Below are 72,089 nucleotides of genomic sequence, written 5' to 3' on the forward strand. Positions count from 1 at the left end.
CACATAAGAACTACATAATAAGGAAATGGATATTTTATTAGAAATGGGTATGCAAACCACATAGATTTTAGAAATGGTTGATAAATTATGTTATTATCACTAGGGATGTAGATTATGGAATACTTACTGAATTGAAAGATTTTGTAAAAAACGAAATTGTCAAAAGTTTATAATAAAAGGGTGAATTGTCATAATTATATTGGATGAGTAATTCATGTAAATTATAGAAAGAAAATTGAGGTATTATTGCACTGACAGTATGAGTATAAACCATAGAATGTATAATGATGAAAAAGGTTAATTGATATGATGAATGATTAATATAGTAGAGACTGCTCTAAAATAAAAGATCTAGAGGCTTAACTATGCATATGATAGAAAGGTTTCATTTATTCCAGTTAGATGAAGGACTAGGTGTCTTTGAGGCCTAGTTGGGTATTTGACAGAAAGGTGTCAATTATGCCAGTTAGATGAAAGGTTAAGTACCATTGAGTAAAAGAATAATGGCCTAGCTGTGCATTTGATAAAAAGTTGTCAATTATGCTAGTTAGACGAACGTTAAACACTAATGAATAAGAGAATAAAGGAATTTTAATGAAATGTATGATAGTTGTATCAAAGGCATGAAAGGATGCCATAAATGAAAGGTATAATAGTGTATAAAAGACATGTAAGGATGACATAATTGAAATGCATATAGGTGCATTATAATCATGAGTGGTTGCTATCAATGAAAATAAAGAATAATGACTAAAGAGATAAATGGAAAAGAAAAATATAAAGGAATATAGGTATGATAGGCATACGAAAAAGAATTAAGAAAATGTTGAATTGAATATGGTTTGAATGAGGAGGAGTATGGGATACTTAAAGAATATACGATTTATTACAAAATAAATAAATGTGACATATTTAAGTATATTTAAAGGTTATGTTACGATATTATGTTTCACTAAGTAATTACTTAACGTGTGTTTATTTCACGCGTAGGTAAAGGCAGTGATTAGCGTAAAAGGAGTGTAGCAGCATCAGCAGCTTTCATCATTAAAGGTTGACTCATCAGTAATATTATGACAAGCTTATTCTATTTGAAAACTTAGTTGCCATATAATTAAACTATTGTAAACATTTTATAATGAAATTAAGGAATAATTTTAGAATGTTACTTTTAGAAATATCATATTTTGAGGTTAATCAAATCGAAACAAATTTTTAAGGGTTTTCAAATGATAAACATTATTGAAAAGTGATGTGACATCCATATCTCGTGTATGGAAGGGTATACAGAAGATGGGTATTACATTTATTGGTATCAGAGCTATAGGTTTAGTCGATTCTCAGCCAAAATAGGGTTTAATTGAATTGAAGAAAAGGATTACATCCCATTAAGATTGTCAAAGTTACTGATATGATGTCAATTAGAGTGTGATAGACGCCACTCCTTACTAACTTGAGTGTTTTTATTATATATGTTCTAAATGATATAGGAAATTAAGGATAAATTAGGAAAGTGATAATATTGAAAATAAGGTCGAGATCATAATCGACTTAAGAGAATTCGACATGGCTTCAGTATCATGTCTTAGAAGGGTAGGAAAATGCTAGGGATTTTCCTCTATTATGTAAAAGGAATGTCCCAGCATTTAATGAAGGTTGTGCAATTTAAAAATACTTAAGTGAAGCAAAGTGTTTAAGGTATGGTTAATTTGAGTAAGAGAAAATGAGTAAGCGATAAATATATTATTGCTAAAAGCTTATAGAAAGATGAGTTATTAGTGAATCAAATGATTATGAGTTTGTTTGAAAATAAATGTTAAGTTTTATGGATTTGATAGATAGTACTGTTAGAATGTAATTTGTGAAAATGGATTATTTACTCAATCCATGCTACAATGAATTAATGTGTAAATGGAGATTTACTCTCGAGGAATGAAAGGTGTCAAGTTTGTAGTGACAAAAAAATTTGGTAAATTTGTTTATTAGTGAAATTTTTAGTATTAACTGCTAATAATTTATTGCTACGAAATTGACAAGTCTTTTTATTAAATGATGTGGACAATTAGACTTTTATAATTGAGAGGGAAATTGTTTCAACTGCTCGAGAACATTCTCAATGGATCCGGAAAAGTATATGGATTACCTGAAAAAGGAAATAAGTAATTTTAAAATAAAAGTATATGTTCCCTATGAGTATGGTGGAATTCAAAGTTGATGGTTAGTAAATTATTGAACAAGTCTCTCTAATTTCGTATTCAATGACATAAATGAGTTAAGAAAATTAGAGGCTCAATGAAAAGAGTTAATTTATAAGGTTTTTAGAGATGCATCTCCTAACGGCTTATAAAGCATATGCCTCAATAAAGTTAAAGACTCACAATATGAATTATATATGCATGCATTAGAGTCGCCCGTAGTCGAAGGTCTTGTATAGTGAGCGGTACTATAGTTGTGGTAATTACAAAAGTCTTATGCTAATTCAAAGATAAAAGTGATTGAATAACAAGAAAGTGGTAAAGTGTTATGAAAGTATCACTTTGGAAGTAAGTATAGCGATTGGGACTGGATTTGCGAATTATTGAACCTTAATAGATTTTATCAGTTAACTGAAAAAGAGCTAATACAGATCTGGATTAGAGAAATCCAAAAATCGTGTAACCAAAATGATTCCTCTAGTTGTAGTACTGTGCTAAACGCGTGAAGTTTTTTAAATTCGAGGATGAATTTTCTAAAGGGGGAGAATTGTAATACCTCAAATATTGAATTAGGGTCTTTATTGAAAGGATTTAAAAATATGGGGATGTATTCGAGTAAATACTAAAAGATGAGAATGATATGTAATAGTGTTTATACTAAAGTATATCACTTGATAAAGTAAGAGGATATTTTGGTCTTTTAAGAAGATAAAGGAAATTAAAAATATATCATAGTTAGGGATTTTAAATAAGGGAAAAATAGGAAAGTGAAGCATTTCTTTTCTTCTTCTTCTCCTTCACGTGAGTGGTGCTATTCTCCATGGTATAAGGTAAACTTCCATAGCTAGTTCTTTCTTTAAATTATGGGTTTCTTTGGTAACATTAAGTGATATGTAAGCTTAATGAAGGATTAAATAAGGTTAAAACTATGAAATGGAGGAAATATGGGAAATTTTAGAAAATGGGTTTTGAAGTGATATGCAAAATATAAGTGTTTATTGTGAGAATTGACCACTTCGGGATGAAAATCGAGTTGAAAACTGGAAATTATGGGCAGGGGTATCATACTGCTAAGAACAGTATTGATACTATAAGCTAAATTGGGATGAAATACATGAGTAGTATCAATACTGTTTAAATCAGTATCGATACCGACAAGGTGATATCGATACCATGGTAAGGGTATCGATACCAGTTTACATCAAATCTAAAATGGGTATCAATACCGGAAAGGGTGTCGGTACCATAATATATAGTAGTATCGATAGCATTGTAAGGGTATCGATACCAAGAAACATCGAATCAAAAAAGTTTACATCAAATCTAAAATGGGTATCAATACCGGAAAGGGTGTCGGTACCATAATATATAGTAGTATCGATAGCATTGTAAGGGTATCGATACCAAGAAACATCGAATCAAAAAATTGGTATCCATACCAGAAGGGGGTATCGGTACCATAGTATAGTAATATCGATACCATGATAGGGGTATCGATACTATAGCAGAAAGGTTAAAAATAGGTTGATATTGTTATATAAAGTTAATGATATGTCCTTTTGAGTATTGTTTAAGTATAATGGTCGAAACCAAGTTTCTGAGTCAAGCAAAACAAAGAACAAAGGCAAAGTACCGGAGTAATCCGCCTTACGCTTTTGATGCTTAGCAGGGAAGGTCATGTGAGTACATTTAAATATGTACGTATATGTTACGATAGACCTGTTTGAATGACTTATTAACGTAAATTGGTGATTTCCAAAGGGCACTGAGTGTGCAAAATATAGGAAATCATACTAAGTGTATGAATTTTGGATAGGGCGTTTCGTATGCTAAAATGTTAAGAAATCATACTAAGTGTATGAATTTCAGATAGGGCTTTTCATACGATAAAATGTTAAGAAATTATACTAAGTGTATGAATTTCAAGTAGGGCGTTTCGTATGCTAAAATGTTAAGAAATCATACTAAGTGTATGAATTTCAGATAGGGCGTTTTGTACGCTAAAATGTTAAGAAATCTTATAAGTGTATGAATTTCAGATAGGATATTTCGTATGATAAAATGTTAAGAAATCATACTAAGTGTATGAATTTCAGATAGGGCGTTTCATACACTAAAATATTCAGAAATCATACTAAGTGTATGAATTTCAGATAGGGCAATTCGTATTCTAAAATGTTAAGAAATCATACTAAGTGTATGAATTTCAAATAGGGCGTTTCGTATTCTAAAATATTAAGAAATCATTCTAAGTGTATGAATTTCAGATAGGGTGTTTCGTACACTAAAATATTAAGAAATCATACTAAGTGTATGAATTTCAGATAGGATATTTCGTACGCTAAAATGTTAAGAAATCATACTAAGTGTATGAATTTTTGTATTGGACATCTTAGGTTGTAAAGGATAAGAAATTCATACTATGTGTATGAATTTTCGTATGGGAAATATATGGGTATACACATGAGAACTACATAATAAGGAATGGATCTTTTATTATTAATGGATATATAAACCACATATATTTTAGAAATGGTTAATGAATGATGATATTAGTACTAGGGATGTAGATTATGGAATACTTACTGAATTGAAAGATTCTGTGAGAGATGAAATTGTCAGAAGTTCATAATAAAAGGGTGAATTATCGTAATTGTATTGGATGAGTAATTCATGGAAATTATAGAAAGAAAATTGAGGTATTATTGCACTGACAGTATGAGTATAAACCATAGAATGTATAATGATGGAAAAGGTTAATTGATATGATGAATGATTAATATAGTAGAGACTGCTAAAAGATCAAGAGGCGTAACTATACATATGAAAGAAAGGTGTCATTTATGCTAGTTAGATGAAAGACTAAGTGTCTTTGAGGCCTAGCTGGGCATTTGACAGAAAGGTGTCAATTATGCCAGTTAGATGAACGGTTAAGTACCATTGAGTAAAAGAATAATGGCCTAGTCGTGCATTTGGTAGAAAGTTGTCAACTATTCTAGTTAGACGAACGTTAAACACTGATTAATAAGAGAATAAAGGAATTTTAATGAAATGTATAATAGTGTATCAAAGGCATGAAAAGATGCCATAAATGAAAGGTATAATAGTGTATAAAAGACATGTAAGGATAACATAATTGAAATGCATATAGGTGCATTATAATCATGAATGGATGCTATCAATGAAAAAAAAAAAATAATTACTAAAGAGATAAATGGAAAAGAAAAATATAAAGGAAGATAGGTATACTAGGCATACGAAAAAGAATTAAGAAAATGGTGAATGGAATATGGTTAGAATGAGGAGGAGTATGGGATACTTAAAGAATAGACGATTTAGTACAAAATAAATTAATGTGACATATTTATGTATATTTAAAGGTTACATTACGATATTATGTTTCAGTAAGTAATTTCTTATCGTGTGTTTATTTCACGCGTAGGTAAAGGCAAGGATTAGTGGTAATGAGTGTAGCAGTAGCAGTCCTTCGTCATTAAAGGTTGACTCATCAGTAATATTATGATAATCTTATTCAATTTAAGAAGTTAGTTGGCATGTAATTAAACTATGGTAAACATTTTATAATGAAATTAAGGAATAATTTTAGAATGTTACTTTTAGAAATAGCCTATTATGTGGTTAATCAAATTGAAACAAAATTTTAAGGGTTTTCAAATGATAAACATTATTCTAAAAGTGATGTGACATCCATATCTTATGTACGGAAAGGTATACAGAAGATGGGTGTTATAACATGGGCCTCTATAACCCAAGTTGAAGACAACCCGAGACCAAATTGTAAGATTCATGAAGATGACCTTGAAATTAATTTCAAACCCCCATAAATTACTAAAACCTTTGTTTAATGTATCCATTGCTAGTAGGGATGGAGCCAAAATTAAATATTGGCAGGGGCCAAAATATTAGACTATTTAAGAAAAATATAGACTCTTTATGTATTTAAAGTCAAAATTCAGCATGAACCAAGCGACCATAGTGATTAAGGGATTGTTGTTATCCTTGAGGTCCCGAGTTCAAGCATGTATATAGGGGTATAAGCGTTCATTGTCAAATAGTTGAAATTCTTTGTACATATATTACCTTGTATACACCCTAAATTAAAAAAAAACTCAAAACGCAAATCTCAAATCTCAAAAGGCAACTTCTAATTTGTATAATATTTAAACTTACAATGACTTAAATTGTAATTAGACCAAAAATTTTAGAACACAAACTTATCATTCTTTAGTTTGACCCCAACTTAATTAAATATTTATTAAATTTTATTTTTTTTAAATTTAAATATTTATTTTTACATGAACCAAAATAATATTAAACCAAAATTATATTTAATAAATAAATTTTAATAGGGGTCAGGGTGCCTTTGGGCCCTAAGGGAGCTCCATCCCTTATTTCTATAATATAAACCATGGATCACTTTTCCTAAGTATATTTTAGTTATTTAAGTTGCATTCTTTATTTTATTATGATCAGGCCCAAAGATGGTGATTGTTTGTAATGACAAAACCATAGGAAATCCCATCATTTCTAGCCTACCCTACATGGTCGGTCCTTCCTTTTTCTCTAAAGCATTTTGCCCCCTTCATTTTCTAAAAGACTCATCCGGACCGTCCATCAAGCTAGAGGTTTCACCATGCGTTCAAAAGCCTTGATTTTATGACAACCATTGGATCAAGCACTGCATCAACAAGCAACATTCATGTCGCCCATTCTAGTGCTATTAGGGCATGTTTTTATTTTTATTTTATTACATACTTAGGATCTTACAATGATTCCTCTTCACCTATATTAAGGAGGCTCTCCCTTCATTGTTTCATATAATCTTTTATTTGAATAATAATACGTCATTATGTTTTTGCAAGAGTTGATTGCCTTGTGCCTTCAAAGCATCTTTTACTTTAAGTTCTTCTAAGTTCTTGAGAGAGAGAGAGATCTTTACAATATGGTTTGCTTTCTTATTGCGATTAGGAGGGTTGGTTAAAGTTGTATTATTGAGTTTGCCTTTTCATTGTGACTAGAAGGATTCGATAGGACATATCCATCTATATTCCATCTCCATAACTCATTATCTTCCTCCTCCATCATCATGCCACCATCATTTCCAAAACCCTATGGTTTACGTTAAGCACATACCTACAGGGGATAAATTTTCATCTTTTTTTACGGAGATTCGACCATCAGAATTATGATTTGTCTTATTCGTTGCGATCCTTATCTCGTTATCTTTCTAATGAGTATTCATGCATTTAAATCCTTCCAAAACATCCCCTTTCCACCCATTAAAAGGGAAGATAAGTTTAATTCTTGTATTACATGTTTTATCTTTAGTTTATTTCATTACCCTTATTTTCTTTTTGTCCTTTTTTCATTAGAATTCAATTAACCTTATTTTTATTGTATTAACCTATTATCCTTTTCTTAATCACAGTAAATTAAATCTATAATCCAATTACCTGGATGTCTCCCACATCCTTCATCCACCCTCTCGTTCTTTGATCGATTTTATAGCTTTCTAGGTTTGATTCCTCGACGAAGAGCAATGCTCATCTTCCACTTCCACTTATCTATCAATTGGTATCAGGTTTGGAATGATTATTTAAGAGAATCGAACACTTTTGATTGTTCTTACAAGCATACAAGACCAAGTACCCCCAACGGAGCTAGTTGAGACAAGTTCATCATTTTCAGGTTTTTTTAAAATTTATTTCAGTTTAGTTTCAATTTATTATTGTTAATTTGATTTTTTTCATCAAAAAGAAAAGGAAAATCAAAAAAGAAAAAAAAGGAAAAGGTACAAACAAGAGAAAAAGAAAGAAATCTAAAAAACGTAAACAAAAGAATTTAAGATTGATGTTTTACATGTACTTGCCTCATCCTAAGATAAATCTATGGTTTAAATTTCAGACCAATCTAACTTAATTTCACCCTGCGGATCCATCATTCATGATTTTTCGACAGATTTGAGCACTGGTTCTTGTCGAAGTTTTTTAGAATTTTCCAAGAAGCTTTTATTGCTAAAATTTTCTAGATAAAAACTAAACTCATTTGAAGATATCCAAAAAAATCATAATTTTGGGAGATCTAAAACGCCTCAAATTTGTTGCTCAAGTCGATAAAACCAATCAAGATTTTATGGGTTTAGTTTTTCCAACTTTTTTTGACTCTCATTGCTTTAGGTTCTTTTGTTTTACCTTTTATTGTTCCTCTATATCATATAACCATTCTCTTCCTTGTTTTAGTAGGATTAAAAAGTTTGCATACTTTTTCTTCCTTCCATTTTCGTTCTCATGGAGTCGTAACTCTATTTGGACTCTTAGAACCCTTAAGTAAAGTTTTCTTCATTTTCCAGGGATTAAACTCCAATACGAACATTCGAAAACTTTTTGGAGATGAAAGTTTTAAAGAGTACAATATCGGTTTTCTTGCCTCTCGTTGTGTTACTTCCTTGGAGTGACTTGTGAGTTTTCTTGTTTTCTTTTTTCTTTTCACTTTAAATTTTTTGTTTTGAGTGTTGCGACTTCAGGATGGTAGAAGAAGCTTTGAATAATACCATAGAAATGTTGTTGAATGTTGCAAATCAGCAGTCCACCTTACTATAGGGAATTCAACAATAAATAGATGACCTAAATTGTCCTTATGACAACAACAGTTCAACTGGCACCAGTCGATAACCCAAGACAAGATAATGAACCAAACAAATTCAATGTTCCCAGGCGTGTACAACCTCACTTTCAAATTCTAAAACTATTCTCCAAAATGAAGTTAACAATTCCACCATTCAAAGCAGACTACGATCCAGGCAGTTAAATTGATTGGGCAGGAAAGATTGATCTCATGTTTCCTACCATGACTAACCCATTGCAGAAAATGACCCATTGTCACTATGGAATTCATAGGCTATGCACACACTTGGTGGATGCAGACTCGAAAAGCAATATGCAATACCAATAACTCATATACGCGAACCAATACGAGTTACAGATGTCACATTAGAAATTTAAAATCATTTCTTTGAGTAAACTGAGTAAAATTTTGTTTCATTCAAACATCTCAAGTTTTATAACTTGAAAAATTATTATAAAATAATTATTGAGAGAAAAATTGTAATATAATATTGTTGGTTATCAATTCAAAACCAGTTTCAAGCAGTGACAGACAGTTATGTTCTGTTTAATAAAATAAATACGAATGTGCATCATGTTTGATTTAAAACCCAAGTTAATTTTATTTAAGCATAGTTTAATATCATAATATTTATTCATACTATTAATTATATTTAAGACTAACTATATTAAGAAATTGCAAACATTTCATTCTCGTATACATGCCACCTATAACTTTTAGAATACAGTAGAATGTCATCATTGTTACTTGTAAATATTTCCTTGGTGATTGATTACAAGCTCAACTCCTTACTCCTTTTCTTCCTTCTTCCTATGTGTGAAAATCATCACACGCTAAGTATACACTTAGTGTGGCAATCATATAATTATTCAAAGAAATACTACATATAAATATAAATGAGTAATAATATTGAATGCAATGTGATCACTTTACCTGCATTCCAACCATGTTACCATAATTTAACATGATATAACTGATATAAAGTTTCTTACCAATATACTTGTCATTTATCCCATAAGCTCGTAAACTTATTTTCCTATTTATCATTTATTAACCAATAAACCATAGCCCAAATGTAAACCTTTGAAGACCCTGGGTATTCGAGTCAAATATGCGCCAAAGTGCTAAGACACAAAGGTCGTGTCCACCATAATACACATAAGGTCATGCCCACCATAATACACATAAGCGTGCCCACCATATGCACTTAGTGCCCTTACACACTATAGTGTTTCACTAAATGTCCTTACACATTACTGCTAATCGATTATGCAGCTGCTAGACTCTATGGCGTTCAGTTACACCCTGTCTTTCAATGACTTACTTGGGCATACAGTCTATTTTATTTGATCCATCCATGACAAAGTATATTATCATAATTTAAAATTGGGAAATTCATACCCAAAATATCATTCATGTTAAATATCATATACGTTCATAATAATCATCATATGTAACGATCAGTGATCAATGTATTTTATATTCAACTTTTGACATATTTAGAATATGTAAAATACTTGATATATGACATAAATATCATGCTAATATAAATAAGGTAGACTTATCGCAAGTCCTACCCAATGATGTATAAAACATCCATATAATGTTGTGTATACATTGCACTCACTTTGACATTATATACAAGTCAAAATGTAAGCCTCACTAAGCCTTTACTTGATCCTTTCTTCTAATTTAGTTAAATCCTAAAATTGGTTATAATTGCATATCCTGCCAGTTTGCACTACCTTTAAAGAAATGTTATTATGTATTAATATAAACCTTTAAAAATTATTCAGTTTATAAAAATGGAAACTAGACTCAAATACAAATCTATCCATATAGTCACCACTTCTAGTTCAATTTTTAAAATTTATGGTAAATTTTCAAATTTGAACGACAAAATTTGTTTTAAGCAGAATCAGTTGCCCTGTTTTCTGACCTATCCTCGGTTAAAAATTTATATCTTTTGGTATACACCTCGAAATCACTTTTCGTCTATTCTAAACAAAACTATATTGGTATACTAGTCCAACAGTATTAAAATCAGCTTCTAATAATTAATTTAGAATTTATGACAATTTTCTAAACTTACTATCCAGAACATAAATTCCAAGCAGTTTCACCAATTTGCATTTTCAACTTGTTCACTAATTCTATTAGTTCACCAAATGTACATAAATGCATGCATCAAAAATCACATAAAATTTTAGGATTCACTCCTTACCATAGTAACTATGTCACTTGCTCATCGTAAGCCAATGTTTGTTCGATAACATAAGTACAAATTAAATTTGCACTCATCTATTGTCCTTAGCTTGCAAACTTCCCTTAGAATTTCACATTCCATCCTTAAGCTTTTCCTTAAATTTGATATTGCTTGATCATGATTTCAGGAACATAATCTAAATAAGCATCATTACCAAACATATACAAATTCAAACCAAATGTTAGAATCTTACTAACATAGGCATACTTGGGAAAATAAATTCCTAACAATTTTTTCGATACTTATTCGATATAATTTCCATGTCACAACATAAATGTTGACCTTAAAACTTCTAATTGACCACTTAAGTTCTTTTTATCCCAACTTCACAAAACATTTTCACTTAAGCTCTCAACCTTTCCATATTTGTGATTTAAATCTCAACTTTTACAAGCTTCCCAAAATAATCCCAATTTCACATCCTAACTCCAATTTCAACACTCAAATGTTCATTTTCAGCATAGTATATCAACTATTGAACAATTACACTACAATCCACAACTTTTCCAAAATTATTTATTAGGTCCCCCAACTTTCATAAAATTATAGAATGGTCTCCAAATTTTTCTAAGGCTTGTAGAATACTTCCTACATCATTTCCATAGCCTACCTAATTTTTCCATAATTTTTCTCATCCTCTATAGTCAAGGCTGAATGCTTTGTATGTTCAAGATTAGGGTTTCATGATTTTACTTGATTTTGATTTGATTCAAGCATGAAATCAACTTCGATTCAAGCTTATAAAATATCTACAATCAAAAACTAAATTAATTTCATCAAAAAACATCTTTCTCCCAAGATTAGGGTTAGGCCGAAACTTCATATGTTCGTATGATTGTGTACAAGTGATTTTAATCATCAATCATGCATAGAAATGATTCTACAACCTTAATAACATCAAAATCCTTCATTAATTTCATAAACCCTAAAATTTGGTATCTTTGAACACAAACCAAATTAGTAAACAATAATGGTACCAAATGATAGCGTCTTTCGAATATAATAATTTTCTATTTCACGGCATGATCCGAATCCAAAGGAAATTGCTCAAAATGAAAAATAAAAATTCTCTTACCTTGTTCATGTGGAGCACGAAATCTTGGCTGAAAATGCCTAAGTTTTAATGAACTTTCTAATGAATTTCATGTTAATTTAACCTTTATTTAAGCTTACATGAATAAAATATTCATTTAATAAGAAATGTCTATTTTGTCATTAATGAAACTTGATATTTAAAATAATATCAAGAACATAACCTTATTATCTTTCCAAAGTCAAAGATGAACAAAATATTTACCCTTTTCCAATTTTATCAAGCAACTTTCCAAAAATTACAATATTACCACTTTGAAGGTTCAAATTGAACATGAAACTAAATTCTCAAATCCAATGCTCCATATTATTTCTCATCATTTTAAAATGTGGAAATAATATTTCTAAACTTAATTTATTATCCTTCAAATTTTTGTGAAATTTTATTCGATCCGATTTACCAATTTTTATCGGACTTTATCATTTTCCAGTTGTTAACACAATTTCCAGATCAAGAATTTGATTTCAATAAAACCCCACTCTCAATATTAAACTATCCATTTATGAAACAAAAATTCTTTTGTAAAAATTACTAATTAGGCCCTTGAACTTTTCCTAATTTTCTACTTTGGCTACAAAACTTAAAAAATTTGCATTTTAGTCACTAACCAAAATTTTGGGTATTACACAATCCACGATAATCAGATCCAAGACATTAAATCATGGGTCACACTAAAGAACTTCATGAGAATTTGCTTTCTACTGACACACTACATAATAGAAGTAAAACAACGATTTCATCGACTTCGACAGGGAAAGAGTTTCACGGAAGAATACTACAAGGAGATTCAATCTCTCATAAATTGAGCAGACATCACTAAAGAAGAGAAATATGTAGTATCTAGTTTTGTTGTTGGCTTAAAGACAAGCATTGTTGATCTTCTTGATTTACTAGGATATGAAAGTCTAGAAGAAACATTAAAGAAAGCAATAACAATCGAAGCAAAACTTCATAGAAGGTTTAGAGTTAGAGACAACTATCAAGGTACATTGTCTTCTTAACCCAGGTATTTCATCTAATTGTCGACAGCCATTTTCGTCCGAGTTGGTATTATTAATATTATTATTATTATTGTTATATTATTACTATATTACTATATTATTATTATTATATTAATATCATTATATTTATATATTAATATTATTATATTACAAATATTACAAAATCAGGGTCCCGTTATAAATGAAGACCCGAAATCCCAATTACAACATAACCAAGACCCAAGCAGATTCAGGCCCATCCAAGCCCAACTTCAACAACCCAACAGGCCCGAAAAGCCCAAGACCCCTCTAAGGTTTCCCATGCTTCTCCAGTAGCTGCCAGCAACCATCACCGTTGGATCTGGAGAGATCCAATGGTCCACAGTTCATCTAGATGAAACCCTAGGGTATCATAACCCTAGGTGAGTCACTTCCATAACATTAGTGACTCACGGGGGTACTTCTCTTTAACCAGTCCAAAGGGTGGTTTGACGAGGGCTATAAATAGCCTCGTTCCTGCAAACAACGAAGGCAACAACCAGTACACACATACCAAAACGAGAGAGAAAACAACCAGAAATAGAGAAATATACAAGAGAAAGAGGAGATGAGCCTTACTGAGTACTATCAGAGTACACACGCCTCCACGCTCCACCAGAGAAGGCAAAACACCAAAGGTAAATAGCCAGATCTACGTTTTTTAGAGGCTTTTTAGAAGAAAAAAAAACTAGGTTCGAAACTAGCTTCAGGGAAGAAAGAGGAATTTTGTGGGGGTATTATATGTTTCTCGACCACCTTAGGTGGTGGCCGGCGGTGACGGAATACTGTTGCATAAGGCGACCGGCCGGTGACCACCTACTCTCCGGAGGGTATCTTTATAATTAAACAATGGGTAAATCACACGCGTGGTCCCTCTGACTTTGTAATTTAGTAATTTGGTCACCGAAATCAGGTTCCTTCGAATTATAATTTGGTTTTTAAATTGTAATTATTTATATTATAGTCAGCCTATATATATACATATATATATTTAGGATAAATTAAGCATTTAGTCCTTATTATTTTTAATCATTTATATTTTAGTCTCATATTAATATATTTGGTTAATTATATTATTAGTATATATAGTTTATAATGTTTTGAAATAGAAATAGAAATTATTTATTATACAAATTAGTCATATTATTTTAATATCTTTTAATCTTTCATATTATAATATTAGTATCTAAAATTTGTATTCTTTGCATTAATAATATAATATTAGTATATTTTAAAAAAATAGATTTTAATATTATTTATTAATTATCTATTATTTGTAAATTGTTTTCTACAAATTTATCAATTACTGCAAAGACACTAATTAATAAATATTGGTACCAATTTTGGGCGTTTTGGGGGTGCTAATCATTCCCCATACGTAACCGACTCTCGAATTCATTTTTCTAGTAAAACAGACCCGAGTTATATTATTTGAATATTATTCTTAAGAATTGTTATAAAATAATATGACATTTTGGTGACCAATCTCACTATATAAAAACATTGGTGGCGACTCTGCAATTTGGTGTTTAATCTGATTCATGGAGAATAAACACTTACTTTTTTGAGACTAGTTACACCGTATGGGGTGTACTATTTGCACTCTCCGTCGCCAGGGCAGAGAAACGTCTCGACAGCTTGGCGACTCCACTGGGGAATTTTTTTTAAAAGGAGAGTCCAACCACCGATTTATTAATTATTCGTCTTTGCAGTAAACAATAAATTTGTTTTAATTTTGTTTTAGTTATTTTTATTATTTTACTAATTTTTTTTTTTATGTGTGTACAGATTTAATTTGAGTCGTTAGAATAGAATAGTATGTTGTATATAATATTTTTATTTTATGTTTTTCTTCACCCAATGTGCATTGTATTCATGACATGAGTTAAAACCCTACTCTTATCTTATTTAAGTGAATGAGAAACTACTCCCTCGTGTGGTTTTCACCTCCTTATGGGATAGTGGACCATTCTTTGAGCTCACACCTTATGCTGCTCATGTGGTTTTCACCTCCGTATGGACATAAGGAAGTGTATTCCTTCGAATTGAACTTAATTCGAAAGTTTGTAATGGATTAGGATTAAGGGTTTGGCAGTCCAAAGGGACACCAATAAAGGACAATTCGTTGACCCTTCTTACTCTAGAGCCAAAACCCAGCATATAGTAAACCTAGGACTTGAGTCTAGATGGAGCTTAACCCAAATAATTTTTGTAAGGTTAACACACAAGGAAAAGCATGTTGAGTCTTTTAATTTACGCATTATTACTTTATTTTTTGAATAAATGCATGCTAACTAAAAATCATGCAGTTAGATTATTTTTCCAAACAAAGCATGGAACTAGAAAGCATGAGGATATGATATATTTACAGATATGATTCTTTTTGTACATACATTTTATTTTGCCATAACTTGTTTATATTAATTTCTTTTACTTGCATGGCATAAATATAAGGTATTAATTCGAGAGTGGTCATCAAAATCAAAAATTTTCATTATGGACAAAGGGTTTCATGATCAAGTAAACTATAACACAACCAAGGAAGGGCATCATGATGAAAATCTAAGGATAGAAGAGAGCTATGTGCCCAAAGATCGTATGTCGTTGAAGAGCAAAAGGAGATACGAGATAAAGGAGCAAATGTCCAAGATGATGGATAGAATATCTGTTTTGACCAATGAAAAAGAAACTTCTGCACAAAGGGAAAGAGAGCTCAATGAACCTAATCCTATAATCTCAGATATACAAGGGACTTCTAATTTTAACCAATGTAAGAAATCTTCCACAATCACCATTCATACCAACAATTCGTCAGGAGACCCTAAGGAAATAATTGTAAAAGTTCCCAGAGATGAAAAGAAACCATGTATTCAAAACTCAACATAATTTAAGAGTCGTTTCTCAATTTCAGAAACTCAGAATCAATCTAGTTTGGTCACTGATTATCCTGGAAGATCGATACCAAAGGTATTCAAAGTTAAGAATATCAGTAGGGGAATCCAGAAGGGAGGAAATCCACTGAAGAATGAGGCTCAAATATGTCATTTGGAAACTGAAAATGATAAATCGAAGGCATAAATGGAAACTATGCGTGAGGATCTCCAAAGGATCAGTCAAGCTTTTCAAAAGTTTGGTTTGGGAAATACCCCAAAAAAATGGATAACATGGGTCAATAAATTGAAAAAGAATTGTAAGAAACATGAAGATCTGGGCAAGAAGTTTTTTCATGATCTACGGGTTGTAGAATAAATACGTGATACATTCGACATCAAGTTGAACATATGTCAATCCGAAAATCAAATTTTGAATAAGGTCATAATCAAAATGGAGGATTCATATCGTGTCCATCAGTGTAGAATTGAAGTTGAACTATAAGACACTATAGCCAAAAATAAGAAATTGATGATATTTTTGGATCATGTACAAGAGCTTATTGATCGCAAAGATTCCCTTACAAGGAAAAATGAACAGTATTGTTTACAAATCCAAGAATTAACATGTAAACTGAAGGAAAAAGATAATGTCATAAAGGAAGTTGCTGCCCATGCGAGCAATGTGGCTCGTAAACTGATTGATTTAGATGGCTTTATGCAAGAGTTAAAGTAGATTGACAACTCTACACCTGAGCACGAGTGGAAATCAATTTGGCTTTTTAAGGAAATAGAGAAATTAGGAGTTAAAGCTATCCTTTATATAAAAGTTTGTTTTATGTATCGAAACTTTTGTGTCAATAAAAGTTGTTTTAAGATGATCACTCTCAAAATTATACACTTTGCATACATTTACATTGTATAGTTTGCATTCTCTTTTTTTATTTTTGCATTTACATTACATTTATTTTTTTAAGTATTACTACATACATGTAAATAATTCATAAGAGGTTTTGTAAAAGTAAAACTGAGATCATTCATTCATATTATTGTGTCATCATCATCGAAACAATGGGGTAATCTTATAATGGATTACAAGATCAGCTGCAAGAACATTTTGACGGGGTACATCAAGATACGAGTAATGAAATATTAGGATCTTTAAAAGATGGATCGAATCATATGGTCCAGTAAAGGAATCTAAGACTGTCGATGAAGAAGAGATGACCATTAAAGAACAACAATGCTATCAGGTTAATGCATCAAGAATGATAACATACCCTGGGACATCCCACTCGAATCCAAGGAATAGCCTCATTAACTATGCACAAGATGAGGATGAAATCAAGGAGATAGAAGAATCAATCAGAGCTATGAAAGATGTTAATGTCTCTCACGAAGAACTAGAAGCAAGATAATTCAGTTTAGTTCCATATTTGGTTATCCCCATAAATTCAGATGTATGATTTTGAGAAATATGATGGAACCAGTTGTCCCTTAGTCCGCCTAAGAATATTTTGCAGAAAAATGGAAGAGTACCTAAATTTTGATGATTTGTTAATTCACTCCTTCCATGATAGTCTTGTTAGACCAGCAGTAGTATGGTACAATCATTTGAACCGAGAGCAAATCAAGAGCTGGTTTGATTTAGCTGATGTATTTTTGGGACAATATCACTATGTTAAAAGTTTAGCTCCCAAACGTATGTATCTTGAAGAAATAAGGATGAAAGCCAATGAAAGATTTAAAGATTATTCCGTAAGATGAAGAGAAGTGACAGCACAAGTTCAACCTCCCACAATAGAAGAAGATATCATATATGTTTCATGATTCTCTTCCAGCTCCTTACTATAAGTTAATGCTGGCAAGTTCAAATGATGGATTTAAGTATCTTGTGACAAGTGGAGAATTGATTGAAAATGCAATCAGAGAATCCAACTTAAAAGTCACATACAAACACTCATATGATCAAAAAGTGAAAGATGATGATGTGAATGAATGTCACATCCAGAGTCCCCATAACCACAAAAGAAAAGAGTAATAAAGATTCAAACCGACCAAAGAAGATCCCACGATCAAGAAATACTTTCAAGGTGTTCCAAATTTCTATCTAAGATATGTACCCTCATTTGATTAAGAGTCAATACATCATATCAAGGCCAATGAAAGTGCCACCAAAACTTTTGCTCATAGCTATGATCAAGATAATGTTTATGATTTCCACCTAGGGATACCTGGGCATTCTACTGGAAATTGTAGGTCACTATTACAGGAGATAGAGATACTTGTTAACAGAGGGACATTGACAAGAGAATTAGTGGAACAATGGATGACAAACTCAAGTGGGGCATCAAAGCATGATTAAGTCAATTGTCATCACATTTAATAAGTAATGGCGAATCTTGATCAAAGAAGAGATCATTTCATCAGTCATGGAACTTTATCTCATTTTGTAGCATCTTGTTTGGATATGTTTTTGTTATTTTCTCTGCCACTTTTGTAATAAAAATATGTTACTTTTAAGGTTATGAGTATTAGATCAATTTTGCAATCTTGTAGTTCTTTGAATATCATTAGATTAAAAGCTCTTACAATTAGAGTTATACATCTTTGACAAAAGTATCAAGATTGAAAACCAGAAAAAAAAGACCTTGACCTCCTTACCTCAGAATAAATGCATCCCCCAAATATTACCCTTTCCACAAAAATGAGAGAGCCTTCTCCAATGCAAGGAATTAGACAAAAGGCTTGGTATTGATATTTAGAAGCATGCAACGTGGGGCATCTTTTGTAACATTGCAAAGCTGACTAGATTACCTTTCTATTGATGAGGTTCAAGGATGAAATATTTTCTAATATAACTTAGTTGTTTGGAAATTGAAATTAGGTAATGATATTTTCTGACTTCTACCAAACACATAGACTATAACAGGATCTTAATAAATTCAAGAAGTTGGTATATATATCCATATTGTTATATATATTCAATAAACCTGAGCTATTCAACTAAGGGATTTGGTTCTAGGGGAAACTCAAAAGCCCCGGCTTTATGAATAGATTATGTTCAAAACATGACATTGTTTGGGCATCCTGGTAGTTCGGTGTTTACTCCACTGTGATTGTCAAGTCGAAGACTTTGTGATGTAATGAACCTTTCAGCTAGCCCAATAAAGGCTAATGTCAATAAAACTGAATACAGCTAGCCAAAATGGTAAAAGAAGTTGTTATAAGAAGTGAAATAAATACCTATTATAGTTTATTTCACACATGTGCACACAAATCTTGTTGTTAGATCGATGTTTTCACACTACTTTGGATAGAATCAAAGATTTCAGAGAATTGAAATGGAAATATTCTAGAAGGTCTAGTAACTGTTATACTAGATTGTGTCATTTTGTACGCATCCGGTTAAAGATACCAAGTCAAGAAAGTAAGGCATGTGACAATGTTCACAAAAGAGCAAGAGAGGAGTGACATCTTCACTAAGATGTAACCATAGAAAATAGGGAAGCCAACCTGAAACTAATCTCTCAATCTTGATACTTGTCAAAGAACTATAACTCTGAAATAGTAAAAGTTGTTGATTTTTTAAATATCCTTTGAATTCATGCTTATGATTTGATTCTATTGTGAACCTATAAGGGATAATATTTTAAAAAATTCTTTCATTCTTTGATAAGAAAGGAGGAAGAATATTTCCAATCATGATAGTCTCAAATGAGAAAAGACTCTGAAGTAAGTCGATGAGTAAGACCAGAATAAGGAAACATTTCACATTCTTGAAAGCAAGTGGCCTGAGAAACCAAGGTCTGGGGAAATTGACTTATAACATTCCTTTATGACAATCCGTCGAGAGGAAAATGATTGCCTATTCAAAAGAAAGATAAATATATCTGAGCCTAGAGAAAAATGAGATCAGTCAAGGAAGAGATGATTACTTTGTTTGGAAGATACATGTCTATCAAAAATTCCTCAAGTTGTTGGAATAAGAGAATTCAAAATCAAGAGATTTGGCACAATAGAGCCACGAATACCTACAAATGGGGCATTATCAAAGTTAAACCTTGTAAGGATATTGAGAGTAAGCCTTACGACTTATCATGTACAGATATCTTGAAGGCTCACATTCACATAAAAAAGGTTGGGGCATGCTAAAGGCTTATTTCATATAAAAATGATCCAACATGGTATTTTGAACGATCACATTAGTATGAAAATGCTGGTTCATCTTGAAAGCTCATATCAGAAAGAAATGATCCATTTGGGGCATTTTGAAGGAACACATTTATAAGAAACAAATTTTAGGGCATGCTGAACTTTTATCATCCTATGGAAGGATCATCAATTTGAGCAAATATTTCCACTGAAACAAAAAGGTATAAAGAATAAAAATGGTGAAACAATGACAGTAGAATTGACCACACATCACTGTTTTATCCACCATGTGATCACATTATCCCCACAGAAGCCACAGAAAAGGATGAATGTTTTGTCAGATGTTCCTTGATATGATGCTAACAAAGCATCCCATTTGTATTTTTACTGAAATATCATTATGAAATCATAAAAAAGCTCTAAACATCATGCAAAGAGTTCCCTGGTTAGAAATTTAGATAGAAACCACTTGAAAGGATGAATGTGTTGTCAAATGTTTTACGAACCAGTAATTATGGTGCTAAACCAATGTTACGATCATGTGGTTGACTTAAGATGAAATTTATCCTCAATTCCAAGAGTCAGAAATGAGAAATAACGAAGATTTCTTTCCACGAAGAGACGTTGGAACTTTAACAACAAGAAACTAGTGGAACCAACTAAGATTGAACGATGGGTTGTTGTTAAACATCTCGACATGATATGGTTTGAATAGCCTTGTTTGAGATTTGATTAAATTTGGAGACATGAAAGGAATTAGGATAAATCCTTCTTATGATGTGTTTAAAGAGTCAAATCAGAACAGACGTGGTTGATATCCTGATTAATCTCTATTGAGTTTAGCATATTTATATCTGTATTCTGCAAGGATGATAGATTCTCTACAAGGATGATAGATTCTTTCTTCAAAGATGATAGATTCTCTTTTCAAAGACGAAAGCTTTATCAGATTTCTACACAAGTTCAGGTAAAGACAGTTGGTTTTATAAAGGACAAAATGGGGCAACGAGGTCATAATTCCAAGTATGGTAAGAGTTCCATAAATGAAACAATTCTTCTAAGAAAATTGAGACAAAGAAGACACAAAGATACAAGTTGATCATATGATTATTTGAAAATGCAAGTATGATAGTATAAATTGCTACACTGGTATTCGAAAAGGCCCTGGAAAGGAATGATCAAGTGAAAGAAAATCGAACTTGGGAGTCAAAAGAAGATTGAATCAACATTTTGCATACATAAAAACATTATTTGCATAAAAGAGTATGTATTACATTGATACATTTGATTGCATTTGCATTGATACAGTTTCACATAAAATGCAGAATAGGCAAACATTTGAAGAATAAATGGACGCAATCCACAAAAGAAACATTATTTTGGGGCATGCCCAACCAACCAGTTGTTTGAAAAATGAGAAAATGATTTTCAACGTTTCTCATTTAACTTTTTTTTTTGAAAATGAAATTTGTTGAAAAGTAAGAAGTTTCTTACCCAGTAAATTATTTCCATGGATTTGTAAAGTCGTTGGGTCATCTGTAAAACCTCAGGGTAGGATTTTTTTGCATGAAAATGAGAAAGTGATTTTCTAAGTTTCTCATTTAATGTTCTAGAAAATTAAATCCTCTGGGTGATTTGTAAAGCCTCCGAGTCATATGTAAAACCTTAGGGTAAGATGTTTTCACATGAAAATAAGAAAGCATTTTCAAAGTTTCTCATTTAATATTCTAGAAAATTAAATCCTCCGGGTGATTTGTAAAACCTCAGGGTAGAATGTTTTTTATTTTTTGATTTCCTAATAGAAATAAGTCAACAGGACGAAAATTTCTTGTCTTTTTATCTTTGCTCCATTCTTGTTAATACAAAAATGAGAAAAGAGAGGCAGTTGTCGACAATCATTTTCGTCCGAGTTGGTATTATTAATATTATTACAATTATTATATTATTACTATATTACTATATTATTATTATATATTAATATCATTATATTTATATATTAATATTATTATATTACAAATATTACAACAGAACCAAGACCCAAGCAGATTCAGGGCCTATCTAAGCCCAACTTTAATAACTCGACAGGCTCGAAAAGCCCAAGACCCCTTTAGGGTTTCCCATGCTTCTCCAGTAGCCGCCAGCAACCATCACTGTTGGATTTGGAGAGATCCAACGGTCCACAGCCATCTAGACGAAACCCTAGGGCTATGATTTCGGCCACCGCCTCCAACATCTCAATCACTGCTACCAAGGTGCCACCGCCTCCGAAAGAAAACTCCAGAAGATCAACGGGAGTCGTACACCTCACCACCCCTAGGTGAGTCACTGCTATAGCCTTGGTGACTCACGGGGGTACTCCTCTTTAACCAGTCCGAAGGGTGGTTCGACGAGGGCTATAAACCTCGTTCCTGCAAACAACGAAGGCAACAACCTGTACCCACATACCAAAATGAGAGAGAGAACAACCAAAAATAGAGAGAAATATGAGAGAATGAGGAGATGAGCCTTACTGAGTACTATCAGGGTACCCACGCGCCACCAGAGAAGGCGAAACGCCAAAGGTAAATAGCCAGATCTACGTCGTTGAGAGACTTTTTAGAAAAAACTAGGTTCGGATCTAGCTTCAAGGAGGAGGAATTTTGTGGGGGTATTATATGTTTTCTGGCCACCGTAGGTGGTGGCCGGTGGCGATGGTATACAGCGGCATAAGGCGACTGGCCGGTGATCGACTACTCTCCGGTGGAGAGTTTAGAGAGAAGCGAGAGAATTATCTCGTCTAGAGAGAGAAAAGAAATAATAGAAATGGGAGAATGAAGGCCTTAGGGCCGATCTTAAATACCTCCCTCGTGCGATGTCATTTTGGGGGAGGGTATATTTGTAATTAAACAATGGTTAAATCACACTGTAGTCCCTCTAACTTTTAATTTCGTAATTTGGTTACCGAAATCAGGTTCTTTCAAATTATAATTTGGGCATTAGATTTTAATTATTTATATTATAGTCAGCCTATATATATACATATATATTTAGGATAAATTAAGCATTTAGTCCTTATTATTTTTAATCATTTATATTTTAGTCTCGTATTAATATATTTGGTTAATTATATTATTAGTATATATAGTTTATAATGTTTTGAAATAGAAATTATAATTATATTATTATACAAATTAGTCATATTATTTTAATATCTTTTAATCTTTTATATTATAATATTAGTATCTAAAAATTGTATTCTTTGCATTAATAATATAATATTAGTATATTTTAAAATAATAGGTTTTAATATTATTTATTAATTATCTATTATTTGTAAATTGTTTTATACAAATTTATCAATTACTGCAAAGACACTAATTAATAAATACTGGTACCAATTTTGGGTGTTTTGGGGGTACTAATCCTTCACCATACGTAACCTACTCCCGAATTCATTTTTCTGGTAAAGCAAACCCGAGTTGTATTATTTTAATATTATTCTTAGGAATTTTAATTAAAATAATATGACATTTGGTGACCAATCTCACCATATAAAAAGATTGGTGGCGACTCTACAATTTGGTGTTTAATCTGATTCATAGAGGATAAACACTTACTTTTTCGAGACTAGTTACATCGTCTGGGGTGTACTATTTGCACTCTCCGTCGCCAAGGCAAAAAAACGTCTCGACACTAATTTCACTCATTCTTCAACTCTATCTTCTATCGTGAATAAGAAATTTATGGATGAATAGCCTAAGGTTGATAATAAAGATATGACTGGAAGTCCTAAAATGACCCATAGAAAAGAACATGTTTGCTTTAAATGCAAAGGGTATGGTCATATCAGTCACGATTGTTCGAATTTAAAAACAATGATAATCCAAGATGAGATACTAGTTGGTCGGATTCGAGAATATATTGTCCCGATTATATTGAAAAAGAGACAGAAATTGAGTCAGATAGTGATGGGTTTAATGGAATATGCTTAGTTGTGAGGCAAAACTTAAGCATTCAAACAATTGATGACTCGGATATTCAAAGAACAAACATCTTTCACACAATATGTCAAATAAAGGATAAAGCTTACTATTTGATTATCAACAATGAAATTTGTGTTAATGTGATTACCAGTTATGTGGTGGATACACTTAACTTGCCTAGTCAATGACATCCTAAGACATACTGATTACAATGGCTTAATGAGAGTTCTAAACTAAAGGTGACAAGATAGTGTCTAAGTAAATATTGTGACGATGTTTGGTGTGATGTACTTCCAATGCAAGCATCTCACATTCTCTTGGGATGACCGTGGCAATATGATAATGATATCATATACTATGGTAAGACAAATAAGTACTCTTTGAACATCAATGGAAAACCATAAAGTTTACGGCCAATGCATCTAAAAAACATTCTCCAAAATTAGAAAAGAATTTGTGAGGAGGTTGGGAATTTCAGAAAAGAGGCAAAAGAGGTCAAAACTGATAAAAGCCAAAAGAATGACCCACTAGAGGTGAGTTAATCTATTTGTGAGGGAAAAAATAGTGTCACAAAATGTTTATGCTAGTTCAAATGACCTAAGAGAGACATTTTCCAACCATAAGAATTGTATCCTTATCTGATTCAAAGATACCATAATTTTGGTTTCTACTAACCTCAAAATTTTGCCTAGTGTTTTTGTTTCTCTTTTTTAGAAATTCATAGATATCTTAAGTGATCCATCGGATTGCTTACCACTTAAAAGAGGAATAGAACATTAAATTGATTTCAACGTAGGATCATCTATTCCAAATTGACCAGTTTACCAATGCAATCCCGAAGAAACCAAGGAGTCAGAACGATAAGTTGAAGCTTTACTACAAAAAGGCTACATTTGTAAAAGTCTTAATCCATGCATCGTTCCAGTTATTCTAGTGCCAAAGAAAGATGGCACATTCCAAATATGTGTAGATTACAGACCAATCAATAAAATAACAATCAAATATAGGCACCATATTAAACACCTTGATGATACGTTGGATGAACTACATGGTTTTTTATTTTTCACAAAGATAGATTTGAAAAGTGGTTACCACCAAATTCGAATGAAAGAAGAGATGGGTGGAAGATAGCTTTCAAAATGAAGTTCGGACTCTTCGAATGGCTCGTCATGCCCTTTAGCCTTACCAATGCACCGAGTACATTCATGCGATTAATGAACCATGTTATGAAAGAATTTACTCACCTTCTCTTGAATCTCATGTCAGGCACATTCGTTTCGTTCTTGAAGTTTTTTGAAAAGAAAATTTACTTGCTAACCTAGACAAGTGTGTGTTTTGTAGTGAAAAACTTATCTTTTTAGATTTTATCATAAGGGTACATGGTATTCATGTAGATGAAGAAAATGTGAGAGCAATCTAGGAATGGCCCACGCCATCTTCTATCACTGAAGTACGATACTTCCATGGCTTGTCAAGTTTTTATCGACGATTCGTTAGAGACTTCTCCACCATTATTGCACCTCTCATTGAGATAACCAAGAAATTGGTTGAATTCATATGGGGACCTCAAAACAACAAGCCTTCGATCTTCTAAAAGGTAACTTTAGTGAAAAGTTGAAAGGTACACAACTCAACTACTCTACCTATGACAAGGAACTCCTAGCACTTGCTCGTGCAGTCGAAGTATAGCAACATTATCTTCTTCGTAAAGAAATTACCATACATGTAGATCATGGATCACTAAATGTGTTAAATAGTCAAGGTAAGTTAAGAAAATGACATGCTCGATAGGTTGAATTCATAAATCTTTCCCTTATGTGATTCACTATAAACAAGGAAAAGATAATATAGTAATTGATGCATTATCTCAAAGGTACACACTTATTACTCAAATGCATGCTAACTATTATGGGATTTGAAAACATTAAAGAACTTTACTCTTCTAAACCAGACTTTTCTTATATTTACAACCATTGTTCAAAAGTTTATTTTAACAAGTTTTATCTTGTAGATGAATTTCTTTTTAGATTGAATATGTTTTGTATTCTGTAAGGTTCTTTGCGAGAATTCTTAGTCCATGAGGCACATGCAGGAAGACTAATGGGAAACTTCGGTGTTAAAAAAACTATCGACATGGAAATGAAAATTTATTTTGGCCACACATGAGGAAAATCATAGAAAATGTATGTTCTTCATGCATTACCTACAAGCAAGCCAAATCAAAGGTAACTCATAATGGTTTACATACTCCCTTTCTGATTTCTTCCTTTCCTTAGATAGATTTATCTATGGATTTGTATCCTAGCGTACCTAGGATGATATAGTATATTTATGGTTGTTGGCATGTTTTCAAAGATGGTACATTTTATTCTATGTCACAAAATCGATGACGTAACACATATCATCGGCCATTTCTTTAGGGAGGTTTTTCAACTTCATGGTATTTCGCGTACAATTGTGTCCGATCGTGGCACAAAGTTCATAAGCCACTTCTAGAAGATTTTGTAGGGGTAGGATTGGTACAAAACTTCTTTATTTAACAACTTTTCATCCACTAACATATGGACAAACTGAGGTAATCAATCGAATCCTAGGTTCTTTTTAGGTAAGAACGCACGTAATTGGGAAGAATGTTTACCTTTTTTTTAGCTTACTTACAACAAATCAATACACTCCACTACATGTTATTTTCCATTCGAGATAGTTTATGGCTTTAACCCACTAACTACTTTGGATCTTGTTCCTTTACCTTTAGAAAATATTAATAGCATAAATGGTGAACAAAAAGTATCTTTTGTCAAGGACCTTCACGCCAAGGCCAAACAAAGGATGGAGAAAACATACGAAGAAGTGGCACAAAGAGTCAATAAATTAAGACAATACATTAGATTTGAAGTAGGATATTGGGTTTGGGTACACATGTTGAAATAAAGATTTCCAAAGAAACATAAATCTAAACTTGACCCACGAGGCGATGGACCATTCCAAGTCCTTGACCGTATCAATGACAATACATACTGCATTGATCTCTCAGACAAGTATGATGTGAGTGCATCTTTTAATATTTTTGACGTATCTTCTTTTGATGTTTTAGATTTGTTGATGAATCCTTATAAAGAGAGGAGATGATACATGCAACACATGCCACTTGTCCAAATATGATGGACTAACACTTCCACCTAACCCAATTATAAGAAATCGGGCCAAACGTTTAAAAGAAAAGCTTAATAATGCAGTTCAGGCTTTCATCAGCAAAGGAATCCAAGACCACATAGAGATAGAAGAATTTAAGGAGGGAAACTCATTCATCCTTCCTCCTAATGCTACTTGGGCCTCCATACCCAAGTTGAAGATAACCCATGACCAAATTCCAAGATTCATGAAGATGGCCCTGAAATTCATTTTAAACCCCCTTAAATTACTAAAACCTTTGTGTAAATTATCGAGTGCTAGAATATAAAGAAATGATCACTTTTCCTAATTAGATTTTAGTTATTTAAGTTGTTTTCTTTATTTATTAGAATCATTCCCTAAGATGGTAATTGTTTGTAATGACAAAACCCTAGGAAAGCCCATCAATTCCACCCTACCCTACATGGTCGAACTGTCCTTGTTCTCTAAAGCATTTCCTCCCCCTTCATCTTCTAGAAGACTCATCCGGACCGTCTATCAAGCTATTTCATCATGCATTCAAAAGCCTTGATTTTATCACAACCATTGGATCAAGCACTGCATCAATGACCAGCATTCATGTTGCCCTTTCTAGTGCTATTAGGACATTTTTTTATTACATACTTAGGATCTTACAAGGATTCCTCCTCACCTATATAAAATAGGCTCTCTCTTCATTGTTTCACATCATCTTTTCTTTGAATAATAATACGTCAGTACGTTTTTACAAGAGCTTATTGCCTTGTTCCTTCAAAGCATCTTTTCCTTTAAGTTCTTCCAAGTTCTTGAGAGAGATGTCTTCACACTCCGGTTTGCCTTCTCATTGTGATTAGGAGGGCTAGTTAGAGTCGTATTACCGAGTTCTCCTTTTCATTGTGAATAGGATGGTTCAGTAGGAGATATCCGTCTATCTTCAATCTCCATAACTCATTATCTTCCTTATCTATCATCACACCAACATCATTCCCAAAACCCTAAGGTTTGTGTTAAGCACATACCTACCGAAGGTAAATTTTCAAATCTCTTTTTATGAAAATCCGATTGTCAGAATTCTGATATGTGTTCTTCGTTTCTATCCCTATCTCGTTATCTTTCTAATAAGTATTCATCCATCTAAACCCATCCACAACAACCCCTTGCCTCCCATTATAATGGAATATAAGTTTAATTCCTTTATTGCATGTTTTATCTTTAGTTTATTTCATTACCCTTGTTTTCTTTTTGTCCTTATTTCATTAGAATTCTATTACCCTTATTTTTATTATCTTAACCTATTCTCCTTGTCATAATCTCAGTAAATAAAAGACCTAATACAATTACCTTGTTATCTCCCACATTCTTCATTCACCCTCTCTAGTCCTTTGATTGAGTTTAGAGCTTTCTAGGTTTGATTCATCTACGAAGATCAACGTTCTTCCTCAGCTGCCTCTTCTCTATCAAACCATGTATCATTTTCACCCGAGTAATCAAATACATGATTGACATCCATTTTGTTGTGGTGTCCAAAATCATTAATCATCATATCAAGTTCATGAATGTCTTCTTCAGTAGCTTCTTCATTTAAATTCCTTTAGGCTACTTCATTCTGCAAATAAATTTTGCAGTGTCAAAAAATAATTTTTTATTGTCTCTTCTAGAATATTTATCATCCAAGCTAAGACTGCAAGATTAATGACATCTAAAACATTAATCTTTTTTAGATCATATTCCCCAGCTCATAGCCTTCTAATACCTTACCGTAAAATCTCCGACGGTACTGCATCTTGAAAGTTGTTATTACTCCTGTATCACATGGTTGAATTTTTAATGTCATGTTGGGTGACAAAAAATACAACTCAACATTATATAGCCCTTCAATATTTTTTGGATGGGCTGGACATTTATCTACCACCAACAAAATTCTTCTGCCGTTTGTTTTATGGTCCAACCAATCAAAAGGCACATTAGTCATCTATACTCTTGTTTTGGAACGGTATTGACAATTCAAGCTATTCATGTTGACATTTTTTAATCAACATGGCTTTGCGTACTTTCAAATAACCCATAAAGGATTTTTTTAAAGTCATCCTCATTGCAACAAATAATAATTGTAAGCCTTTCTTTGCTTTGTTTTCTTCTTTCAAGTTGTTTCATTGCAAGAGAATTATCTGCTTATAACATGCAAAACAAGTATGTTTCATCCATATTAAAAACATCCTTCATATGATATTAATTTATTTTTCCCTTATAGCCACCAATTTGTTCTCCATGTCCTTTATGTCAATAGAACCACTCTCTCCAAAGTGACAAAATAACTTGAAACCATGTCTTAGCTTGAACTTCTCAAGTTAACCTTGTGAAATATGTGCAACTCAAGAAGTTGTTGAGAGTATAAAAGTTTCATCATCTTTCTTACATTCTCCAAATAGGCCTAGATACACCCCTGATTTGATATGATATGTAATGTGATATAAATTTGATTTGTGTAATTATACACGTGAAACTTTTGATTTTGGTTCACTTGTACATATTAAACTTTGACTGTGATTTAATTATACACATTTTACCGAAATAAATTTATCAATTTATTTTTATAGTATAAAAATATAATAATATGTTAAAATGATGTTCACCAATGATGATTTTGGTGATTTCTGAAAATTGAATCAAACTAAAAAAATTTAATATTATTTCGTAAATAAATACACATCAAATTTAACTAAATTTCATGTATAAATTTGAGAATTATATTTTAAAAACGTAAGAGAAGTTTAACAAAAAAAAAAAAATAAGGGTTCATCCCTTTCCGTTGCAACCAAATACCTAGCGCAAGGCTTAGTTGCATGATAAAAAAGTGAGAAGTCTTGTTAAGTGGTCTACCTTAAAAAAAGGAAAACTACGAGATTACTTAAACTAATCTTAATATTAATCTGATCATGACTTGTAAAGTGGGCCAATTGGTTTATCTGGAGTCACAATCCTAACATTAAATTAAGACACATTTCACCGTAACATATAGTCCAGTTGATAATTCATAAACCAGGAATAATTGATTACTGTGTAGTTGCCGACACAATTATTTTTTGTCCATTTCGTGTCGTTTCCTTTGCCATCCTCAAAAACATTTTGGGTTAAAAAATGAGGGAATAGAAGATAATTTACAATCAATAAAATTAAAGATGATTAAGTCAATTCAAAACAGTAAATATTGAATAACAGGATGTAGTAAATATTTCTTAAACTTTAATCATTTTGTTAATATACAAATTTATCCTTCTTAATAAAAATTATAAAAATATTTAAAATTTCAAATATATATAATTGATTTTATAAAATGTATACATAAAAATATTAAATTCTTAGTTTTTTATTCTTTTTCAAAACTCGGAGGTCTCACATAAATTATCAAATCAGGATCTTACCTTTTACGGATTCTTTTAAAGAGTTTTTAAAATCGTAATTTATTTATTTTAAATTAATATTTAATCATATTATCGAAGAGATTCTAGTTTATATTTTTCTAATTCAACTTCAAATTCGCACAACTAAATGCAAAAAATTGTATAATTTACGAAATTTATTCTATTCAATCAGGAATCAAATAATCATTTTATCAAATGTACACGTTTGTCTACAATCTCTCCGAAAGAAAAAAGCAATCTCAAATACAGACACTATAAACCCACATCAAGATAAAAATGTAACTAATTCAATTTCCAATTCGATTTTTCCAGTCACACTAAACAACAAAGCACATAAAACAAATGATAAAAAATGGTGTATACACAACAAATGGAACATACGCCTGTCGGATACAAAGCATTTGTCTTCCCACATGACTGCCAAATTTTGCATTCATCTCTGCCTTGCGCCAGTTTTAAAACCAACTTTGTTCTTCTTGCCCCAAAAGGGAATATAAATAAAAACAAACCCAATCATCCAGGCAATTTTGTAAACTATCCAAAATCCTGCGCTAGGATATTTACAATAGTCGTCTCACACAGACAGTAGCCCATTTAATATTTTACAAAATAGAATCCAAATATCGGTTATGTCGCCTGCGGTTGAACTCTAACAAGCTGCCATACGTTCGATCAGCAACGCCAACGAAGAGCGATTCGGTATCTGGACTGAATGATATTCCAGCAGTCTCACCAAAGAAATCGATTTCTTGGCACTTGATGTACCCAGACTCAATGTCAAACAAATGAACAAAGTCTGCTGGCTCAGCCATGGCGAGAAATCGACCATCCGATGTGAACTTGAGAGCTCTGATTGCTCCCATTCTTCCCTTTAATATAGCAAGGGACTTGGAGAGGTTTCTTATGTCCCACAATCGGCAAGTGGTGTCTTGATTCCCAGTAGCAACAATGTTCCCATCAGGGTGCCAAGCAGAAGCAAAAGAGTAATCCAAATGCCCCTTTAAGGTGGCACTTACCTGCGTTGCACAAATGATATTACACATTATAAACAACTCAAAATGCACCTACTATTTAAATCCACAACAAGAGTGACGTACTTTGCCAGAATTAGCATCGGCAATCAGGCACTCTGCGCTATCTCCTAGGATTGTCACCAACTTGCCATCTGGGCTTACAGAGGTACTCTGTCCACACAAGACAACCAAAGAAGTGACAAGTACAATATCAAATGAAAATACAAATAAAAAGGTGTACACAAATGATCCCGACCTCTTATCAGATCCAACAATTATAAAAAGTTACAAAATAATCATTTGACTATAATATATTATTTTATTGATTCCCCCAACTATTAAAAGTTATTAAATGATCATCTGACTATTAATATATTCTAATATCAGATTTTGTAATATATCTCATTCAAAGTTTAATGTAAAGCTCAAACAAAAGTTATTAGATGATCATCTAACTGTTGATATATAATATGTCAGCAAAAAAAATTCAATGTAAAGCTCAAACAAAAGTTATTAAATGATCATCAAACTATTAATATATTCTAAGATCAGTTAACTTCTTTCCTCTACGAGGAAGAAAGAAAATTAAATAACCTTCAAATTTTTATCATATCTTAGTCTAGAGTTAAATGTCTTACTCAAAGGACCATCAATTTTTTCATTAGAAAAATGATGATTTTAAAACATATAAATGATCATTTTATAACTTTTAATAGTTAAATGAGTCAACAAAACAACACCTATAAACAAGAGACTATTTCATAAATTTTAATAACGGTGAAACTCAATAAAACAATGCGTCAGAGACCATTTGTGTACTTTAATCCAAAAAAAAAACAAATGGAATTCTATAGAAGACTTCTAAAGACTCCGTGCTTACATTCACAGACCATTCAAAGGAGAAGCGGTTAAGGCTTGAAAAGGTTTCAGCATCAAATATTCTGATTTGAGCATCATTATTTGCAGCCATAATTCTCTTTGCACCGCTGTAGAAACAGAAAATTTTCAGTTTCCTTTCAAAAATTGTCCAAAGTTTCAAAGAATATAATGTCTTACCTAGGAGAGCAATACACATCCACCGCATTAGTGATTGCATTATCATCAGTAGTTAATTTTGTGGAGAATGCTACAGCAGGTTGGTTTAGATACTGCAAAAGCAGGGAAGAAGAATACGCAAAACATGAGCCAAATACTAAATATATCGATAGACATCGGTCGAACCAACTAAGACAAACCTTGCAAATAAGCTCCCCGTGAAAGCCACCAGCCACCATTAAATTATCTTTAACTGCCATAGTGCTAATCTGCACCCTGGAGTGTTGCTGAGATAGCAATCCACGACGTTCCTACAAACATCAAAATAAAAAACTTGATTTGAGAGCCCGAGGAACAAGGATAGTAGCAGAAGTCAAAGGAATCATGGCCATATTAACTAACCACGCTGGGAACGATTGGCTTAGCTACATTCAGCACTTCTTTGCCTTTGCGTAGCAGTGATGACCAATGCATTACTGAATAATTTTGCATCAGGTACACATCGTGCTTCGATGTAGCCCACAACAGATTCCTAAGCTGCAGGATAAAATCTAAATTAAACTCCGATACCAACAATCTTACACGTACCAAGAAAAGTACACTGAAACAAAAACATTAAACTAGTGTAGACACATAAAAGTCCGTACTCCTCCCCTTAATCCATTAAAAAAATGGAAAAACAAATTCACAGATAGTGGGTAATGCCTGAGATTTTTGCTACATCAAAAAAGAGAGACCTATGAATGCAATCAAATAAGTTTATGATGTTTTGAATCTGCAAAGGTGGAAAAATGTGAATCCTACGTGAAAACAATTAACCTATCCTCTAGTGACCTTGTTCCATAGAAAAATTCAAAGCCCCAATTCACTTCCCTCAAAACACCCATTAAAGAAATGGGAAATAAAATACACATTAAAGAAAAAAATATAAGCAGTAGAAAATTACAGGAGAACTAATAAAATGACAGAAAGATGAGCACACAATTCAGAGTGGTTCTGTGATCATCATCCCACTTTAGCTACAGATGTATGACACAACACCATTAATTATGAGAACTCTACACCAAAATAATGGTAAAAGATTTAAGACTCCCCGCTGTAACTTAAAAATATGACTCAATACAATGACATGCAAGAGATATAAGATGAATTCACTTTGATCAATATACCAAATGCAATGAAGTGCAAGGCATTCAGATTACCACACAGTGAAGCTGGCCTACCAAGGACCAACTCTTTCTAACATATATAACAGAACGTAACCTGACATCCATTCAATAACCTAAATGAAGTTTTTAGAAAACACCTACAGCTCCAGACCTCTGTTGCTATATTTCTTTTAAGGGAAAAAAAACACACAAAAATACAAAAACAACAATGAGATCACAGCATCTGCATCAATGCAGAAGATTTATACCAATCCAATAAAAACATTTGCTACAGATGTAAAAAAGTCAATTGAAAAGGAAAATTACAAAGCCATTCACAAGAAGTAAGATATCTATAACTTGATTACAGAAGGATCGTGCAAAAGCAAATCTGAGAAAGGGAAACTTAAGCATGCACATGAAGAAAACATCTAAGAATATGGGACAGCAAATCAATCATAGCATTTCAATTGGAATCTCATGCAGATGATATCTGAGAATGGTAAATCAAGTAAATGGAAATTGAATTACGCTTGCAGATTATCCAACAAGGTAATAATGAAGTAACACAGTTAGATAGCTATAAATGCATCTAATAATTTACAAACAATCCAGGAGTATGAAATGCAAATGAACTGTTAATTTGCCCTTATAGTGTGGGAAATATTATTTCTATACTAAAATTAGACTAATCGTTATAGCCTCTTGAATGCTTCCTGTCATACCATAAACGTAATGCCTCTTTACCATGCCAGCGTGATCAGAAGTTACTCCCAACCTGCATTGAAGGCTGAAATAAGATAGAATTGGCATCCTGAATGCTACAGGTTAAATCAATATAATTAACAGTCAGAAGTAGAACATTCCTAACCCACAAAGAACAAAAAATAAACAATATATCCAAATGCAAAGCTAAAATCATAACACCAACAAATGCAAATAAAACCTACACTGAAGGGTAGCAAAAGGGATAAATCAACGCCAATACTTAACAAGTATGATGTTAGATGTCTAAGCACCTTGTTAAGATGAATCTAGTTAAATGTAAAACCTATGGCAATTCTAGACAAAGAGGAAGTAATTCAGAAAATTCATCATCAATATGAGCCTCACAGTTAATGATGCCGAATCAGTGGTGTGTGCAGGTATGGAAGAAAGAACTGTTAGTACATCTTCGTAGTGCATAAATCTGTACATGTTTGTAATGACTACAAATGTAAGGTTCTACGGCCACAAATTGCTAGTAAAATTTCAAAAGCCCCAAAGTCGTACCACAGCCATGAAGCATCAATATCCATTATAATGATGGTACCTCCAAAAAATTGTGCTCTTAATTTTCTTTTTTAATTTGAACATCTGATAGCATATTATAAACTAAAGCATCCTTAAAAAATCAGCACAGAAGTGAAAAACTAAGGTAGTGGAGCTGCAAACTCCATACCTTCCAACAAAGGTTCAGTCACAGAGCCATGACAAATAAAATAGCATGGACAAAATGCTCTGAAACAAAAACAGGACCTGCAAAACTATGAGGCTGGGATATGCAAATAAATTGAAGATCAAACAATATGAAAAGGATGAAAACGTGAACCACCAAGACCAAAGTTTTGATGATGTAAAACCTTAGGAAAGAAGGAAAACACCTATAAATATAAAATTAACACATAAACAAAAAAGGGGAAAAAACTCAAAGATGTCAAATCTAGTAGAGCGCTTTGCACGTTAAAACCACAACGAAAAAGAACCAAAAAAAGGACAGAAAAAGTTGCCTGCAGAATGAAATTAAATTTATATGCGTTCAAAGAATTGAACAATGGCATCTTAAAAATAAAGCAATCCTCTTGAATAGAACTGTCATAAAATATAAATAGTAGAAACGTCAACACAAAGAACACAGTGTGATGCTTAACATAAGATCGAAATTACAGCAAACAGAAGATCAATAGTAAAAATAACCCAAGGTGATCAGCAAATTCTCTACCTGAAAGTGCACGATTGTAGATTTGACGAGCCTTGTGTTAAACTGAAAGTCATAGAAGGCATTTCCCTTCTCTACTTGTAAGAACTCCTGTCAACACAAAATTGATTATTCAACATTTAGAGGAAACTTTTTTGAGACAAATCCACACCGTGGAGACAAAGTCGGCGATTAATATTAATAAAAGCTTTTTTAAAATCATATTCCATGTCAGAAATAAAATTAGCGCTATAGATTTGGCTAGGAAGTCAGAAACTGACCTTTTCCATCCTTTCACTAGAACCACAAAGGCTCTCGTAGTTTATATACTGTTTCAATCTCGACTCGCGATACTTATCCCTAGTGAAATTAAGCCTCTCCCAAGGTATTCCTTGTATATCTTTCCATTTCTTGCTTCCATAGCTGATGTATCAGTTTTTTGCTTATTCTGTTTCCAAGTATATAACAGAAGGTTAAAGAGGTCCTAAAATCTAAATCGAGTAAAGCTTAATCGTGAAAGATTTTTCCTTCAGAAAAACGTACGGGTCAAAATCAGCGGTGTCTCGCAGAGGATCAGGTCCAGCGAAGGAATCGTCATGTTCAAAATCATCGAAGTCGTAAAAGTCATCGACAACGTATTCAAGATCATCGTTTTGGAAGTGTTCCATTATTCTACAGACAGGGAAACAATAGAAGAAAATTTCAGTGGAAAAAAAACAGAGCCAGAAATGCAAATAGTACTTGATCACAACCAAAAGCATGAGGAAGGACTTCAAAATTAACAGGAACAAAAGTTCAGAATGAAAAACACTCAAAATCATGTAAAATAAAACTTACAGAATGCAAAATCATTCAAAAATGTAAAGAAAATTGAAAAGTACGAATGTGAATATTGAGGAAAATACCTCAAAGATCACGAAGAGCTTTAAAAGAGAACAAACGTGAAGAACGTAGAATCTAAGCAGGTTCGTTACTACGAAGATTAAGCAAAAGATCAAAAGAGCATAAAAGAAGAACCTGAGAATCTAAAATTTTTAGAATAGAGGGTTTTGAGAAGAGGCTCTCCTCGTTGCCATACTTATAGCATTAACGGCGAAGACGGGTAGTGTCACAGTGGGCCCAGCGTTTAAAAGAAAATGGAAGGTGTCCGTTCTCAACTGCCTCAATTTTAGTGGCCAAATTTGCTGCGGTTCTCAACAGTGTTTTGGTACTGATACTAATTAATTAACGCCAAAATACGAATTAATTTAATATTATGATTTCCGTAATTACTAATTAGCTTGATTTTCGAGAGCTTTCTTCTTTCTTTGTATGGAGAAATATTTTTTAGGCCTAATTATAGCTTGGTCCCTTTACTATGTAAACTATTCGAGATTTAATTTTTTTCTATTTTAATTTAATATATTTTTGTACCTCTATTCTTACAATGTTATTTGGCAAGTTTAATTTTTTTTGAAAAATGATTTTAAAAGGTAATGTAAAAAGTATTTTTAAAAATATTTTAGAAAATATAGTTTAAAATTTAATTGTTTGAGATTACTATTAAAATGATTTTAGAAAGATAAAATGTTCATTTAAATATTATGTTATAAATTAAAATTAAATAATTTAGGATAAAAATATAATTTCACTCCAAAAGTGATTTTTTTGCAACAAAAGTTAGAAATTTGAATTTTTGATTAGATTGAAAATCATTTTTCAATCATAATTTTAAATTAATTTTTAAGGGTTTGATGTTACTTGTGGGTGAAAAATCATTTTTCTATTGCTAAAAACATTATCATTCTGACAATGTAGATTCAAATTAACAATATAATAAAATCTCAAAAAATAAATTTTTATATAAATTCACTATTTGTGTAATATGATTGATTTTATTTTCATATGATTTTAGATTATACAACATGGAAAATTCTACAATAAATATCGCACACAAAAACACACCATTAAAACAACACATCAAAACATCATGAACCTTCAACAGTTACAACTTCATCTCATTCTGACATCATTTAATCATATTAATAGTTTAAACCTATAAATAATATTATAAAAGTTGAGATTTCAAATTATGTAAAGATGTTAAATTTCAGATTTTGCATAATAGAGGACTAGAATTAGGATTAGACATTTAATGCTTTCCGTTTATTTAAGGGTTAAATACATGAAAGTCGTTTTCCCCAAAACTTCCCTATCTCAAGTCTATTTGTGATCTTTTCTTAGATGTTTTTTTTCTCGAAGTACGTAAATAAGTTGAATATAGTTATTGAAACCAGTTTATTTTCATTTTTATTTTTAAATATATATTTTACATTTTTATTGAAATATTTATGATTCACTGAAATTTATTAATTGATTGAATAATTAAAAATATTTATATTATTTTATTTTATGTAGATTCAACTCTTGATATTTACCTTAAAAGTTTAATATTTTATACTTAATACAAACGATATTTGTGATTCATTTACTAATTTTAAAGATTAGGCCTATTAATGATAATTAATATATTAAAAATAATGAACAATATTTGGCATTTAGTTTTGAGGTTTCACGAGTAGCATATTTGCGTTATGTATATAAAAAGAGGAGACATCCATTTATTTTATGAGGAAAGTATTGCACCAATAGCATTCAATGCGTGTGGGGTCCATCTTTGTTTGTTCATTACACGAGGTACGATAATGTGAGTCCTCGTGTCTGGCTCAGAGAACAGGCTCTAATATCTTGGCGCTCTCTGGTTCCAACACGTGGCTGACTACTGGCTTGTTTTCCGTCTTTTAACGTCGTTAGTGAAGAAAAAAAAGGAAGGGACTTAACTACGGTTAGGTTACGATGGTGGTTTGGTTGGTTCCACCGCTTTCATCTCCTCCTCACGCTTGGATTTTTGGCCCATTTAGGTCGGTTCAATAATGACCCACCTGGTGTTCTTGGTATTTTTTTAAGAGAAAATATCTCAGTGACCAAAAATTTCATATAATATACAATTTTAATCAACTTTTTTCGGATTTGCCAAAATGACCAACAAAATCGCAATGCGATCGCTAATTCGCAACGCGATCTCCATTATCGCAAATCAGTTTCCAGATTCGCAACACGATTATGACTATCGCAATGCGATTTTCTAATTTCGCGTTGCGATTTTCCCAAATCGCAATGCGAATTTGGAAAATCGCAATGCGAATTTAGAAAATCGCAACGCGATACTGACTATCGTAACGCGATAATACAAAATCGCAACGCGATACTGACTTTCGCAACTCGATACTTAATTTCGCAACGTAATACTGACTTTCGCAAAAAGATAATACATAATCGCAATGCGATTTTCAAAGCGCCATTAGTATCGCAAAGCGTATTTTATTTTTCAAATTCCAAACACGAATATTAATATATTGGAATACTGAACCGTCCACAGTATATCCCGTAATCGCAACTCATAACCTAAAACCTAAAATCACAACTCAGTCCATCTCCATCTCTCACTCTCTCACCTATCTCCAACGAAATCCGTCCCCATCTCCGGTGAAATCTGTCTATCTCCATCTCTCAGAGCCACCCTCACAATCAAAAATGGAAAATCAATCAAATCAACCACTGAGGGTTAGTTTTTTTAATTATTTTCTTTTTGAAATTTTTGCATTATTATTAGGTTTTTCATATTGAAATTGATGATAAGTTTACTGGTGATTTCAATAATAGATTAACCATTTCACTTAGATTGTTTATTAAATCAACCGAGAATCGCAACGCGATTTTATTCTCTCGTTGCGATAGTCAAATTCGCGTTGCGATTGTCATTTCTGTGTTGCGATTTTCATTTTCAGAAACTATTCTTCTTCTGCAAATTGAAACTTGAATGAATTGCATTACTTCAACCAAAAAACAAAGACAAATAAGAAATTCACAGTGTTGCAAATTTAAGTTTGAAGAATAAACTACTACTCTTTATGTTTATTATTGTTTTTGGTATATCTTCACAGTGTAGTTTTTGGTATATCTAACTTAGTATGTTTATTGTTTTTGTAGAACTTTTATTCGGCTCAATTGACCTTAAGAAATAAAGTCAGCCTGGCCAAAACAATTGCGTCGAAGCTTTCACCTGCACAAAGAAAAATGTTTGAGGATACTTGCTTCGGGCCATGGCTGAAAGTACAACATCCCGGTGGAGATGCGATGTTGACACACCTGTTTCTTCAAACCATGACTAGGGATCTACCAGATACTATACAACGTCGTGATGAAGAGATATGGTTTGATTTTCCACCGGCGTATACGTGTTTTGGGCGGGAGGAGTTTTGCTTAATCACCGGTCTACGCTTCGGACACGATGATGTAGGTCGGTACACTAGACACATTACCCGCCCATCATGGTTATCCCGGGTTTTTCCTGAGCTGGAGAGGCCGAATCTACATGTGGAAGACCTGACGATATTATTGAATAAGAAAGATGGTTTTACTTGGATGGATGACGTCGATGTTGTCCGAGTATGCCTTCTAATACTTTTGCATGCCGGCTTTTTAGGCAAAGAGGCCAGACAACCTATTCCGAATGATCTAATCAAATTGGTAGAAGACCTAAATGCGTGGAACCTGTTTCCGTGGGGCTCGTATTTATGGAAAGCTACATGGAATAAGTTATCGTCTGCCTTGGATGATCGAAAAAGTTTGCATGGCGATGGTTCCAAATACACTTTGACAGGCTTTATTTGGGCCTTTAAGGTAAGAATTTTTATATAATGTTTCCAAAATTATAAGTAATTATTTAACAATTACTAATGTTTGTTATTATATTGTTTGTAGATTTGGATATTTGAGGCCTTTCCCGCCATGAAGACATATGCAATAAAAACTTCAAATGATATTCCCAGGGCTATTTCCTGGAAGAGGAAACGGACCTTGCAATGGGAAGATTTACTACGGTATACGACAATAAATAATGTAAGTTAACATAAATACTACCATATGTTTATAAACAAGTTATTACTAGTACACGTTTAACTTTGTTTGAGCTTTTATATTGTTAGGAGGCCAACACTCCATTACAGAGGCTGACACCCACGGAAGCTGAGCTTGCCACTGATTGATGGCAAGCTAGTAAGCATTTTTTTGATGGCACGGATGATGAGCAGCCTCCACTTCGAGAGCCATCACCTCACCCAGAGCTATCACCTCACCCAGAGCCATCACCTGATCGACCCGACTATACACCTCCACAACGACAGCCATCACCTATTCTATCACATCATCGAGCCTCTTCTCCACCATCACCGCAAGATAGGCGACCGAAAAAGATTCCACGACGTTTATCTCCCTGTTCTCCACCTCCACGGGATGAGTTAAGAGAGTTACGTGATGAGGTCAATGCCTTGCGTGAGGAGGTCGGTACTTTACGCAAAGACGATGGTGCATGGCGTGTTGAGGTGTCTACTTTACGCAGTGAGGTAGCCGCTCTACGTGAGATGGTAGCATCGTTGTTGAATGAGGTTCATACTCTACGCAATGAGGTAAGTTTAAGATTTTTCATATTTAACTTGATGATAAATTTACTCGTAATTTCACTTAGATTAACCATTTCACTTAGATTGCTTAATAAATTCATTCGGTTGCTGCCAATACTGCTAAACTATTTTTGTTAGTATTTGTTTTTGGTTTTGTTTTTGTCTTTTGGTTGAAGTAATGCAATCCATTCAAGTTTCAATTTGCAGAAGAAGAATAGTTTACTTTCGCAACACGAAAATGACTATCGCAACGCGGAAATGGCTATCGCAATGCGATAGCCATTTCCGTGTTGCGATAGTCATTTCCGCGTTGCGATAGTCATTTTCGCGTTGCGAAAGTAAGTTTCGTGTTGCGAAAGTAAACTATTCTTCTTCTTGAATGTTTATATATGTTGTCCTTTTAAATGTTTATATAAGTGCTTACTTCTGGAATGTTATCTGATGCATTTTGTGAACTATGATAGAATAATGACTTGGGTGAATACAATGCAAGTTTGAAACATATTTGTCTTTGTTTAATATCATGTCTGTTTATTTACTGATTTATGTATTAATTTTTTTTAGCGGCCCGATAAGGTGGATGTTTTACGTCAGGTTTTCCTTGCACGACGGAGTTCAGGCATCAGACGGCGTGCACATGCTATTACGTCTCCGTTCACCCCAATGGTGCGAAGACTCCGCAAGAAGAAGCCCGACTCACCTGTCATCCCTCAAGAGTCCCCTCTAATCGTTCAAGAGGCCCCTATCATCCCTCAAGAGTCCCCCCACCGTTCAAGAGGCCACTGTCATCGTTGAAGAGGTCCCTCCCACCATTCCAGAGCCCGATTCACATGGGGTAATATATCGAATTATTGAGAAACCCCCACCGTTATCGGACATGATGGATGAGAGTTGGCTCTCGTATGAGTTACCGGCTAGTACCCTTCCGGTATCTGAAGTGGAGAGGAGACAACTACCGGAAACAATTCTGGATAATACCCTTTGGGCTAAGACCGCAGTTGATTTTTATCTACATGAGCGGAGCCAAGGGTGTTACACTAACATAAGCAAACTCAACAATGAGATGTATTTGTTGCTTAATCGGTCTTGGTGGGGTGTGTTATTAGGGGTTGAAGACAGTGGCTATTTCGATGGGGAGGTAAGTCTTATATTTGTCTTATATATGATTTTGATTAATTTTTTTAAAAAATTAATGTAATTCACTAATATATGTCTTTTTTTTGTAAAACAGCATATCGATGTGTGGGTGTCACGTCTTCTAATAATAAGGAAGCTTAGGAAAAATAAAAAAATTCGCGATATAAAATAATGCCGGCGGCTTTTCACGCAGTTCACTTGAAGAATCAACGAGATGAATCATTTTCGTTGGGCAATGGACAAGCTAAACTTTATCCTGCATGGTGGGAGGTCGATAAGGTTAGTGTTTATTTTTTAAATTTTTTAAAGGTGTTCATAAATAAGTGCGCAAATAAATGAATTATTACTTATGATTGCAGGTGTTTATCCCTGTTTTGGAACGTCGTCATTGGCTTCTCGTCCAACTTCAGCTCTCATCCCTGAAGATAATAGTATATGACAGCATGATAAATTACATATCACTGTCTCATTTGAGAGATATTATCAAGGGATGGAGCTCTCATTTGGCTAAATTCTTGGATGGGATTAATTATTGGACTCATTCTGGACACAAGAAGCCAAAGAAGTTCAATGTCACAGTTGTCAGAGACGAGACCGTGCCACAATAATCGCCGGGAGCCAGAGGGGATTGTGGTCCTCTCGTATGCATGTGCTTGGCGCGTTTGATGACGGGAAGCACAGAGTTTCTACCTCCCACCGATAGAGATAGAGCTGTAGTAGGCTTGTGGTTTCAGCATTATATGGCTAGAGCGATATATTCGAGACGCTGCCTATCTGCATCCGCGTTATGAAAGTATCCATTGTCAATTGGTAAGTTAAATGCAAGTTTTGTTAACATATATACTCCTTTTGGTTTGAAAATGTTTGGTTAAGTACTTAGAATTCAATAATTTGTTGTTTGTAGGTTTTAGATGTGTAGGAAGTCTTGTTTGAGCAAATGTTTGGTTTCTGCAGGTTAATCCTTAAGTGAGCTGCGTGAAATGGATGTACGGGTGCAAAAGTTGATTCATTGATTCAATAATTGATGAGGAAATAAGAATTATTATTATTTTTTGATTGTTTAGTTGATTTGTAAATGTTGATTTGTTTAATTGATGTGTACATAATTCTTATTTGTGCTTGTTTAATTGATTGAAATGTAATAGTTGATTTGTTGATTTTCAATCTGCATTATGTTAAAGGCAAAACAGACTATCGCAACACGAAACTGACTATCGCAACGAGAAAATCGCAATGCGATTTTCATTTCGCATTGCGATTTTCTAGTCGCGATAGCCATTTTCGCGTTGCGATAGCCATTTTCGCGTTGCGATTTCCCCGTTGCGATAGTCAAATGAATGTCTAATAAGTGATAACAACTGAACATTTTTCATAGCAATGTTCAAACTCAAGTTACTAATACATGCCTAACTGAAAATGTTAAAAGTGCACACATAAAATACACATAATACAACGTTTGCATTTAAAAATCACCTAAGTTAACAGTCCCAAAAGGTGAAGCCGGTTGTGATTGGGATTTTGAAGATGATTGCTATTTTCAGAATCTCGTTGTGAAAGTCAGAATCTCGTTGCGAAAGTCAGAATCGCGTTGCGAAAGTCAGAATCGCATTGCGAAAGTCAGTATCGCGTTGCGATTTTGTATTATCTCGTTGCGATAGTCAGTATCGCATTGCGATTTTTCAAATTCGCATTGCGATTTACTTATTCGCATTGCGAATTGGGAAAATCGCAACGCGATACTTACTTTCGCAATGCGATAATACAGAATCGCAATGCGATTTTCAAAGTTCGCAACAGGTTTTAGTTTCGCAACACAAATTTTTTGTGTATATATCTACGCAGCAGCAACAACTCATAACTTAAATCCCTAAATCACAACTCATTCCATCTTTCATCTATCACTCTCTCCGGCGACATCCGTTCCTATATCCGTTCCTACATCCTTCCCCATCCGACAACAGGTCTTAGTTTCGCAGCTCGTTTGTTTAGTAAATTAATTTACAACCTTGAAATCATCTAATGTTCATCATGTTTGGATAGATTTGTGTTTTGGAGGGTCATGGGAGAATGTTCATGGTGTTTTACAATATATGCCTTTACCCATGAATCTTCAACTAAAACTGTCATTAAAAAAGTTAACTTATGAAACTCTAATGTTACGTGTTTCAAAGAAATTGAATTTAGAGCCCCTAAGTGGATTTAGGCTATCTTATCAGAGAAATGGTAAAGTTTATTTGTTAACCGACAATGAAGATGTTGAACGATTCATTGCTTACATTAGTGTTTCAAGTGATGATGTTACATTGTATATTGTTGAACCTAGAAGTAGTATTGTTGGGTCAGTAGCGGGTAGTAATCAACTAAGTTTTTCTCAAAACCCACAACCTTTCTCTAATCCAAATCCCAATCAACTTTCAGCACCAAATTCCGGTTTTCATATTGACCAATTAGACGATGATGAGCCAACAGAAAAAATTGTGAGTACTAGTCAGTATTCGAAATTTGATCTTGGTCAATACCCGGACTTTGATATTGGTCAATACTCGGATTTTGATGATGTTTCAGAAGAAGAAACAGACCCTGCGTGTAATGATTTTGATATTGGTCAATACCCGAATTTTGATGATGAAACAACCGTTACCGAGGAAGATGTTGTTGATGATAATGAGGAGGAAGTTACGACTGTGAATGAACATGTTGAACATCCATTCTATAATTCATATAATCCTGAAGAAGAAAAAGTCCCTGAAGAAAAGAAAATGCCACGGGAGTATAACTGGAATATGCCAGAATTACTTCAGATACCGGAAGAAGAGTTGGTAAAGAAAGCAGTTGATTGTTACACAAAAGTTATTAGTATCAAGAAAGATGATTGTTTTGATACAAATGAAGACTTGAAGATAGCTTTGTATACGAAATGTGTGGAAAATGGCTATCAACTAAAAGTTAACAAATCAAGCAAAGATCGTTTCGAAACAAGGTGTATGATTGACAAAAACTGTACGTGACGTATGATTGCAAAGAGGATAAAAGATTGTGAAATGTTTCAAGTTAGGACTTTTATTGATAAACATACATGTTCAAGAACCCAAGTTTTTCCTCACCATAGACAGGCAAACAAAAAGGTGTTGGGTGGTTTTCTGGCTGAGTTAATGTTTTTGAATGACAGGGTATATCGGGGACATGAAATTATGACTAACATGAATGCTCGGTTCAAGATTAGTATATCATATTCTCAAGCTTGGAGAGCCAAATGTTATGCCTTGGAATTGTTGAGGGGGTCGCCAGAAGCATCGTTTGCCCAACTGCCGGCTTATTGTCACAATTTAAAGCTGAAAAATCATGGGTCGGTAACTCATATCAAAACAGATAGAGATGGACGCTTTAAGTTGCTGTTTATCGCCATTGGTGCTGCGGTTAGTAAATCAATATAATTCTATTGACTCATTTTTGTTAGTTACATGTATTTCACATTTAAATGATTATATTTCTTGTGTATATTATTTTGTAGTTTCGTTCGTTTATTACTTGCATGCGCCCAGTAATTATAGTTGACGGAGCACATTTGAAAGGTCGATACCTTGGAGTAAACTTATTAGCAGTAGCCATGGATGCTAACAATGGGATATTGCCAATAGCTTACGGGGTTGGCAAATCTGAAACCTCTGATTCATGGACATGGTTTATGGGGTATCTTAGGGATTACATAAGTCCTATTAGCAATCTGACAATCATATCCGATAGGGCAAACTCAATTGACAACGCTGTTAGAAGGTGTTTCCCAAATGCTTTTCATGGACTTTGTGGTGTTCATTTGTATAGAAATCTAAAATCAAGGTCTGCTGGTATAAAAAAGCACAAATGGACATACTGGAAGGCTGTAAAAGCTTATCGGGAAGTAGATTTCAATAAGCATATAAACTGTTTAAGACGTGTTTTGCCTCAGTGTGCTCAAACACTAGAAGATGTCAGGTTTGAAAGATGGTCAAGAGTACATCAACTTGGAGCAAGATATGGTTTCATGACGTATAATAGTGCAGAATCAATCAACGCTCTAAGTCGTCATTCCCAGAAATTACCCATTACTATGTTAATGTAGTTTTTTCGAGCCTCTTTTCAACAGTGGTACTACAAGAAAAGAAACCATGCAGGTATTATTTCTTTGAATTCGTAACTTATCATATATTTTACTAAGTATTATTTATTTAAATTTACAGGAACATTGGAACATCGTGTTACACCATGGACTGAAAAAAAGATAACGAAACGTGTTTTGAAGTCAACGTCATGGAGAGTTGAACCATGTTCAAACACTTTGTTTGAAGTACTGGATAATAACTTAAATGGGCTTATCGATCTAAATGCAAGGACGTGTAGTTGTATGAAATGGCAAACATCTGGTTATTCGTGTGGCCATGTTATAAAAGTTGCTCTTCATCTAAAACAAGATGATTCAAGCACATACGCTATGGATTGCTACACTACAGAAATATATCGACAGACTTATGACGAGATTGTCTACCCTATTCCACATCCTTCTGAGTGGGACATACCAGATGACTTACAAACAGTTTTGCCACCAGCCATGGACAGAAGGCTACCTGGCCGACCAAAAAGTCACGATCGTATACCGTCTAAGGGTGAAGAGAAGAAGAGATCGACATGTAGTCGGTGCAAGAAAAGTGGTCATACAAGGTTGACATGTGGATCACCAGTGCCATCACAATAATCTTTTCCTCTACCAAAATATGGATCCTCATCAAAATCCAAAGCTCATATGGTGTCAAGAAAAAGGCAATCAAAATCGCAATCATCTTTAAAATCCCAATCACAACTGGCTTCACCTTTTGGGAATGTTAACTTAGGTGATTTTTAAATGCAAACGTTGTATTATGTAGATTTTATGTGTGAACTTTTAACATTTTAAGTTAGGCATGTATTAGGAACTTGAGTTTGAAAATTGCTATGATCTGTTCAGTTGTTATCACTTATTAGGCAATCATTTGACTATCGCAACACGGAAATGACGTTCGCAATCATCTTAATGTCTATCGCAACGCGGAAATTACTATCACAATGCGAAATGAAAATCGCAACGAGATAATCGCAATGCGAAATGAAAATAGTAACGAGAGAATCGCAATGTGAAATGAAAATCACAACGAGGGAATCGCAAAGCGAAATGAAAATCGCAACGCGAATTTAGTTTCGCATTGCGATTTTGTCGTTGCGATTTTCATTTCGCATTGCGATTCTCTCGTTGCGATTTTCATTTCGCATTGCGATTATCTCGTTGCGATTTTCATTTCGCATTGCGATAGTAATTTTTGCCTTCAACATAATGCAGATTGAAATCAACAAAATCAACCATTACATTTCAATCAATTAAATAAGCACAAATAAGAATTATGTTAACATCAATTAAACAAATCAACTTTTACAAATCACCTTTTACAAATCAATTAAACAATCAAAAAATAAGCAATAATTCTTATTTCCTCATCTACTATTGAATCAACTTTTGCAGCCATACATCATTTTCACGCAGCTCACTTCTGAGATTAACCTGCATAAACCAAACATTTGCTCAAACAACACTTTCTACACATCTAAAACCTACAAACATCAAATTATTGAATTCTAGGTACTTAACCAAACATTTTCAAACCACAAGCCTATAAACATACCAATTGTTTATGGACATTTTTATAACGGGTATGCAGGTAGGCAGCGTCTCGTATATATCGATCTAGCCATATAATGCCAAAACCACAAGCCTACTGCAGCTCTATCTCTATCGGTGGGAGGTAGATACTTTATACTTCCTGTGATCAAATGCTCCAACGCCAAGCATACGAGAGGACCACAATCCCCTCTGGGTCCTTTCGTTTGTTGTGGTGCGGTCTTGTCTTTGCTAACTGTAATATTGAGCTTCTTTGGCTTCTTGTTTCCAGAACGAGTCCAAAAATTTATCGCATCAAAGAATTTAGCCAAATGAGAGCTCCATCCCTTAATAATATCTCTTAAATCAGCCAATGATATGTAATTTATCAGGCTGTCATATACTATTACCTTAAGGGATGGGATCTGAAGCTCGACGAGAAGCCAATGTTTACGTTCCAAAACAGGGATAAACACCTGCAATCATAAGTAATAATTCATTCATTTGCGTACTTATTTATGAATACCTTTAAACTCAATCTAAAATAAACACTAACCTTATCGACCTCCCACCATGCAGGATAAAGTTTAGCTTGTCCATTGCCCAACGCAAATGATTCATCTCGTTGATTCTTCAAGTGAACGGCGTTAAAAGACGTCGGCATAATTGTATATCGTGTATTTCTTTTATTTTCCTTAAGTTTCCTAATTATTAGAAGACGTGACACCCACGCATCGATATGCTGTTTTACAAAAAAAGACATATATTAGTAACTTACATAAATTTAAAAAAAAATAATCAAATTAAAATATAAGACTTACCCCTCCATCGAAATAGACATTGTCTTCGACCCCTAATAATACGCCCCACCAAGACCGATCAAGCAACAAATAGATATCATCGTTGAGCTTGCATATGTCAGTGAAACACCCCTGGCTCCGCTCATGTAGATAAAAATCAACTGCGGTCTTAGCCCAAAGGATGTTATCCAGAATTGTGTCCGGTAGTTGTTTCCTCTCCACTTCAGATACCGGTATGGTACTGGCCGGTAACTCATACGAGAGCCAACTTGAATCCATCATGTCCGGCACATCAGAGGGTTTCTCAAGAATCCTACATATGACGCCATGTGAATCGGGCTCTTGAATGGTGGGAGGGACCTCTTCAACGATGACAGTGGCCTCTTGAACGGTGGGAGGGGACTCTCGAGGAATGATAGGGGCCTCTTCAACGATAGGAGTGGACTCTTGAGGGATGACAGGCGAGTCGGGCTTCTTCTTGCGGTGTCTTCGCACTAATGGGGTGTACGGAGACTTAATAGCACGTACACGCCGTCTGATGCGTGAACTCTATCGTGCAAGGAAAACCTGACGTAAAGCATCCACCTTATCGGTCCGCTAAATAATTAAATACAAATATCAGTAAATAAACAGACATGATATTTAAACAGTGAAAACAAAGACAAATATATTTCAAACTTTCAACCAAAAGACAAAACAAAGACAAATACTAACTTCACAGTGTTAAAGAATACACAGTTTAGCAGAATTGGCAGCAACCGAATAAATTTACTTCAACCAAAAGACAAAACAAAAAGACAAATACTAACTTCACAGTGTTAATAAACAGTTTAGCAGTATTGACAGCAACCGGATAAATTTACTAAGCAATCTAAGTGAAATGGTTAATTTAAGTGAAATTACGAGTAAATTTATCATCAAGTTAAATATGGAAAATCTTAAACTTACCTCGTTGCGTAGAGCATGAACCTCATTCTGCAACGATACTATCATCTCACGTAGAGCGGCAACCTCACCACGTAAAGTAGACACCTTCACACGCATGCACCATCGTTATCGCGTAGAGTACCGATCTCCTCACGCAAGGCATTGACCTCATCACGTAACTCCCTTGACTCATCCCGTGGATGTGGAGGTGTGGAACAGGGAGATAGAAGTCGTGGCATCTTTGTCGGTCGCCTATCATGAGGTGATAGTGGAGAAGAGGCTCGATGATGTGACGGGATAGGTGATGGCTCTCGTTGTAGAGGTGTATAGTCGGGTCGATCAGGTGATGGCTCTGGGTGAGGTGATGGCTCTCGAAGTGGAAGAAGTGGAGGCTGCTCATCATTCGTGCCATCAAGAAAACGCTGACTAGCTTCCCACCAATCAGTGGCAAGCTCAGCCTCCGTGGGTGTCAGTCTCATTAATGGAATGTTGGCCTCCTAAAAATATAAAAACTCAAACAAAGTTAAACATCTACTATTAATAACTTGTTTATATATGATAATATTTGTGTTAACTTACATTATTTATTGTCGCATATGGTATTAAGTCTTCCCAATCCAACAGACGTTTCCTCTTTCAGGAAATAGCCCTAGGAATATCATTTGAGGTTTTTAATGCATATGTCCGCATGCTGGGGAAAGCCTCGAATATCCAAATCTACAAACAATATATTAACAAACATTAGTAATTGTTAAATAATTAATTATAATTTTGAAAACATTATATAGAAATTCTTACCTTAAAAGGCCCAAACAAAGCCTGACAAAGTGTATTTCGACCCATCGCACCGCAAACTTTTACGGTCATCAAAGGCAGACGACAACTTAGTCCAGGTAGCTTTCCATATATATGAACCCCACGGAAACAGATTCCATGCATTTAGGTCCTCTACCAATAATATTAGCTCCTGAGGAATAGGTTGTCTGGCCTCTCTGCCTAAAAAGCCGGCATACAAAAGTAGTAGAAGGCATACTCGGACAACATCGACGTCATTCATCCGAGTAAAACCATCTTTCTTATTAAACAATTTCTTCATGTCATCGACGTGTAAGTTCGGCTTCTCTATTGACTCATCAGGAAAAACCCTGGATAACCATGATGGGCGGGTGATATGACGAGTGTACTGGCCTACATCATCGTGTCTGAATCGTAGACCAGTGATTAAGCAGAACTCCTTCCGCCCAAAACAAGTATACGCCGGTGGAAAATGAAACCATATCTCTTCCTCACCACGTTGTATACTGTCGGGTAGATCGCTAGTCATGGTCTGAAGCCACAAATGAGTCAAATTAGCATCTCCACCCGGATGTTGTACTCTCAGCCATGGCCCGAAGCAGGTTTCCTCAAACAATTTTCTTTGTGCAGGTGAAAGCTTCGAAGCAATTGTAGTGGCTAGGTTAACTTTATTCCTTAATGTCAATGAAGCCGAAAAAAATTTCTACAAAAACAATAAACATACCAAGTTAGATATACCAAAAACTACACTGTGAAGATATACCAAAAACAATAAACATAAATAGTAGTTTATTCTTGAAACTAAAATTTGCAACACTGTTTTGTCTTTTGGTTGAAATGGAAATCGCAACGAGATAATGAAAATCGCAACGCGGAAATGACTATCGCAACGAGAGAATCGCAACGCGAAATGACTATCGCAACGAGAGAATCGCAACGCAAAATGAAAATCGCAACGAGAGAATCGCAACGCGAAATGAAAATCGTAATGCGATTTTGGTTTCGCGTTGCGATTATCTCGTTGCGATTTTCATTTCGCGTTGCGATTTTCTCGTTGCGATAGTTATTTCCGCGTTGCGATTTTCATTCTCGAAACTATTCTTCTTCTGCATTACTTCAACCAAAAGACAAAAAAAAGACAAATACTAACTTTACAGGCTAAACAGTTTAGCAGTATTGGCAGCAATCGAATGAATTTAATAAGAAATATAAGTGAAATGGTTAATCTATTATTGAAATTACCAGTAAACTTATCATCAATTTCAATATGAAAAACCTAAAATAATGCAAATATTTCAAAATAAAAATAATTAAAAAAACTAATCCTCGGAGGTTGATTTTCCATTTCTGAATGATTGTGAGGGATTTCTGACCGTGAATGGTTGTGAGGGATTTCGCCGCCGATGGGGACGGAAATCTTCGGAGATGGGGACGGATTTCGCCGTAGAGAGTGAGAGATGGAGATGGGACTGAGTGTTGTGATTTTAGGTTTGAGGTTATGAGTTGCGATTACTGTGGACGGTTCAGTTTCCGATATATTAAGAAAAATTTCGTGTTTGGAATTTGAAAAAAAAATACGCGTTAATACGAATGACGCTATGTAAATCACATTGCGATAGTAAGATTCGCATTGCGATTTACTGACTATCGCAATGCAATTTTCCTAATTCGCATTGCGATTTACTTAATCGCGTTGCGATTTACGTATTCGCATTGCGAATTATGAAAATCGCAACGCGAATACATAAATCGCAATACGAATTAGGAAAATTGCATTGCGATAGTCAGTATCGCATTGCGATTTTCCAAATTCGCATTGCGATTTACTTATTCGCATTGCGAATTGGGAAAATCGCAACGCAAAATTGGAAAATCGCATTACGATAGTCATAATCGCGTTGCGAATCTGGAAACTGATTTACGATAATGGAGATCGCGTTGCGAATTAGCGATCGCATTGCGATTTTGGCAAATCCGGAAAAAGTTGGTTAAAATCGTATATTATATGAGATTTTTGGTCACTGAGGTTATTTTCTCTTTTTTTAATCATATTATTGTTTTTAGTTATATTAATCGATTAATAAATTTAAAATCGATGGATATACCAAAAAATAAAATAAAATATATTTTTTCAAATCGTTTTGGATGAAAATGTTCCATCAGACCAAATTGGAGCAAGTGGTGATTATTTAGTTGACGTTATTTTAGATAAATCAACTTAATTTTAAATTTTAATATAAAATTATGATATTTGATTACCTAACATTCTCTTAATGCTATGATTTTACTTTTCTCTAACAGTGTCAAAGATCTTTTAAATATATTTTTTATAAATAATATTTATTAAAGTAGATTTTAATATTCATTTAATATTTCTTCACATTTCATAGAGCGCATCTACGAGATTCAAGTAGAGAAAATCACTAAGTTCGAAACAATTGAATTTTTTTTAAAGATTGGATGCAGTTATTTTTCATGATCTGACATGTACAGAATGAAATTTTCATTTTCGGTTTTATGAGAAATTTTATGAAAGATTTTTCATTTGCAATGGAAGTTTTATTTTCCCATAATGTGGGGGATGGACTCTCTGGGCTAACTACGTGACTCCACGTACTTCTCTTTCCTTTTCGACATAAATTCCAAAAGCAGGAACCCATCTTACTATAATAAGGATTAATGTTTGACAAAATAACCTCAGTGACCGAAAATGCCTTGTAATATACGATTTTGACCAAATTTTTTTGGATTTGCCAAAATGACCAAGTAAATCGCAATGCGATCGATAATTCGTAATGCAATCTCCGGTATCGCAAATCAGTTTCCAGATTCGCAACGCGATAGTCGAAGTTCACGTTGCGATTCATTCCAATTCGTTGCGACAGGCGAAGTTCGCATTGCGATTCATTCCAATTTGTTGCGACAGGCGAAGTTCGCATTACGATTCATTCCAATTCGTTGCGACAGGCGAAGTTCCTGTTGCGATTCAGTCCAATTCGTTGCGACAGGCGAAGTTCGCGTTGCGATTCTTTCCAAATTCGTTGCGATAGTCCAAATATTGCATTTGTTTCTTAAGAATTTTCTCTAAAAAGATAGAATTCGCGCGGATGTGTCGAAGACACGTATTACCACGACCACGACCACGACCACGACCACGACCCGACCCGACCCGGGACGGCGGTGGCGGCAGCTCGCGAGAGTCCCCCTTGTTCTCTATCACTCAACAAGGAAGTGGGAAAGCCAAGCCTTAAATACCATTCCCAATAGTGTTTCCAATACTATGTGAGATTGAGCATTACCAACACTTGTTTCCAATACCATTACCTTCATTGTCTGTAAGAGTTTAATTTTGAAACTAAAAAAATATTTATTCGAATAAATAACTTACCCTTTGAGGACTTTGATCATAAATGAAGTAATTGCTAAAACTAACTCTGATTCGGGTTCTTATAGTGTTCAAATGACTTACTTGCAAAGAGTAGATGATGACCAAACAACTCGATATGTTTCCTTTGTGTCATTATCAGCTAGTTTTCGTAGCATCCTCAGTTGAAAACTTCCATCATTGTCTCCTTTGCATTTGTTTGGTTAATATTTTTCTTCCATCAAAGTCCTCAAAGGGTAAGTTATTTATTCGAATAAATATTTTTTTAGTTTCAAAATTAAACTCTTACAGACAATGAGGGTAATGGTATTGGAAACAAGTGTTGGTAATGCTTAATCCCACATAGTATTGAAAACACTATTGGGAATGGTATTTAAGGCTTGGCTTTCCCACTTCCTTGTTGAGTGATAGAGAACAAGGGGGACTTTCGCGTGCCGCCGCCGCCGCCGTCCCGGGTCGAGTCGGGTCGTGGTAGTCGTCGTCGTCGTGGTCGTGATAATACGTGTCTTCGACACGTCCGCGCGAATTCTATCTTTTTAGAGAAAATTCTTAAGAAACAAATGCAATATTTGGACTATCGCAACGAATTTGGAATGAATCGCAACGCGAACTTCGCCTATCGCAACGAATTGGAATGAATCGCAACGCGAACTTCGACTATCGCAACGATTTGGAATGAATTGCAACGCGAACTTCGCCTATCGCAACGAATTTGTAATAAATCGCAATGCGAACTTCGACTCTCGCGTTGCGAATCTGGAAACTGATTTGCGATACCGGAGATCGCGTTGCGAATTATCAATCGCATTGCGATTTACTTGGTCATTTTGGCAAATCCAAAAAACATTGGTCAAAATCGTATATTACAAGACATTTTCGGTCACTAATGTTATTTTCTCTTAATGTTTTATGTGATTCTAATAACCTATTTTTAAAAAGAAGTATAAATAAACTTATAATTTTATAACACATTTTCATTATGAACTCTATAATTAGTTGAATAATTTTGTATTTTTTTTGTTGATCTAGATGAATAATGAAGTTCTCAAATCAATTCAAAGACATCACATTTTTATAATAACGCGACGATGTATGTAAAATATTTTATCATGATATTATTATATGTATATGCATATGTAAAAGATAATAGGTTAATATGGTTAGCATGGTCACAAAAATTATCTCAAAAGTTTAATCAAATAATCAAGTTGCCTTCTATTCATTTTTGGGAGCATTTTAACCCCCAACATTTTATTTTGAGACAAAAGACCCCTTCTATAGATGAAAATCGTTAATCAACTCAAGGTCAGCTACTTAGGATAACGTGGTAGACCTACATTGTCGCACACCAACTTAATGGTTAAGTTTTTCTTAAATTAATTTTGGACTTAAATTGAAGTTTTAATTAAATTTGGAATCAAATTTGAAATTTAGGAATTTTCTAAGGACTTGGAACATAATTTTTCCATTTTCCAAGTTGGGGAGTTTAAAACTCCAACTTTTTGAGACTTTCCATTTCGGAAAACCATCTCCCCACCTTTCTCTCTCTCTCCTCTTTTAGTTTTTCTTCTTCAAGATTATTCAAACGTCATTTCATCGCCGATGCTGGCTCCATTTAGAACAACGCTTATACCATTGGAATCTTGGTGTTGTCCTGAGTCGACTGATAGTCTTAGATTTGTCGTAGTCACCGACGTGTGAGGGGTGAGGGAATAAAAGCTTTTAGCATTACGAAATCAATCTCTTCACCATTCACTATCGTGAACCAAGATTGATAAGTAATTTAAAACCACATTTTATTAATTTTAGAGTTTTTTCATAATTTTTCGACCACCCATGCCATCACACTCGCTACTCCATCGTGTGGGGCCCCTCTATCACATGGGGGGATGATTCTAGAAACAGGTCAACCTGACCCGCCTAATGATCCGATTCATCTGGCCCAGTTGTTCAAAAAGAACCCAATTGGCCCAACTGAACTCAACTAAATTGATCCTATCGAGTCGAGCCAAGTTAAGCCGAGCTATTGACCGTTGACCCCGTTAATCGCCGTTGTTTACCACCATTATTGACCGTTGACTAGTATTGACTTTTTTTGAAAACCTCTCTCTCGACATTTTTAGAAGTCATAAGCCTGATTTTGTGGTCTGTTTCACCAGGTTCTAACCCAAAAACCATGAAATAAGCCCGTTAACCCAAGAATGACCTATTATTTTTAGTATTTTTACATGTTAAATGGGTATTGAATTTATAATTGATCGAGAATATAATTTTATAAAGGTACTTATGTTTTCCCTAGTCAAGGATCGACTACATCTGACGCTTTTCATCCAATAAACTCGTACGATTCGCGTACTTCGAGAGTTACTCGTAGGTTTCTATAAATTATTTAAATAAAGTTTATAATTTATCATATTAGGTTAGTGATATAAGTTTTCTTGATTCATAGGATTTAGCACTAATGCGGATCGTGATTGGTAGGTATAGTAGTAGGCTACCCTATAAGACTTCTCTGACCAATACAAGTGTGTTCCTAATAGTGTTACATTATTATTTTAATTTACTTATCTGAAGTATTTTAGAATTTCAATGAGATTATATATTCCTGATGGCATGATATTTGATTTATTGTATGCCTTGAGTTTTGATATCTGATTTACCTATACTTTGCCATGATCTCTGGTTACTGTATTTATGTATCTGATTTTAAATTATGAAATATTTTCATGTTTGGATGAATTATATTATTGTTTGCACTTAATTACATGCATGTTTATTTTGTCATAGTGGTATCATTGGAGTAAGTATTTTTCAGCATAGTCTATGACTTTTAAGACCTTATCGCAAGCTCCTCTACTTTATGGACATGGTAAGTCCTTACCGCAGACCTTATGCTACGAGTATAAGGATCTTACATAGAGTACATGTGAGTGCATGGTTTAGGGGAACTTACACATTTTAATGTTCGGATGAGGGTAGTGTTAATATTTTTGAATCATGTTTTATAAAATTTATTTTTACTAAAGCATTTTACATATATTTCCTTCTATATACACCACAAGAAGCATACTAGACTTTTTAGCCCACTATTTGATTTTAACCTTTCAGATATTACGAGAGAGTAAACTAGCAAACTTGACACTAAGAGGATCGATCGTTTCTCCTTTTCTACCACATTATATCTCTATAGGCTCTTTTTGTTATATTTTGATGACACAAATTTTATTCTTTTCTTTATGTATATGTATTATCGGTATTTTATTTTGAGCATATTTTATTTGAATTTCCGACGTTGGTATTTTTATATTCTATCGCATAAATTTTACTTGATGGATATTTTCATAATAGACTATTACATGTATTTTATCTACTGAAATGGATTTTAACTATGTTTTAAACATGAAAGGATTTCTGAATATGATATATGACCTCATAGATTCGGTCGTAACGTTTGGGTTGGGTTTAGGGTGTTACATATATGACATTGCATGCTAACATGACAATGCTACATATATGACATTGCATGCTAACATGACAATGCTACATATATGACATTGCATGCTAACATGACAATGCTACATATACGAAGATGCTTCAATGGTAAAATGAAACGTTAGCAAAAAAGTATTTTTTCATGGAAACGAAAAATATTTTTTAAAAAAAGTATTTTTTATTTAATATTTTTCTTCCAATGAGATGATGACACATGTCATCAATACATTAATTTGTATTTAATAAAGCAAAATATGTAATTCCTGAGATTAGAAACCTAGGTTGTTGTGAGAGAAGTCCTAACACCCAATCATCGGATCAAGTCTTATACTTGATTATTTTCTACAATACATAATATTCAGTACATATATCAAGTCTCCCACACATTTTATCGAATACCCTTTTTATGGTCTCTTCTCTCATTGTCCTCAAAAATCTTTATTCATTCACGACGTTTCCTTTGATAACAACATACATTGCACCCCATAAAAATCAAAAACCAATATTTGCATAAATAAGTATAAGACTTGATCTAGTGTTGGGCGTTGGGACTTCTTTCCCAATAACCTAGGTTTAAATCTAAAAATTCTTACATTTTACTTTATTAAATTTAAACCAATGAGATAAAAAATATTAAATAAAAAATATAAAAATATTTTTAAGCCAAGTCAATGTATATCGTCATGAAGCATGTCATAAAAGAATTATTAAGGAAAAATAAGGGACTAAAATCAAAACAAGGCTAAGGTCTACGTAACACTATTAAGCCAAAATAAAGAATATGCTCAAAATAAGGCTAAAGTCATTACATTTTCTCGTCGTCACCTTGGAATAAAATCTGAATATATGATTGTTAAATAATTTAACACCCCTGATTTAGTCCCAAATAAAAAAAAACCTAAAATTTCAGGGAAAATCCATAATCCCTAATTTTCGTTCAGTGACTAAATTTTAAATAAGATAAATGTTGAAGTCATTTTTAGAAAACCTAATAAATTTAAGGATTTATGTTATGATTATCCCATTCTTAATTTCAGATGAATAACACGAAGCGCATCCCAAAGCTTTCTTTTCCCCCTTCTTCATCTTCGACATTGCCACTGCTCACATTTTTTCTCATCGCTGCTCATATATTCCATTGTCGCGTTGTCATCATTGGCAAAGATAGGTTGTCGGTGCTTTCAATTGACGTCGTCCATCTCGTGCTCGAACCCTTTCTCCATTACTCGTTATTGGGTGCTCTCGGCGTCACTTTATTTCAGTAAGGGGAAAACGTGAGTCCCTGTCGTTGTCTTGTTTATTATCGGCCAGCCTTAGGAGTACTTGACCGTAGTGCTAAATTCCTAAACTAACAGTCCTTATTCGAACCAAAATCATGTTATCGGGTTCCTTTTATTAAGTAGGATCTATTTTATTTACATCGCGTTAACGTTACGTATTTTGGAAATTACATGATTGAGATTTAATGCTCGTCATCGTAATTTTTGTAGGAGTTATCAAATTGGAATCAGATTAAACGCCTACTCCACCGTTATCGAGTTTGATTACAAGAACCAACTATGAGTATAGTTTGTACTTTGGCTTAGATTTAGTTCGTTGATAAATTAGGTTTTGGATTATTCTATAAGATCTGATTTAGGTCGATCCACTGCTCATGTTGATCATGATAAACGCTACGACCAACATTAGTTATTTTGTCGAGTTATGTCTTTATCTGATGATATATTTATCCTGTGATTATTTGATGGCTTGGTATGCACTACTAAACTACGAGTTTGATTTTTCTGTGAAATTAATTGTATTAAATGAAATTCGAGAAAAATGATGTTGGATTCAAAATATATGTTGCGCATTCAGAATATTTGATTATGTTGATATGTCAGATTTAGAATATATACTATGAATTCGAAATATTCAACGCCTTTGTAGAATTGACTGCTTGTACAACCGATTGATGGTTTGCTACCTAGGTGTGGTTTTGTGTCTGTATTTTATGTTCCACTCAGGTTTGGCACCTTGTTTTGGTATGAGTTGAATGGGATGCATATGGTAGGCATGGTTGTAGTATATCTATAGCCTCTAGAGTGTGTGGATTTGGATTAGTCCGTATCGTTCGAACTCTATTGATTTTTCAAGTGGCTTTGGTTAGGGGTACTCTTTTTCCCTCTATTTAGGATTAGGGCTTTTTTAATGAGGCATCAACCATTTTCGTTGTCTTTGTATGTTTTCATGCTTTAATTACATACAAGACGCTATTTTCAAAAACAAAAAAAAAAATTATTACATTTGGAACATATCAGAATTTGAATATTTATCATGCTATCATGTCATACTGGATGGGATTAATAGGGGAAGTTTAGTTCATTCACCTGAATGGTGAATGTCACTTCAGATTTAGTGACATGTGATGTGACTATGTGGTGGACCACACTTTAGATGGTGTGTTGTAGTTAGAGTGGTTCTGGGGAACCTACTCTTCGGATGGTTTGTAAGTGTATGAGTGCATTTAAATTTGCATTTCATTCGGACCAAGAATATTATGACTTGGATTGTGTATATGTTTGTGTTTTGAACTTGTTTGTCTGATTGCACTTTAGAGATACACTAACTTAATAGCTTACACCCCATAGTTATCTTTCAGATACTCGAACTTTGGAGATACGGTGCTTGAAGAATCATATTCATCATTCAGATAAAAATATTATTTCAGTATGATTTTTATTACAATTTTCCTTTTTCGGACTTTTTATATATATTTTGGAATTATTATATTTGTAAATGGGACTTTTGGACATTACTATTATTATTTTTTGAACTATTTAAGCATGTGTTTTTTTTATATTTTTTTATTTTAATTCTTCGAACAATTTTTATTTTTTATATTAATAAACTATGAAGTTTGAATTATTCTAAATTTTTAAATGAAAAACTATAGTATTTAAATCGAGCATGATTTTCTTGGAGGGAAAAGAAGTTGCAATAAAAACTCTTTAGATTCGACCAAATTCTTTTAGGCTAGGTTAAGGAGTTACAAAGATTCCCTTGTTCTTTGGGATAATCTAAAGGAAAGGTAAGACCACTCAAAAACTGATATACTTCCTAAAGTTTGATTTGATTGATTGCATTTGAGATTACATGATATTAAATCGGTTAGTGAAATAACTCAATTATGTTTCAGATTATTTCATAGTTGAAACTATGTAGTCAGAGTATCATCGATGAGGATATATTAGAAAAACATATTTCAATTTTCACCAAAATAATGTTTTCCCAAAGACACAATATCGCAGAGTTTTTTTAAAGAAATATTTTGAGTTAATATTGTCTTCTTGTGATCTAGCAAAAAATAAACGGTTAATGAAAAATCATATATCTCTGCCTATTGGTGTCACTCTATTCCTTGAATCAAATACGTCTTATAGTGTACAAAATAAAAACATCGTCAACAACTATGATCATGGATATGGTCATGATTGAGGACCCTATCATAATCAAGGACGTGAAAGAAGGGATCATTTTAAGAACCCTTATAACTATAAAAGGAGATTCTTATGACGCTACGAGTGATAAAGATCAAATTAAGAAATCATAATTTTTTTGTTACCGATATGGTGGTACAAACAATTGATCTCATACTTATCGTAAGCCAAAATGTCTTGTGGATCTTTATCAACAATCATTAAAAGGTAAAGAAAATAAAATATAAAAAAATTTTGTTTGTGAAGATGACAAAATTAAATATAGCATTGTTAGTCAAACACAATTAAACGTTGTTGATTATGACATTGTTAGTTAAACACACTTGGATGCAATTAATTTCTTCACCACCCTTGAAGAGAATAATGAATCTTTTAATTTATTATTTTATAAGAATATTTTTATGTTAATTTAATTTATTAACATGATTGTTATATTTTAAAATTTTCTATACATTTATGTTTTTGAATATTTTCATTTTTTTTAATAATATAAGTATTTCTCTAATAAAGTTTACGATAAATAGTGATGATTTATGTTTACGAGATAGTGTAACTACTCATAGTATACTTATGCATAAGGAATATTTTTCTCATTATTAAGTGAGAAGTTAATGTGAGTACTATATTTAGAAGTACTAAAATCATAGAAGACTCTGAAGGAGAAAATATATTATTATCAAATAGAATTAAATTCCAAATTCATAACAAGTTATACTCTTTGAAGTCTCAAATAAATAAAGGGATGTCAAATTTTTCTATATTACGAGTACAATTCAAGGTAACAAAATAATTTTATAAAACTATGTCCACTCTCTTTTGAATTATATTATAGAAGAACTAGTATAATTGAAACACATGCTATTATAAACTAGAAGTTTACTAATAACTTTATTATTTGGCATGACTAGTTAAGTCATTTCAGTTCAATTATGATGCCAAAAATTATTGGCAATTTTATGATCAATCATTAAAGAACCAATGGATTCTTTAAAATAATGTTTTTTCATGTGATGCTTTCTCTCAAGTCAAATTAATTATTCGAAAATCTCCAGCTAAGATAGATCATGATTCTATTAATTTCTTGAAACGAATACATGATGATATATGTGGGAACATACATTCTATTTTTGGACCACTTAGATATTTTATGGTTTTAATTGATGCATCGACTATATGGTCACATGTAGCTTTGTATCAACCCACAACCTAGCATATGCGTTGTTATCTGCTTAGTTGATTAAATTACAAGCATATTTTCCAAGTTTTTTTATAAAGACAATTCTTCTTGATAATGTTGGTGAATTTATGTCCCAAACATTCAATGATTATTGTATGACCATTGAAATAGTGTTGAACATCTTGTAGCTCATGTTCATATACAAAAAAGATTTTGTAGAAATTGATTACTTTTATTTTGATATTGTGAGTTAGAGAGAAATTGATTTTCGATAAGAATTTAATAACTAAAACGAAATAAATAAAGAAATTAGAAACTTTATTAAAAAGATAAAAGTTAGGTGCTAAAGTGAAAAAAATGAAAAAGTTAAATGCCTAAGGATTAATTGGACCATGATTGTTTTCAAGAGGCGTAAAGGTGGATGGCTAAAAGTATAATTTTAACATTTTAAAGTTGATGAATACACTACTAGCTTTTCATTTTTTCATTCATTTTGGTTCAATTATAATATTTGTTTGATTTTTTGAATTTAGCTTAAATTAATAAACTTGTTTAGGTGGGTTTCCTCCAATGATTTTAATAGGGTTCAAAGAAAGTCTTGGAGTTAGTCTCATCGTCTCTTATATTAAGAAAACCTCCATTTTAGTTGCTTGAAGCTTTTAACCTTAAATTATATCTCTAAAAATTGAAAGCCTTATCTCCTAAAATGGAAAATAAATACATATTTAGAATCCTCATAGCATAAACTTTTCATCGGTAGTGTCCATTTCAAGTTTTGGGTAAGTTGGTTTTAAATCTTAATTGGGATTCAAGTTAGGGTACATGGTAAAATTGTAAGGTTTTGCTAAGTATGATATTTGTGGTGATAAATGCATATTGCTTAAGTGTTCTTCTACCATTCTAGTGCATGAGGATCGGTGGAGGCATCACTCTAAGAGAAAAAGTAAGGTTCTTGAGAGTGTCTAATCAAGTTAAATTGAGCTACTTTAGTTAAGGTGAGTGTTGTAACACTGTTAGCTTTATCAAAAAACCAAAATATGCTAGGAGGGGGTGAATTGGCCTTTAAAAAATTTGTGGTAGAAGAACTGAAAATAAAACTTTTAAACAACGATTTTAGAGTGGTTTGACTTATAAATAAAGTCTACATCCACTAACTTAGCATCCACACTAAGGATTTCTCAGATCCACTAGACTTGCTAACCTTTGAGGAAAAGGTGCAACCTTACAATAACCCACAAGGTTTATACACCCAAACCTTGTTGACACTGTTTCCACAAGAGATATTACAAATAGAGCAAACAAAGAGAAAACCTCACAAGACAAATGTGTATACAATAATGAAGCACTCACCCAAATCAAACTTGAACAAAATAGACAATGTAGTTTAGAAGTGTGTTATAATGAAAAGATTGAAAATTAAAGCACAAAATACTTCTTTGATGTTGGTATATTTCATCAATATGGATCTTGTTAACCTTGGGATTCTTTTACATTAAATTTATCATTCTCCATCAATTCTAGCCGTTTGGAGCCATTGGGGATCATTATAGTCGTTACCTATAACAAAAAATAAAACTTAATGTACAAGGGATCAATCATCTAGAAGAAGGTATCGATCCTTTTCATCGAGGAATTGGCCTTTTTGGTGAATGGATCGATCCTTTTCCTTGAAGGATAGAGATCCTTTTGTGAAATGATCAATCCAACACTTGTTGGAATCCAAGGGATCAATCCTTTTACAAGGGGATCGATTCTTTAGTTAAAGGGATCGATTCTTTGAGCCAAAAATGTTTGGAAACTCGACTTTAAAGTGCGAAAATGATTGAGTATGTTTTTAAAAAGGTTTGACTATGTTGGAAAAATTTTAAAACATATTTTTCATGTTATTTCGAAATTTGAATTATTTTTGATAAATTTTGAAAAAGTTTGATTAAATCCAAAATCAATTTTACAAATTATTGTTATATCAAAATCTTAATTCAACAAAAATCCTAATTTGAATGCGACCAAAATCTGAAGAATTTAAGTATTACATAAAACCAACTAGGTGGTTAAACATTTTTTTTAATCAATAACCAATATAAATAACCATAACCATAGTAGGCCTACTAAATCCATGAATTTAAAATATCGTTGTATAAAGTTTACAAAATAAGGAGCTCCCAATAGTATATCCCAAAATAATATTGGATATTATAAAAATAGAGTTACGACTCAAATATACAAAGTGTTAATGAATAGTACATGCCCACTAATAATACTCAAATCGTAATGTAATAGCCTGATTAGTCTAGAATATCAAATCCGATGATAAACTTCACAAAAATCAACCTAAGAACCTACACACAAAAACACATTCTAAAAGTTTAGCTAACAAGCTCAGTGTCACATAAATAACTCTACTATGCTACATGTGATGTGATCCAAATTGTCACCAACTTTCTTCATCACTTGATCACACCATGGACGTTCTTCAAGGATGATTCTAAAGGAGTCCTACCTCACTTTGTATTATATCTACTTGTTTATACATCATATAGTTACTTTGCATATAAATTTTTCATGCTTAATGATATGTTATGTATGCCATGTTCATTCTACGTTACAATGCCAACCATTCATGTTATGTTAAGTATGATGGTAACATGCCTTATGTTTCATACCATGCATAGTATGTATTTCCTTTTTATATACTTACTTTATTTCATGCATTATATGCTAATCATAGTTATGACATGTTATAGTACTTATACTATGTTCATCTTTTACTTTTCTTATCATAATACATTCATACACATCTTTACTTAGCTTATGTTATGTTCATGCATCATTTCTTAGCTCGTTATAAGCATATGCATTCATATCTAGCTCATTCTTAGCTCATACATGAGTGACATAATGCATATTCATTATTTACCATCGATTCCTAGCTCATACCATTGTTTTCTTTTAACATGTAGGTACATTAGAAGCTAAGGAAGGTTATTCCAGCTCTTGGATAGCAAACTCTACCTATTGCAGCTCGTACTAGCTTAAACATATCAAGGCTTAGCTTAACTTAGCTAAAGGAAGCTCAACACAAGTGAAAATTAGCTCGAGAGTAGCTGAAGTAGCTGAATGGAAGCTAACATTAGTTGGCGAGTAGCTGAGGAGATTGTAGCTGAGTTGAGGACTTATTGTAGTTGGAGGCAGTAAGAGTGACACTAGGTACCTAATTAAGCTATCTACATCACCTACGTAGCTACCTAAGTTTAACATCCATTTCCTATATACGTCCCCGTACACGAGTCACAGATGTCACATGACTTTTAAAACATTTTTCTACTTGAAAACCCACAAAATTTTATTTCTTTAAATAAACATTTTAATAATATAATTTATAAAACGTTCTTCAACTACTAATATATAAAATAAATTTAAAAATCCATCAAATAGTAGTTTAAGTCAAACGTAATATAATACTACAACCAAATACCAAGTATATTATCAGAGTATCACAACATATCTAAGTACATGCCAACTAGTAATATCAAAATAAACATCTATAGATGTCATACTGTTACTGATGAGACAATCTTTGACAGATGATATCAGTTGCACTCCTTACTCCGATTATACTCAATTACCTACGCGTGAAACAACCACACGCTAAGTATTCACTTAGTGAGGCATAATAATATAAATGAGGTGTAACCAAAACATAAGTATATCATAAAATATCAAAATACAAATTTAATTGTATAAATCATAATAATACATAAAACTGACTTGGTAAACCAAGTTTCTTTCACGAAACCTGCGAAAAAATATTTAGTATGCCCAACATACCATTCAATCAGTATTTTCTAAAATATCCATTTATTACCCTATGTATGCCAAATGAGAATGCAAGGTACATGAGTTGCACATAAGTGCTAAACGATAGTATAGGTACTGTAATAACAGCAACACTATACTAATATAACGAAATGGTAATTCACAAACTAATTATGAATACCATGGATACACACATAATGCTGAAAGCACACAAAGTACTAATACGAAAATGCAACATATGCATTAAACAAAATCGATTGATAACCATCATATACAAAGTATGTCGAAATGAACCTACGAATCTCAATGCACATACAATAGTTCTTTAAATCAAATTCATAGATTAAACATTTATTCTGAAATATTGATAGATGTCAAAATAATATAAAAGTTCATCCACCTATTTTAGGGCAATTCATACCTTAAAATTTATTCGTAAAAATCATTTTTCATAAATTTTATGAAAATATTTCAAAATATGGTAACACATTCTTTTATAAAAACATTTGAGGTTGACTCATCGCAAGTCGTCCTCATATCATATAAGTACATAATAAATGCACTAAACTGGTATGCCTCACTATTATGCCTTACTATCGAAATCCAATTATTCTCGAACTTTTTCCTTGCCTTTCACTTTGCTCGTATCACAAGTTCGATCGCGATCTACACAAGCATCCATACAAAGTATATACAATTATAAAATACAATGTTAGTATCCTTACTAACATTTTTACAAAATAATAATACGCATGAATACCAAGCCCTCGTCATAAATTCTTCAATCCAAGCCCCATTAAGCCCCAATAAATTCTAGCATTTAATTTCCAGCTCAATACCTCAACAATACCATAATTACCACTTAAGCCACTAACTTTCTCAATATTCACCGTTTTGTACTTAAACTTTGCTAATTTTCCAAAATGGCTTAATTTCATAAATTCAATTTCAGACCTCAAACAATGATTTCCAATAATGTACATCAATTATTTAGTAATTACATAATCAACTCAGAACTTTTCAAAATTACCGAATAGGTCCCTTAATTTTGAAAAATTACAAAATGAACCAAAAATTTTTCTAAGGCTGGTAGAACACTCCATATATCATTTCTAATCCATGGGAATTTTTCCAAAATTTTTTCCAACTTATTTCCTCATGGCCGAATGCTTTAGGGGTATATTTCTCATGATTTTCACTTGTTTCGAGTAGGAAACCCAGCACTATTCAACATTTCAAGTACTCCAGAATCAAACCCCTAAATTAATTCCATCAAAATACATCTTTCCCCTAAAGCTAGGGTTTGGCCAAATTTAACATAGACTTATATTGCCATGTACAAGTGATTTTAATCAACAATCATGTTTGTATATGATTCCACAACCTCAAAAAATCAAAATCCTTCATTAATTTCATAAACCCTAATGTGAACACAAACCCTATAATTTGGGATCTTTTAACACAAGCAAGATTATCATCCATTATTGATATCAAATGATAGTGTTTTTCTCATAGAATAACTTTCTATTTCACGACACAATCCAAAAATCAAAGGAAATTGCTCAAAAAATGAAGAACAAAATTTTCTTACCTTGTTCATGGGGAGAACGAAATGGAGATGAAAAATGGCCTAATTTTCATGAAATTTTCATGTAATTTCATGTTAATTTAACCTTTATTTAAGTTTAAATGAATAAAATATTCATTTAATGAAAAATATCCATTTTGCCATTAATGAAACTTGATAATTACCATCCAACCAAGCCACATCAACCTTATCATATTTCAAAAGTGAATGATAAACAAATTATTTTACCCTTTCCCTATTTTACCAAGCAACTTTCCAAAAATCACAATTTTACCACTTTAATCCAATGGTCTAAATTAAACATGGAAATAAATCTTCAAATCCAATGATCCATATTATTTTCCATTATTTTAACATGTGGAAATAACATTTTAAAACTAATTTATCATCCTTCAATTTTCCTGAAATTTCTATTCGATCCAATTTATCAATTTCTTACCAGACTTTAACCCTTTTTAGTTTTCAACATAAATTTCAGATCAAGAATCTGATTTCAATAAAACATGACTTTCAAAATAAAAATATTTATTTATAGAATAATTTTTTTTGGGAAAATTACCACTTAGGTCCCCTAAACTTTTCCCAATTTTATACTTTGGCCAAAATTTCAAAACTTACATTTTGGTCACTAACAAAAATATTTGGGGTATTACAACTCTCCCTCTTAAGAAAAAATTGTCCTTGAATTTTAATATGTACTTGATGTGAAGAGGTGTGGATATTATCTTTTCATGTCCTATTCTTTTCCCCGGTCACTTACTCGACTTTATGATTCTGCCAAATAACTTTGACAAAAGGAATCATCTTGTTCTATAGTTTTTTGACTTCTCAAGAAAAAAATATCAATCGATTCCTCTTCATAGTTCAATTTTATTGAATCTCTATTTCCTCTGGGGTGATAATATGCGACAAATTTGATCAATACTTCTTTAGCATCGGCACATGAAAAAAACATTATGACTCTTGTCCATTTCGAGAGGTAATACTAATTGATAAGCCACTGGTTTGACTCTTTTCAAATTCTCATAAGTTCCAATAAATCTCGGACTCATCTTTCCTTTGCGTCCAAACCACAATACTTTTTTTCAAGGAACTACCTTGAGAAATACCTTATCACCCACTTAGTATTCATTTTATTATCTCTTTAGGTATGTATAAGACTTTTGTTGATCGAAAGCTATCTTGAGATGATCTTGAATGATCCCCACTTTATATTTTATTTATTTCATCAAATCAGGGCGAACTAGATCTCCATCCTTAAGCTTGAACCAATTTAATGGTGTTCAACACTTTCACCCGTAAAGTGCTTTACACGGAGCCATCTTGATGCTCGAATAATAGATGTTCTTATAAGCAAATTCTTCTGAAGGAAAATACTTTTCTAATGATCCCTTGAATTCGATCACATATGCCCTTAGTATATCCTCCAATATCTGAATGGTCCACTCCAACTAACCATCCATTTGCGAGTGATAAGCCGTACTGAAATTTAATCGAGTACCCAAGGCCTGGTGCAAGGAATTCAGGAATATCAAAGTAAACCTTGGATTTCTACCTGATACAATCGACACATGCACTCTATGTATCGATCCATCTCTTTTATGTACAACTCAACATATTTATCCATCGAATAATCTCTTTGTACTAGAATGAAGTGAGCTGTCATGGTTAATCTATCAAAAATCACCCAAATTGAGTTATCGCAAGCATATTTCGGGTGGGCTCAGAATTGGGATTCGACTTAAATAAAATGTTAGAGCTGCCATTGATAATTTTTTATGAAATATTGGTTGATCGGACACCATCTTACCTGATCTGCATTTTACCAGAAATATGTCGGAGTCAGGAGTCAGTTACAATCAAGGAAGGATTAACACCCTTTAACTACCCTTTTGACACCATTTAAATTGTCGGTTGTCTTAATTGCGAAATTGAAATTGAAATTGAAATTTAAATACTCGATTTAAATCACTTACCTTTGATTAGTTAAAATTGTCCCTAAAACGAAAATAAAAAAAGTTAGATTAAAAAAACAAATTTTAAATAAATCAAAGGGAAAAAATTGAGAGAAAAAGGTAAAAAAACGTTAAAAGAGAAAAAATAAAATAAAATGTATAAATGTTAAATTTCAAAAGCAAAAAAAAATGTATAAATGTTAAATTTCAAAAGAAAAAAATAAAAATTAAGGAAATGCAAAGAAAATGTTATTTTAGAAAAAAGAAATAAATTAAAAAATTTAAAAAGTTAAACGTTAGAAATAATAAAATAAAGAAAATAAATAAGACTTAAGGGATCAAATTGGGACAAATTGAAATTTATGGACTGAATTAATACTTAAAATGAGCTGCAAGAGAAAAAACAAAAGTTAGGGGATTGAATTGCAAAATATAAGAAATGTAAACAGAGATTAAATTGAATAAATTGAAAATTCAGAGACAAAATTGAAACAGATGACCAAAATGAATTACACATCAAAATATTAGGGACTACAGGAATAATTTAACTATTGGCTAATTACACAGTGTTCCCTTGGTTATAAATACCCCCAAACCGAAAAAATCATTTTTAAACCATTTCCAAAAAAATCCCCCAAGTCTCTTAAATCCTCTCCCCCGCAAAACATCCGGCTGAAGGTCGGTCATATTCCCCGGCCAGACTCTGCTGCCCGCACCACTTTAGCCACCACCGCTGATGGTTGAAAAAATGAGTAACCCCCAAAATAACCCCCTCGGTCTCGTGAACCCAAAGCTGACCTCCAAATCTCCAAAATAAACCCCAATAATTATAGATATAAAAGAATCACTCGGTTCTCACCCTTTTTCGATGAATCCCTTCGACTTTCGGCGACTGGCTCCTCTCGGTTCCGACGAGACTTTTTCTTTACCGGTATTCTCCCACGAAACACAGTTTTAAACTTTGTTTATCTTCAGTTTCATTTTCGAAAGTTTTCGCCTTTGGGTTTCTAACGTTTACCGAATGCTCTTTTTTGTGGTTGATGGCTTTTTGTTGCTCGAATGTTTCTTGTTTGTGTTTACTGTTAGTATTTGGCTTGGGTTTCTCTCTGTGATTTGTTGTGGTTGCTATTTTTTTCTTATGCTCCGGTGACGCTCCCTTTTATAACCTTCGAAGGGGCCGTTTGGGTCCCGATATCTTGGGGTTACCTCGATCTGCTCACGTTCTATTGAGGTCATCATTGGGATGAAAATCCCGGGATGGTTCAGTCCTGGGCGTTTGACCGAGATCACGACCAACTCGTTGGCGCGTGGTCGACACGCGCGCACCTCCTCCCATTGATACTCTTTGGGTTTGGAAAATGCTCACCCTCCTGCTGGGCTTGCAAGCTTGGGATTTCACCGGGTTCGCTAGGTCAGGCTATCCGGTTGGGTTTCATTGGTCCCAAATAGACTCTTTATTGGACCCCCTAAAAAAGAAAATAAATAAATAAATAAATAATAATAATAATAAAATTATATATTAATATAATAAATGAAATATGTTTTCAAAAAAAGCATTTTTAAAACTATATAATATATATGTTTTTCAAAAATTATTTTTAAAAATATAATATATATATATATATTTAAAAATCATTTTCAAAACTATATATATATATATATATTTAAAAATATTTTTCAAAACTATATATATATTTTCAAAAATTGTTTTCAAAACTAATATATATATATGTTCAAAAATAATTTTCAAAACTATATAATATATATATTTTTCAAAAATCATTTTCAAAAGTATATATTATGTTTTCAAAAACCGTTTTCTAAAAAATATATATATTATATTTTTCCAATTTTTTTTTAAAAATTATACTATACTATCACATACAAAATAAGTCCCGAACGAAAATGAGTGTCTACAACTGCCCCTCTTTGTCCATTTTTCGTCTAACGAAAAATAGCACAAAGATAAAAGGATACAAATTTTTGTTCGATGCCCATGGGCTTGGAAACAAGCCTTCTCTTGTGAGAGTTGTTGACTTTTGAGCTTGGAATCTAACTTATGGTTGTCGTTGAATTCTTGTCAACTACCCTCCACTATGGAGTTGAGATTCGAAAAATAGAAGATGACGACTCCCTGTTATTGAGTCATGCTGCGGGTGACTCCAAAATTGTCTTTGAACATGATATTCTTCGTTTTGAAGTTGAAATCGTAGTTCAGAATTTGGATTGGTGGGTGGCTTCTTGTTGCCAAATCGTAGTCAACCTTGGTCTTCTTCTCAGTTTAAAGAGCTGGGTTTGAAAATTTGACCGGAAAGTAATTGATATGCCCTCGAGCTGAATGGAATCGAACTTGATGTTTTTTGTTAACAAATAGCTTTTCTTTACTAAAACGATGCTGCTAGGAGATAGTTTCTTGTCACTAAAACACAACTAACTCAGGTCTTCTTC

General features: G+C 33.1%; 1 long non-coding RNA gene and 1 pseudogene across 1 annotated transcript; one reads left to right on the forward strand and one right to left on the reverse strand.

The window, feature by feature from the left end:
• Positions 1–30,134: 30,134 nt before the first annotated feature.
• Positions 30,135–35,523, forward strand: LOC120130120. The gene is made up of 3 exons (XR_005516801.1): positions 30,135–30,146; positions 30,215–30,218; positions 35,388–35,523. It is a non-coding gene; the product is annotated as an uncharacterized LOC120130120 (long non-coding RNA).
• On the reverse strand, positions 31,174–36,903 carry LOC120130119 (annotated as a pseudogene).
• Between the last annotated feature and the right edge of the window lie 35,186 nt (positions 36,904–72,089).

This window comes from Hibiscus syriacus, unplaced genomic scaffold (assembly GCF_006381635.1).
Source record: "Hibiscus syriacus cultivar Baekdansim isolate YM2019G1 unplaced genomic scaffold, ASM638163v2 tig00110514_pilon, whole genome shotgun sequence".
NCBI classification, from domain to species: domain Eukaryota; kingdom Viridiplantae; phylum Streptophyta; class Magnoliopsida; order Malvales; family Malvaceae; genus Hibiscus; species Hibiscus syriacus.